The sequence below is a fragment of the Nipponia nippon genome, unplaced genomic scaffold, assembly GCF_047370975.1.
Source record: "Nipponia nippon isolate SJK-2023a ecotype South Korea unplaced genomic scaffold, ASM4737097v1 scaffold_5, whole genome shotgun sequence".
Taxonomy (NCBI): domain Eukaryota; kingdom Metazoa; phylum Chordata; class Aves; order Pelecaniformes; family Threskiornithidae; genus Nipponia; species Nipponia nippon.
This window is the reverse complement of record NW_028262369.1, coordinates 38,896,262-38,949,491: the sequence shown is the minus strand read 5'-3', so window position 1 is coordinate 38,949,491 and position 53,230 is coordinate 38,896,262. Positions and strand designations below refer to the sequence as shown.

At 35.5% G+C, this 53,230-nt stretch overlaps 1 protein-coding gene across 1 annotated transcript; it reads left to right on the top strand.

Moving 5' to 3' along the window:
* Positions 1-7,461: 7,461 nt before the first annotated feature.
* HFM1 (helicase for meiosis 1) lies at positions 7,462-49,616 on the top strand. The gene is made up of 40 exons (XM_087732611.1): positions 7,462-7,633; positions 9,669-9,717; positions 10,242-10,340; positions 10,762-10,883; positions 12,327-12,648; positions 13,431-13,708; positions 15,264-15,311; positions 17,083-17,153; positions 19,299-19,431; positions 21,704-21,855; positions 22,205-22,282; positions 22,421-22,582; positions 23,027-23,227; positions 23,312-23,400; positions 24,298-24,341; positions 24,433-24,534; positions 26,654-26,799; positions 28,290-28,384; positions 29,194-29,327; positions 30,245-30,292; positions 33,143-33,223; positions 33,845-33,936; positions 34,785-34,891; positions 34,982-35,029; positions 35,245-35,342; positions 35,429-35,560; positions 38,467-38,552; positions 39,519-39,602; positions 40,624-40,781; positions 41,495-41,598; positions 43,115-43,270; positions 43,700-43,795; positions 44,216-44,334; positions 45,190-45,272; positions 45,420-45,538; positions 47,713-47,811; positions 48,275-48,335; positions 48,602-48,707; positions 49,110-49,267; positions 49,550-49,616. Exons 3-40 carry the CDS (start codon positions 10,270-10,272, stop codon positions 49,614-49,616), a joined length of 4,350 nt encoding a protein of 1,449 aa, XP_087588737.1. The 5' UTR covers positions 7,462-7,633; positions 9,669-9,717; positions 10,242-10,269.
* Positions 49,617-53,230: the final 3,614 nt, after the last annotated feature.

The following is a 53,230-nucleotide window of genomic DNA, read 5'->3' as shown; positions in this document are numbered from 1 at the left end:
AGCTCCCAAGTTTCCCCCAGAATTACATAGCGTCGTGGTTTAATCCCAGCTGGCAACTAAGCCCCACACAGCCGCTCGCTCGCTCCCCCCGGTGGGATGGGGCAGAGAATCAGAACAGTAAAAGTGAGAAAACCCGTGGGTTGAGATAAAGACAGTTTAATAGGTAAAGCAAAAGCCATACACACAAGGCAAAACAAGGAATTCATCCACTGCTTCCCGTCAGCAGGCAGGTGTTCAGCCATCTCCAGGAAAGCAGGGCTCCATCACACGTAACAGCTACTTGGGAAGCCAAACGGCATCACTCTGAACATCCCCCCCTTCTTTCTTCTTCCCCCAGCTTTATATGCTGAGCACGACATCATATGGTGTGGAATATCCCTTTGGTCAGCTGGGGTCAGCTGTCCCAGCTGTGTCCCCTCCCAGCTTCTTGTGCACCCCCACCTGCTCGCTGGTGGGGTGGGGTGAGAAGCAGAAAAGGCCTTGACTCTGTGTAAGCACTGCTCAGCAGTAACTAAAACATCCCTGAATTATCAACACTGTTTCCAGCACAAATCCAAAACACAGCCCCATACAAGCGACTATGAAGAAAATTACCTCTATCCCAGCCAAAACCAGCACGCATAGGAAGCCAAGGCTTTCAGTTTGCCACAGGACATTTGAGTAGAAAACACATACACCACGTTCCAGCAGAAGACACACAAAACTGCCAGAGCATTATGGCATCCTGAGTTCTTCCGCAGATACAGCCTCAGTCCACTGACCATTCCATCTTTTCTTTAAATATATATGTCCTCTTCTGAATATCTTACAAAAAATCTACCAGTAAGTCTATATGGTCTGAATTAATATGTGAAAGGGCTGATTAGTGAATAGCTGGACTAAATATGCAAATTACAAAGTTTTCTTCATGGCTTTATATGAGAAGATGTTTTAAAAACTTTATCAACGTCAAGGTGTCAGCCTGCATTTCTCTGTAAAATCTCGAAACTGCTCTTTCATCTATGTTGTAAACACATCAACAAGTATGTAGAATGTCTTGACTTTGAAATGCTGTCACCTTTCTGTATCGTTGTCAGTAGTCAGCTTGTTATAAAAGTGTTTCATATCTAACTCTGTTTCTTTTGGTAGTGTGTCGACACACTGCATTTTTCAGCTGTGTTCCTTGCTGCCTCTTCCATTTTTATCAAAAATTCTGTGTGACAGAAGTTTTTCTCTTTCTTTGCAACATGTTGATATCTCAGGTTCTCCACTGTCACCAAAGCAGTTGTGCTACTTTGAGGATAAGTTGAGTCTGTGTAAACCATCTTCAGCGTTTTGTGCCAAAGTGCAGTGGGATTTTGAACTCAAATGTTTCTGTGATGGTGAGAAGTCCCCAAGCTTCAGTCATTGCCTTTATTCCTTAGCTTGGAAGTTTCCCAGAACATGTTCAATCTAATTCAATGCCTATTCCTGACGTGCTCTGCAATGTGGAGTCCACAGTTTGCTTGGAACAAACCCATCTGGTGATGGGCAATTTCTTAAATGTGAGCATACTTGGGCTTTCTATTCTTCTGCTTCTCATGTAATTTTCTGTTTTGTTTTCAGGAGAGAACATGTCAGGAATGGGTACAGTTGCCTCAAGTGCCCCAACTGAAAGCTGAACATCTGTACAAGTTACTGCATTGCAAAATATAAGACACTCGCTATTTTCAAGTTTTGAATTATACTTGTTTCACAAGGATTTTCAGTCCAAAAATACAACACTGCTGAAGTTTACAGAGGTACAAATCTGGTTAAATTGGAAAAAAATATATTATGTTCAAATGCTTTCAAGACTTGTGCAATAGAATTGCATAGATCTGTACATGAAGGTCAGTGAACCCAAGAAGTATGACGAAGTACTCAACATAATAGATACTTCAATATTAAAGACTTGTATCATTCTTGTTTGTACTATAATATCAACACCTTGTTGCATGTGTAACAGTACAGTTTCCTCACACCTTTCAAAGGCCCACATCATGTTAAGTTCCTAAATCAATACTGTCCCAGTGCTGTAAAACACAAACGTTTTCCTGGTGCCCGATACGGAGTCAGGAGGGTTGGCTTATGTCCCTTCCACCATCTGCAAGGATACGTACTACTTCTGCACTTGTGCTTCCTACTGTTTATTACTCGCCCTGCAATAATATCCTAAAGCTCTGCCCAGGACTGTACTGCACTTTGTTAGCTGTGTACCAGAGACACAGGTTTGCACTTAACCTTTTTATGATGCAGTCAGTAACTACTACTACATTATCAAGCATCAAATTATTAAACTTAAAATCATAAGGCTCAAGGCAATGTTCTTTATGATCATAAAAGTTAAAATAGATAAGTATGGGAGAAAATACGAACTTTGAGGAATGCATGCTCTTTAATGCAAGGAGAATAAACTTCATTTCTGAAGAAAGATCGCTGCATGAACTCTTTTCCCCTCTATCAGTATAGATCACATTCCTGATAACTAACATATCATAAAGAAATATCTTCTAGTTACGATATGTTTCAAAACCAGGTTGACATGAACCAGAGATCAAACAAAATCTGTATACACGGACCTACTTTGAAAAAGCTAAGGATCTGTAGGGTGTTCGGATCATATAGTCTGCAGAAATTTAATTGGCATATTGTTGCCATTTAACTTAAAATGCACAGCATAGCTACAGTACAGAAGATTACTAGAAATAACTGAGTAAGCAGGCTGTCATCCTAGGAAAGACAGTTTAAAATTACCAGAATTATCTCTAGAATACATATGTATCTTAGCCCTGACTACCTCAGGCCATTAATCATATTTGCTGGACCCTATTCACCTCACATGTGGATCACGCTGCTTCTTTAAACACAGTTTATGTGGCTGAGTTGCTTTATTCCACCTTAATCAACATAAGTTTAGGAATTAGGATGGGACCAGGGGAGGAAGAAAGGAAGTAAGATGAGCTTTTCTAGAAACCTTTGGATGAGCATTTCAAAGAGCACAGTAGCTAAAATATTTGCTTCTTTTTTTTCCTAAAGAAAATGGAGTGGACATAAACCCAAGAAAATAAATTCCCTTGAGGAAGAATCAGACATACAGATGCTAAGTAGCCATAGTGTCACACAAAGAATCAAGGTCTCCTTACCTCTCATCTGCTCCTCAAACCATTGTCTGCCAAAATAAAAAACATTTCAACGGACATCAGCTCTCTTGGTGAATAAAAATGCTACACGTAAAACAAAATGTATTCTAAAAATTCATCTTACATCAGACCCATCTTTTCAAGACTCACAAATTTGCTTCTGTCCCTTGAATGTGGACAAATACCTCAGTCATATTAAGATTTCTGCATAAGCAGCTTTTCCAAGATGAGAAACATCCCTTTTCCAGAGAATTGCATTTCCTGACTTATTCTATGGACCTTTTCTTTCCATAGTGTATTTTCTTGCCAGTGTAATGAGCAGCAGCAAGTTAGCAGGCTTTCACTTACAATCCTAACTCCAAGTCAACTGGTCTGCAAGTATTACTGAGGAATATTTGTAGAACTGAGGATCTGGAAGATGAGTGTTTTGGACATATATTTATTCAGTGATTCAGAATGATATGTGAAGACTACTATGAGTAAATATTTAAAAAATTGCCAAAACTGTACACAAAATGAAATTCGTAAACAGTGCATATTACTTCAAAACATGGGCAGAAAAAGACTTTCTTTTCTCTAGGGAACTAGTTTTATAAAATGATAAACAGGCTCACACTGCAACAAGAAAACATTATCAATTAAGTTCCCTGTTCCTGCACAAAGCTCACCACAGAACTGGGACTATTTATAGCATTAATTTTTATTAGAACTGTTTATATTTTTTACAAATGAGAGAATTATTCTAGGAAAAATCTGTAGATTTTATAATACGCTTATCTAATAAAAAGAAGAAATCTACAACTATTTCTTTTCATGGGTTTCTGAATCATTTTTCTCAATGATAGAATTATAGTTTCCAATCCAAAGCAAGAACTTATGCTGACAGGAAATCTTGTCAAAGTGAACGAACTATCAGAGGATCTGGAATCCAGTTGTTACCATTGTATATTAGTAAGTATCGTTGATTCATAATAATTTAGAGAAAAAAGCTAATAAGAGCATTTTGTTGTACCTTATACTTCTGTTGAGATCTGACTTGAACAAAATTGTGCTAGCTTAAAAAACATCCATTCCCTTACTCCTTTTAAAAAAGTACATTGTTGGAACTGACAAGATGAAAACAGCCAAGTTAGTTATTTTCCAAAACAGCAGTTGCAGATGTAACTTTCAGGTTTGTCATTTATTCAAAAGCAAACTCCATGGACACTGTGTCAATGGGACATTCTTTATGTTTTAGTTGTAAGGGAAGCAGCAATGACTTGCCTCCTAGGAGATACACTCCAAAGGAGCAAGTATCACCATGGCATTAATCTCATTTTCTTTCCTTCTGCATAGGTCTCATTTTATCAACTAAGATGATGATTTAAATATACAAAAATTAAAAAGTATCAGCTATGTGAACTGTAAAATCTATACTCAATAAAAAAATATCTCCTTTGTCTAGGTGCACAATTGTCGATGTCTCTAAATAGTATGTGACATAAAATAATGTGTTTGTACATGATGAGATTTGTTCAGGGTGGAGTTCTGAATGTGAAATGTGCTCGTTTTTTTAATTTGAAGATGCTAATACTATACATAAAGAAATTGGTCCTTGGTGGCTAGTCTATGCTTGAGGGATTCAGTGGGAGGAGTTAATCTCTTAAAAGAAAAAATGTATAGGTAAGAAACTGAAAAAGGAAACAAAGGTAAAAAAATACAGAAAAGAACACTTTCCCCACCTCACCATGAAAAAAAAAAAATAGTGTTAAACATATTTTACTTTAGCCACATAAAAACCAAAGTTCAAGAGCTAAACTTCCTGGGGAAGCATATGCTGCAGCCCTGGGGAGCAGTGCCTTGTATCAGGTCTGGGAGATCCCCTCCGGCGGACATGCAGAGCGGTATTGCCAGGTCCCAGTGGGAGCTGCGTTTAGCTCTCTTAAGACCCAAACTTGCAAACACTTATGCACATGAGTAATTTCAGCTGCCACAAATGAAGTTATTCACCTGTTTTAAGTTTTTGCAAGGTTGGTGCAACATCAGGCCCGCATTTGTAAATGCAAGCCAACAGAATAAAATGGAAGAAACTCCTCTTTTCCTCATTTAAGCAACTTAGTTCTTGCTGTATTTTTATTTCCCAATTTTGACTGGAAAATGTTACAGCTGCAAATATTTTTTTTTTAATTCTTGAACCTTACAATTTCTTTAATAAATGAATCATTGCAACCATCTCAAGCATATGTTAATAATCATACAGTTCAGGGGTCGCCTGTGATTTTAAGACCACCTAATACTTCATAGTGATTTCTGTTACGGGGTAGGGCACTTTTTAGAGACCAATGGTTTTGTCACATCTCTGAAATTGTGGATAAAGCCAAACAAAGGAAACTGAGAGAAGACACCGGCGGTTGTCAGCCCACTCATGTCGTGATACTTTTCTGCATTTAGTTTGTTTGTAGCTGATTTGTTCCATTTGCAAGTTCTGGAGAAAACTGAATCTTCTAACAGCTTTGTATTTACTGAGTATTATTCTGTTATCATATGGCTCGCTGACCAATGTCTGGTGTTCATGATTTTCTAGTCGTGTTGCTCCAGAACATGCAGGTTTATGACTTAGTATGTGATCTCCACGAGCTGGAAAGACTCAAAACATATGGCAGATCAGATGTTAGGCTTGGGGAAAATCAAAAATTAAACTGTCTCAGAGCAGTTGAGAGAATGCTTTGCTATATATTTTATGTGATTTGTGTATGCGTTGAGGGAGATGTCACCTAGGGAAGGGAATCGAAGAAAAAATAGCTTTAAAAAATGAACTGTTTGTATTATCCCTTTAAACTTTAAAGTCTGGTCAGCTAAAAGCAGATGTTGTGAACTAAGATGGAAACTTGCCTGAGGCCAGAATCGAAGAAGGCATTCTCTAATAGTAAGAAGTAAAAATGCTTTCTGGTTTCAGAATTTATTATAAGCACAGAATGAATGCTTATTGTATGCTTATAAGCACAAACATTTCCCCACTTTTATTCAAGTTACTGAATAATAGTGGTGGGTTCAGAATTTGATTTCAGACAATGGGTTCATTAGCAATCCTGATTGCATTCTAAGCTCTTTATCATAAAATCTTTTGGTTTTCTGTGCTGGCCAAGATCCTGTCATGTTGGAAGTAGGAATGACCTGCTTCTTACCCTTGGCTGTCTGCCCAGTAATTAGATGGGGAGGTGGATTAAAGCATCTAAACATGCGGTGTAAATTTTGGAATATTGTAATATGACACAGTTCTGATGCGAGTCTTTTTAAGGTAAGAATAATAAAGGAAAGACCTCATATACACAGAATTGTAAAAATGAGCATAACCTTTACTGCATGCTTTTAATTGACCTGGGTTTACACAGTCTGAGAATACACGTCCATTACGTAAACATACAATGTCTAAGAATTTGAAATGGAAAGTTAAAAATTAATCAATATTTTCAAGAAAGAAAACCAAAAAAGTTGATTAAATAAAAATTATTTATGTTAAAATCAATCAATATTTGAGAAAATCTTCTGTCTCCTTTTCATCTATTTATGTATGAGGAAATACATATTTACAGTAGCTGCCTCTCTAGTATTTGTTGAATGGCATGAAGCTTTGAACCAGCTTAAAATTTAGTCTTTCTGAGACAGTTCTGCAATTTATTTTAAATTTACTAGTTCAAAAGCTATACTCTAATAGCAAGTCCAGAATTATAAGTTGCAGTATTTCTATGGAAAAAAACCCCCAGCAACCTACTTCTGCATTTTACAAATACTTTATGTGATATTGTTTCAATTCATATAAATTGTTTGAGGCAGCTTTGTTGCTGTAGGCCAGCAGCAGCAAGAAAAAAAAAACAACCTGAATGCTTTTCAGAAATCCACTAGAAAATATTTTAAGGATCAATGTTTTCAGTGTATTTATTTCTTCCGGTAGGATCCTTTTAATAACAGAGTCATATGGCACCGGAATCGGCTGTCTCTTCTAATTTATACCAATGTAAAAGTGAGTAAGGACTTTTCAACAGAGAGAGTAATTCCCAATAAATCCATGTTTGGACAAGCTCTAAATCTGGAACGAGTGGAGTCCCTCCACATTCCTTTTTTTACCGTTTTAAGGAGAATTTAGCCCCTTACTTTCCCATTGGTTTCAGGATTTGTGAGTGTAGGTGGTTTGTCAGGCGTTACGGCCGAGCCGCGCCTCTCAGGAAAAGCCCGCCATCGCGGAGCGGGCCCCGCGCCCTCCATTTCGTGCCAGCGGGAGCCCGCAGGGCCCGCCGCGGCGACAGCAAGCCGGACCCGGCCGGCTCCCGCAGACTCTGGAGGGCGGCCCGCCCCTGGGGCAGTGCCTGAAAAGGACCGGCTGGCAAGCGCCGCCTCCCCCTCGCTCGGCCGGCCCGGCTGAGGGGCATTGATTGCCCCGGAGCTGCCCTGGCACCGCCTTGGCTCCTCCGTTGCCGCCATTTTGCGCGGTGGTGGCGGGAGGCGCTGTTGGTGAGGTGGGGGCGTCTCTGTCAGGTTCTCCTTCCTCAGGCGAGGGAAGAGGGTGGGAGAGGGAGCCTGGCTGTGAGGGGGCCCTTAGGGGCTGGCAGGAACGGGGAAGGAGCGCTGTGAGGCGGGGACGGCCTCTGCCCCTGCAGGGCACCTGGCTCACAGCTGGCAGCGAGCAGTTGCAGTTTGTTGGGGCCGCCGCTCCTGAAGGTTGCAACCCTCGCTGTGGGGCCCCTGGAGAGAGCGCTGGGGTGAAATACAGAGGTCTGAGGAAAGGACTTGGTTTTAGGAGGGGAGTGAAAAGCAAAGGGGCTTCAAAACTGAGGAAACCCCATTGTGGCCTGCAGTGTTCGTAATAAGCATGTAGTAATCTGTTTCTTAAAGCAGATACATGAGAGGTCTTTGCTTACAGGAGTTGGCAGACATCTCTTTGTAAGTGTGAATCGATGGTCTGTGCTGCTTCTGCAGACACCTACTAATCTTCATTCTTCCATCCTGAATATGCATTTTCCCAGTGCTATCAAACAGCAGAGAGGGTATGGAAAAGACTTTGTGATTCCTATCCATCTCGGAGACATGTTTTAGGCCCTTGCCTCCCCCCCCCCCCCCCTTTTTTTTTTTTCCTTCTGTTTTCTTCCTTTAAAAGTCTGAGAGACTTTTCACTATTTCTTGGCTGGGGATTTTGAGGGGGATGTCCCAGCTGACAGCCAGCAAGCAGGTGGATGAATGCAGGACTGCATAAAGGAACATTGTGCCACGGTTTTCCAGTCTCAGAATGACCACAACAACTCCTATAATTTTTATTTACATTATCAAGCGATTGCAATTAATGGAGCCAGTCAAAGAATGAACAACTTACAGAGAGCAGGGGCCTGAAGGGCCTGGCAGGTTAAGTATTGTGTATAACAAAGACTGCTCAAGGATGGGAATCATAAATCCAAATTATTTAAATGGAAGTTGCATAATCATAGATTGACGATTCCCCACCTGAGGTATGAAAACCATTTCATGCTGGTGTGCGGTTTTTGCAGCTCCTTGGAGCTGATGGAGTGGTGGTTATTCAGTTGGATGAGCACTTAATGTGGATAATTACTACTTGAATAGCAACAACTTGATAGTGCTCCTGACAGATGCTTTCTGCTGCCACTGCTGATACCCAAGCCTGAGAACTCCTGCTTTAGATTACTGACCTTAAAAGTATGCAAAAACATGGTGGCAAAATTAACCAGCTTTGTTAGGTTTGTTAGTGTGATTTCTAAATTCTAGAGTTATTAGTGTGAAGGAAAAAGTGGTAAAACCTGGCGGTGGGGGAGTGACAGAAATTGGTAGAAGTGGTTTTGCAGACTTACTCTGAAAAGGAGTGTAAAAGGGGCATTGACACATTTCTTGTTTGAAGTTCTAAAACCTATCTTCTTCACTGTGTTCGCAGACAGTTTTGATTACATGCTCTGTATTCTGCTGGTATTGTGAAATGTTTTCTGTTTAAAATTTGAAACATTTCTCTGGAATATTTGAAGTTTTACAGCTTCTGTGGAAGAAAAATATTTTTAAAATTTTTGATTCACAGCTGACAGTATACAGTAATTAAGTAAACCTGAATCTTATCTGCAAAGCACTCTAAAAGATTTTTTTCATATGTTACTAATGAGATGCTGGACTACAAAAGAAGTGTCGCCTTTGGTTTATCTCTGTAGGTAAAGAAGATAGCTTTGCTTTGTTTTTTATCATCAGATTTGGCCTTTATTGAGTTTTATAAAGTCTGTTGAAGTTGATCTGGTGTTTTACCGTTTGTTTCAATGAATCTAAGATTTTTGACTCATAAAATCCTTTCTATGGTATTCTTTTAGTGAGATCTTTGCTTTTTAAAGTTGTCCTTAAGCAAAATTAAGAGCTGTGAAGCTTCTCAACACAAACACATAAAGAAAACATGTTTAATGCCTAGAGTTGGTGCTAAATGAAAACTATTTAAATTAACTGGAGTGTTTTTAAAACGGGTGTATATGATAAGTAATTTAGAAATAATCCCTGGTCCTGATGTTTCAGAACAAACCTGTTAACGTTAAGGAATTGGGCCCATACTCCAGTTATCCAGGTAAGCAATTTCTATCTATGTTAAAAAAAAAAAATCTGATTTGCTTGTAAATTAAAATAATTGTTTGGGTTTTTTAGATAATAGAATAATTTTATTTTGTAAAAATTGACGGAAGCTGATCATAAGGCAGATTGTATTTTTCCATCAGAACAGAAACAATCTGAGAAAAAAATGTATAGTCTGTAGTTGAATAGAAGAATCTTAGTATTATTCTTAGAACTTAAATAATTTAACATAAACTTTGTGTGGATCTTTACTCTTACCCACTTTTTCCCTCCTGACATGTCATGGTAATGTAAAGGTTGTTTAAAGTGCCGTCCTACAGGATTTTTTGGTCATAAGTAATAGGAACGATATTTTATCAGGAGAGAGATTCTTTTTTTTTCAATTAAGGATGCAGACAAGAGCTCTAAAAGAAACTAGAAATTAAGTATTGGCACTTATAACTAATAAGCTTTCTATTGCTTATACAGGTTAAATTCTAGTAATTTCAGTTTCTCAGTTCCTTGTGCTGCCTTTTGCAGATTAAGAGACTTCACATTTGGTCTAAAAATGTTTAACTCTGCAGATATGGTCTTTTCATTGGATAATTTGTTTTATGAGAGACCAGATACAAGACAAAGGTAAATCTTTATTGTTAAATATATATAATTGTTTTCCAAGTTTTTCCACATTCTGCATCATTTTACAGGAGAATTTTTTTTGTAACTCCCTTTTCTGTCTACCAATAGAAATGTGGGGCTAGAAATTTCCAGGTTCATAACCCTTACTTTGAAATGGTTTTCCAAGCACACTGAATTTTGAATGATACAGGTGTATCTTAGGGCTATAAGAAATACGGGTTAGCAGAAGTTTTACCTCTTAAATTTTCTGTGGTTAAAAATCACATGAATTAAAGAATAAGAATATTTTTTTTTAGCAGGAAAAACAGTAGGTTATTTATGATTGGTGATTTGTGGAGGGTTGTTAGGAGGGATGATGTGGAGGTTGATGCGGAGGGTGCTTAAAGAATGCTTTTACCTTACATTTGTGTGTTAAAAATAGGTATCTAGAAAATGAAGAGCCTAAGATTTGGTGTATTGCACCTGCTCCAGCTATTGCTGAAATTCCAGCTGTAGAAGAATTACAGAGGGAACTGGAAAAAAACGCAGCCAACACTCATATGGGTAAAATATCATAGAATAGAATCATAGAGTCATTTAGGTTGGAAAAGATCTTTAAGATCATCGAGTCCGACCATAAACCTAACACTGCCAAGTCCCACTAAGCCATAATATTTGACATTCATTTTGAATGGCTTAAGAAATAATTAGCTTGACAAATAATTCCTCCTCTCTCTTCTAATGCTGTGAAATATGAAGTATTCTAGGTAAGCAAACACAGATAAAGAATATATTTTAGTTGAGAGTGATGGTCTTACATATGTTTGGAGTATTAGCAGTCCTCTTTGGGCATGCACAGGCTACAAGTTTACTGTGCAGAAGTGGGCAAGGTAAGAAGTTATGATCAAAATGTCAGCTATATGAAGCATCATAACACAGTGGGAAGCATCTGTAAAAGCATAATGAAACACATGGATGATCTGTCTCCCGACCAAGGAACAGAGAGTTTATATGAACCTAACTTTCTTCTTCCCTTTTGGGGCTTTTTTCAAATTGCTGTTCAGGAGGCCAAATTTGAATCTGGCCATTGATTGCTGCTAAGTGGAGCTTTCCTTCCATCTAGACATTCAGGATCACCTTCAGGAAATTTATTTTAAAGAATTCGCTTGCTTTATCTCTGTCAACTAGATGTCTGCATTTCTTAGCTGCTGTGCTGATTTATGATATTCTCTGTTTAGGAATTGTATTGTTAAGACAGAAGTGTATTTTTCTACTTTATGCAAGAGCAATTCCATTAAGAACTACTCATTCAAATAAGCTTTCTGGTGTTTGTAGAGTTAGAACTGTTGGGGTTATGTCACAAACAGGCCATTGTCATTTTAGGTTTCTAGATGGATAACGCTGAAATTAATAGGCTGTGGAATAGAGCTGTTGTGTAATCTTGTTGCATTCCATTGCTTATTTCTGCTCTTGCTTTCCTTCTACTGACAGCAACACTTGTATGGTCAGCCAGATCAGGACACCGATCCTACTGCGAACTAACCCTGCAAAATGTGATAATTAACCAAGATGACTATGAAACCAGCCTGTCACCAACATCATTACGAATTTTGACTGTTGAGATTGCAGGGTTTATCTCACAGCTGTTTGTAGTAGGAACTTCAAGCTTGGTCATTGTGTTATTTTTTTAAAAGACCATCTTTATTCTGCGACAGGGTGAAGAGTTTGTCTTACAAACAACCTTGTAGTTCTGAGGAATAGTTTTGCTCCATTACTTTGTATAAGAAGCATAGAAAGTGACCCTGGTTTTATAACTTTTTAATTGACAACAGATGCATTGCATTCATCAGCATGAGTATTAAAATATACACTAAAGTTCTTGCAATAAGACAGAAATATCAGTTCATATATGTGAATTTGGTTTATTCTGTGTGGAAGATATTTAGTAAAATTACTATGAATAGGAATATGAATATTAATAGAAATAATAATTTATTGTTTTTGTAGGAGGGAGAAAGCACCAGAAGTTTATACAGCAATGTAAGAGTAACACTGAGGAAGTAAATGATAAATCACTGGCACCTGTTCATTTTGGCGTAGCCTCTGAAAAAGAAGTGCTCCAATTAAGTGTAGGAGAAAGAGAAAAAAATAGTTTTCGGCATCAAAGTCTGAAAATGGTTTCATTTTTTCTCTCTTCTGACCAAGATAAATCTAAACCAGGAACAGGGGTTTCTCAGCAACCTTGTGCAAATTTTTCACAAAATAAAATATTGAGTAATTTTCCAGAGAACAGTGATGATGAGAGTGTCCATTCAACATTAAGAAAAAGGTAGGTGTCTAGTCAATTCTGATAATTTATCAACTGTCAGAAATATATTATCATTTTAGATACATTTGTTAAATGCGGAGTTTTGGATCCTTCAATTGAAGGTACTTTAACAGGGCTCCAGACACTAATTCTTTTCAGTATAAGGAAAAAAGGTGTTTCCTTTTGGCAATATTTTAGTACTGTAATTACATGTGTCTTGAGCTCAGCCTCTTTTATGAGAAAAGTAAGGATGAGGTTTGTTGCTTTAATTTTAAAGAAATGGTTAGATAACAAAGGTTTTTCAAAATACTATTTTGAGTTCTTTGTCCACACGGTAATGAGCAAGAAGGCTAAGATCACTTGCTTTTCAGAGCAAAGGTCAGCCAGCCAGGAATACCTTGAGCAGTTCTCAACATGATTTCAGTGCTGCCTGGGAGGAGGGGTTTTACAGATAGACTCCTCTTCTATGCCCAGCTCTTCTCATTCCTCAGAACCTTTATGTCTCTATTGTTTTTAATTATGCAGAGATGGACAGCTAATCTGCTGTTGGGATTCAGAGCCCATCTGGACAGGCAGTTTATTCTTTCAGGTTCTTTCTGGAATGAAAGTAAAGTTAAGATGTATCTTGAAAAGAGTCTTCTTCAGGTAGAGGAGTGTCAGATTAAATAAAATGAGATAAAACCTTTTTTTTTATGATTGTATCTTACTAGTTCTGCTTCTAATAGAAACATAGATGTTTTTCAAATATTAGAGAAACTGTGTAACATTACAACAAACTAACAAAAATCCTGGATCTTTTGCAGCTTATTTAAAATGTCTGGTTATATGTATAAAAATACAGACTTTAAAGATAGTTCTATGGATGTGAAAGAAATTGATACTTACTTAAATACAAGTGAAAACATGAAAGAAGTGAGAGAAGAAGGTTTATGGAGAAATAATCATCATGTTCCAATAACTAAACCAATAACTAAAGACTCAGATTTTACTCTGCATAGGGTAACTGACGGGGACATTGCATCTAAAAATGGAATTAAAATTAAATCATTTTCTAATGCTTCAGAGATTCTGGATGTGACAGGTAATTATTACTCTATTTCAAGAAAAATAGTCCACTGTCTGTCTTTGGTATATAATAATAATGGATATCCATGATCTGAGGTGGAGTGAAGAACATTTTCCCATCAGCTCAAGGTGAGATAATTGGCTAAACTTGATAGAAGATATTGCAATTCTATGGAACTTAATTGCATTGTTGTTTAATATGAGCTGGGTAAACAATTTGTGAAGAAGAGTCACGTTTTCAAAAGTGCCAAGTCATGTAAACCTTTTTGAAAATGTCACTTCAAATCAGTCTCCTAAACAATTTGAAGAAGAGCAGCCTCGTCCCTTCATGTGGTAAATAGTCTCATCTTCATTTGAAACCAGAAATTGAAAATGGAATGTTTATTTGTGATGCGGCTCAGATTTGTATCTTTGTAGAAATAGACTTTAAATGGGAAAAATCTGGAAAATGGAGGAAAGTGGTGAGGATTTTGATGAAATGATAAAATACTTGTTTCAGAAATTATTTTTGTTTTTTAGTAGTTTTTAAATATGTGTGGTTTATTTCTAGATTTTAAGCTTTATAGGACAGGGACTCATTGCATCTGTGGAATGTACCTTGTGTACCTGGCTAACTGCTACATATACAAATACAGTATAGACAAATAGTTTTAGCAGAAAGTTGTAGGGCAGAGCTTTGGCTTAAGATGGGATTTGGAGGCTGGTCAGGAATGGAAAACCGTGATTCCTGTCTGATTGCCTTCTGGGCAATGGTGACTAGATTTGTGGATGAGGGGAGAGCAGTGGATGTCATTTACTTTGACTTCAGCAAGGCTTTTCATAGAATCATAGAATGGTTGAGAAACACTGTCTTCCACAACATTCTCGTATCCAAGTTAGGACATTAGGAATGGATGGACAGCTGCATCGGTAAAAAAATGGTTGGATGGTCAGGCTCAGAGGGTAGGGGTTAATGGGTCAGACTGGGCCCACATGCCTGCCACAAGTGGAGTACTGCAGGGGTCTGTCCTGGAGGAGGGGGCTGCCAGGGATCTCATGAAATTCAGTAGGGACGAATGCAAAGTCCTGCCCCAGGGCAAGAGAAGAACCCCTGGGGTTCCCCTGGGATGGACCAACTGGGGCCAGCTCTGCGGAAGAGGGCCTGGGGTCTGATGAACAGCTTGCTGAACCTGAGTGAGCAGCGTGCCCCAGCAGTAACAAAGGCCAACAGCATCCATCCTGGCCTTTTGTTAACAGGAACAAAGCCAGGAAGTTGAGGGAAATGATTATCCCCTTCTTCTTGGCACTTTTGAGACCACATCTAGATACTGCATCAAGTTTTGAGCCTCTGGTATGGGCAAGACATCCTTAAACTGGAATGAGTTCAGCATTGAAAGGGCCACCAAAATGATCCTTTCAAATGATGAGCTTGTGATCTCCCTGTCCTATCCTGTCAGCTCCTTTTGTGTCACCTGGACCTTGTTGTAGCCTTGCAGCTCCTCACAGAACACATAGCTTGGGGTCAGGAAGATATTTTTCATGGTTGTAAACAAATCTGGCTTTATAAAAGTTTACTTCATTTATTTCTTTAGGAACTACAGGAAGAAAACTGGAAGTTTTGAGGGCTGTTACAGAAATACGTATCCTTGTGTTTGCTGTATCTGATTTACTGATTTTATTACAATGCTTTTACATTTACAAAATTATAGTGTTTAATTTGTAGCCATGGGAACTCATGCATTACACTGTAATAGTTTTGATTTGTAACGTAATGCTGGGAATCAAATGATGAATAGGTGTTTGCCTTTTGGACTTCCAAAGCTAGAATGAAAATAGGACAACTTATACATCATCCATTGCTAAGCAAATTTATTCTTATTTCAAACATTCAAATTTTATCCTCAAAACTGTTTATTTTTAAAATGTAGAATGTAAAATTTTTAGTTTGCATAATATATATTTGAGGCCAGATTTTATGTGCAAAGACACATACACACATATATCCCCATACACTTTAAATAAAGGAAAAGTGAATTAGTGTTTAGGCTTATTAGGAAAACTGAATCTATCTTCTTGTCCCATTTTCTCAGGAGAAAATAAACTTATATAAATATATTCCTTTTAGGTCTGTATTTATGTTATAGTGTGCATACAGTATATTTCCATTCTTTAAGCAGATTTTACAATAATTTTCCTTCTTCTTGCCCCTGCCTTGAACACGTAGCATAATTAACCATCCATCTATACCTGTCAAACTTTATTTTTTCTTTTTTTTTACACTGTCTTTTCAATATTTTGTTTCTAGTAACCTATCAAATGGCAGGTTAAATATCAGGAAGAGGAAATGTCTAAATTTAGGCAACTTAAATTCACGTGAATAGCTTTAAGAAATGTCATGATTTCCAAAATGAGTAAGGACTCAGTTGTTCTGATGTTGCCAATTACAGATAGTCAATGTTCTGCATCTTGGAAATAGATCACTTATTTAGAGACATAATTTTAGACAAGTCTTTTTAAAAAATCCTTATTTTCTGTAGTCCAATATTACTTGCTTATCTTTACCCATTTCTAATGTTTATATTTAACTACTCTTATTTCTTGGTTTACTCCCTTTTCTTTTCCTTTTTATTTAGTCTTTTAATGTAACATCAACTGAGGCCTCAGCAGTTTGTTGTTCTTGTTACTGTTGGTATTATGTCTGACTGTGTGTGCATCCTCCGCCTGATCGGATGGTTACAGTTAGTCTGCTTCTGTGGCTTCAGTGCAAGTCCAGACAAGGATCAACTTACTTATTTGGATTTGTAATGTAACAATACTCTCTTTCCTCTTACTCATATTTTAGATAAGAATGTTGTTGTCTGAAGAATACACCATATTAACAATTGAAAATATCTTTAAAACCACTGTCAGCACTAAGAGTGAATTTCTTTGCTACTGTTACGACTGGACATACAATATTATGCTAATTAATTTGTGTTATATTACAAATATAGTGTGGCCATTGACACTTCAGATATGCTAACGGCAGTGCTCTGCTTGCTCTTGTATCTGGTTTGCAGTGTAGAATAAAGCTTTTGTCCCTTGCAGTTTCACATTCCGTAACTGTATGCGGTTCTGTGAAGCCTATGCCAGCGAGGAGGTTCTTGATTACTGGTATAATCCTGAGACCTCTCAAATAGGTTGTGGATTTTTGGTGAAGTGGAATATATGGCACACCAAGAATCTAAATAAAGCTACTAAATCATTTAATAAGTTACTTTTTGATATTTTTTTACAAGCCTGTATCAGTGAAAGATTGTTGCATATGTTTTAAGTTTGCGTTTAAACTTCAAGAAAGAGATGCATTTTACAGTTCTAAAATAAATTTTACAATTTTCACTCAATTGTTTTCAATTCCTTAATGCTGTCAAGCGACCCAATTTAGAAGTATTTTTAAGGAGTTCCCATATTTTAACTATGCACAGTCAAAAGCTTTGGATGATGTAAGTAAGAAACGTTAGCTGCAACTGTAAGTAGTACTTTGTAGAGAAATTTAAATGATACTTTGATACTTGGCACTTAAAAGGGGTTAGAAAACTGTAATATATCTAGAACCTCTTCCTGGAATAATTGAGCAGGGGTTGTGCTTAACTGGGAGAAGAGACCGGAAGTACTTTTAAAAATGTTTTTCTCAGTTTTAAATACATTTGTTTGAAGATGTGAATTATATGTGTATTTATGCCTACAGATGAGTAATATTTTTTAATGATTTTCACAAGAAGATTAAGAAAAGCAGAACTTTAGAGAAGGTTGTCCTTTTGGAGAAGCGATGTTTGTCCCTGCCTTTTTTATCAGCTATGCTCTTTCTTTAAAACCCAAAACTTATTTTGAAAGCAACCAATTTGAGAAACATTGTATTACGGGTATTGCAGAGAAGAGATACAGGTTCCACCGGAGTCTTCAACAGAGCATTTGAAATTTTTATTCAACTCTAGGGGAAATCCCAGTGTCATTCACAAACATTTCTAAGCATGTGTTTTAAGCTACTTTTGATGCTACAGGTTTTTGTTTGAATTTTTTATCCACTAAGTAATGTTTTGTAAAGAGAAGATTTTAAGAATGGTGCTTATATAAGCAGAATATTAAATTATACAGGGAGCTGTATTTTTGCTTTTTTTCCTTACGTTTTTAGTTTTATGCATGGATTTGGGGTATTTTTCCTTATTCCAAATTTGTGTTTGTTTTCTGATGAGAGTTATACATCATATTGGCCTGTAAAATAATCTTGTGTGACTCTCTGTTCCTAGAATAATGGAAAACTGCAGCTGTAAGCAAGGTTTACTTTCATGGAAGTTGCAAGAACAGAGTTCTCAGGGCAATAGTTTTCTTAAAAAAAATTTTTTTTAATGGCTTATGTATTAGTACTCCTAAATATAAACTTGTTTGTAAGGTACCAGGAAGGACAAGATTTGCTTGTCATTCATGTATAAGATACGACAAGTTGTTAAAAATTAAGAGAAATCAGCATATTAAAAAGATAATAGTCATGTATTTTTTTTTTTAATTGGTTAAGCTTGCAAAATTCAACTTGGTAGCAACTCTCTGCTTCCAAGAAATAAGTTGAAAACATTCAACTTGGTAGAATTTCTCTGGTTGATTCACAGTGAATGTTACAAAGGATTATTTAACAAAAATTAGGGAAAATTTTGTATTCATACAGCATTCATACTTCATTGATTTTTGTGAGAAAAAAAACCTGGAATGGTAGATGAAGAGCACAGGTAATTCCTGCAGCTGTTCAGCAGTACTGTCAGTGTCAGTCATTGCTACAGTTATTTATAAGTCAAGCACTAAGTGATTCTCATTCATCCCTGTGAGCTCCTAACAGTCATAGAATAGTTTTAGAGCATTAACAGCTAGAAGAAAAGGAAAAAAGAATGAGAATAGTAGAATCCGTGAGGTGTTGTGAGGGAAGGAAGGAAATGAAGCTGCTCAGGGCATGCTGCATGGAGGGAGGGTGAGCGAGTGACACTGTGGAGGAGGAGAGAGGGTAGAGTCAACCTGGTCAGGGGAAAACGGGGGAAGCTGACATGGACATACCTGGCTTCTAAGATGGTGGAGGATGGAATGTGGGGGAAGGCAGGAAGCATAGTCATAAAAACCTACTTTCATCATTATTGAAAACTTAACATTCTTTTAAAATTATATATATTCAACAATGTTGGAATTTTGAATGCAGATTGAATTACAGAGGGAAAACAAATTGCACTTTGAATTTGAGCACAAAATACCTCTTTCTGATGAGCCTACGTTTGGTTTTGGACATTGGCTGCGATTCTGTATTAACGTCATCTAAGGCTAGATACTGGGGGTTTTTTGTTGGTTGCAGAATGGTAGACTTCATTACATAGTAACCTTAGATGAACAGTATCTCATTTACGTTTCTGTGGCAGATGTGTAGCAGATGATGTTCTTGCTTTTGCTGTAACTTAAAGTTCACATCTAATACAAAAATTTTTAGAGGACTACATATATCAATGTAATAGTAATTTCCTTGTGTCATTTTCCCCTAGAGAATGCTTTTGGAATGTATGAATAGGTACAAGGGATAGCTGTGTTATATTTACTGCTTTGCAATTCTTTCCTAGCTTCTTTACACAGATAGGAATTTTGTGATTTGTGCTCCGACTGGCTCTGGAAAAACTGTAATGTTCGAGCTAGCTATTACCAGATTACTCATGGAAGCCCCACTGCCTTGGTTAAATATTAAAGTTGTTTACAGTAAGTATTATGCAGCTTTAAACATTTTGGTGACAGCAGTAGAAAATGTCATTCTGTAAATGTGGAGATGTGGAGTGAGTGCTTTAATAATATTGAAATTAAATATGTTAAGAAATTGTGACCTACCTCATTCTTTAAGAAGTTGTTTCTTTTAGGGTTTGTTTTATTTGTGATACCATTGTAACTATTATTAGTATTTAACAGCACTGTGTAATTGTAGTGTTCAGCATTGCCTATACAAATAAAAATTTAAAAAATCTTGTGAAGAGTTTGTCCTCTAAGAAGGCAAGATGTACATGAAGAAGGAAGCAAAGGAAATTAGAAGAAATTCTTAGTGGCAGAGCCAGAAATTATGCAGTATCTTTTGTATGCCTGTCTCTTGCTCTGAGATGAGGATCAGATTTTCCAATATTCACTTACCTGGCAAGGTTTTGTGCTAACTGTTGCTTTCTGTCTACTAGTTCAGAGGCAACAAAGCTGTGGTCTTCATGAGTTTAATTAACCCATATAGGAACTAATAAAAATACTTGAAGATAGTTACAACAATTACACTTTTTTTCTTTCCTTCCTGGAGAATTGAGTTCATATCATGTAAATCAGATGAAATTGGTGATTTTTTTCCCAGTTTTAATTAATTCATACAGTGATATGATGGTTAATCTTTATATTTACAGAAGTTTCAGCCTAATTATTATTTTTTTTTAAATTCCCATGTGTTCAAATTCTTACAATAAACGTAGAGATGATTTAGAGTTTACCCTGTGTTGTGAACAGATCTTTTATAAATAGGCATGTATTATAGTTTTTCTGTCAGCTGATCGAGGTGGAACATTTCAGTGTTCTGTAATGTTTTTGATTGCCTTGGTAGAATCCATACAAATTGGCTGGTTGGAACTTTCAGTAAGGAAGCAGTTACCTGCTGGTGGAATTAGATCTGCTGACCTTTCCAGGTTTGACAGTGATGGAGAAGGAGACACGTCAGTCTTCCTCTGTTGCAACATTTGGTGTTAATCAGATTATGTACTGCTGGAGCGTGCTCTGGTACCTGGTTCGTCAGTGGCCTGATGTATGTGAATAAGCTTGCAGTAGCTGTTTAAATTAGAGTTGTTTCCCACTAGCTTTTAACACGTGCTGAGGATTGGTGACTGAAGTTCCAGGAGCAATCGCTAGCTTCTTGCATTCTTGCATAGCGAAAGATTATGACTTTTGCAGTTTTGTGAGTTACTTGCTGGTACCTTAATGAACTTTCTGGAGCTAGGGATTTTCCCTGCTTTATAGGCCACTGATACGCTTAAAAGTTTTTACACCTCTTTCTGAAGCAGAAACTGGTTCTTTAAATCTCTTCATCTTAGGGATCACTTGTCAGCTGATATGCAGAAATTGTTCATATTCCAGTGGCTCTAACTAGCCTAGGATATAATCACTGCAAGATCTATTTGCTGGTTTAGGACCATGTGTAGATCACTTCTTTCACTTAAATTACTGCATTTTCTGTATAGATTACCTATCCAATATAGACTTACATGTGTTGCTAGTGTCGGTCCTTGGAGAGAATGACTTCTGATTTCTAGAAATCAACCTCCATCTGCAAAAGTATAGTATGTATCCTCAGGGAAAAAAAAAAAAAAAGAAGAAATTGATTGTTTTAGGAGTCTGTTCATGAGGACCAGCATCAGAACTGCTACCTGCTGCGTTAGCTGCTACCTGTTGTGTTAGCTGCTCAGTATGACTGTGACTACACTTAACCGTATATTTGGTTTAGATAGATTTTGATCTCTTCTGGTATTCTGTCTCTTGCTCGTGGATGGTTTCTCATTTATAACCCCTTTTTTTTCTGAATATAGAGTTCTCAAATCATTCTGAACTGGAAAAAGGTTGATATTTGTATGATCTTTCATTAGAAAATATGTATTTCTTGTGGTTTCTTCTGTCTGTGAGAAAACATTTGATAGTTGAATGATTGTTTCCATGTGGGATTGAGGAAAAAATCAGGATTAAGAGAGGGCATAGATAACATTAATTCATTAATTAAAGGGTTCTATTTCTGATTGCTGATAGGGAAGAACTGGGGCCCAAAGCTCGACATGGAATAGGATAATAAGGATGATAATAATATCAGTTACAAATATTATGGTTCTGGGAGCAAAGCTGAAAATTAGGGAAATTAAATTCAAGAAGACATCTTAAAAATGTGTGCATTTATCATCTTTTGCAATACAGTTAAAGATTTGATTTTCCTGATATAACTCTGATTATTTTGTGTTATTTTTAGTGGCTCCGATAAAAGCTCTATGCAGTCAGCGTTTTGATGATTGGAGAGAAAAATTTGGACCTATAGGACTCAGCTGCAAGGAACTGACAGGGGATACAGTGATGGATGATTTATTTGAAATACATAATGCTCACATTATTATCACTACACCTGTAGGTTTCAATCCCAGTTCTTGCAAAACCCTAGAATAAGCAGACATTAGTACTCTACTAATTGTATGCTACTAAAACTGCTCCTTTTTTTGGTAGGAAGCAGTAGTTTTGTGATCCTTATGCTTGCCTGCACACTGCTGTGTGTACTATTAGTTCATATAAACAACAGTTAGTAAAATAATAATGTGCCAGATGAAACATACATGACATTAGCTTGAATTAATTTGCCTGATTTTATTTAAAGATTTATTAAAGTTTAGGCATGTCTGCCTGTACTCCTGGCATATGTTGGCCTTTAAAACATCTTTCACCTTCTGTTGTTGTTTTGTTGTGTTTTTTTTTCTCCTAGGAAAAATGGGATAGCATGACTAGAAGGTGGAGAGACAACTCTATAGTCCAGCTTGTGCGACTGTTTCTCATTGATGAAGTAAGAAAATTAATGTTTTATATGCACTGTTTTTTTTCTTGAAGATAAAAGGAAACTTAGAAAATATAACATTTGTTTAACGCATGTATAGATTATAACTGGAGAAATATTTTGCAAATCTTTTAAAATTCCTAATAGGTGCATGTTATAAAGGATGAAAGCCGTGGCGCAACATTAGAAGTTGTAGTCAGTCGGATGAAGACTGTTCAGTCTTCCCTTTGGCGTCTTTTAGAGAATCATGACACCGTTCCTCCCTTGAGATTCGTAGCTGTTTCTGCAACAATCCCAAACGCTGAAGATGTAAGAGTTACGTTTTGACTGTATTGTAATTAACGTAGTTGTATTTTATAAAATTTACCTGGAGTTATAAATTCAGATTGATAACAAAGTTGTCATTTTGACGCTGTCAGCTGAAGACAGCTGTGAGGTTGATGTTAATGTAACAAATGACCTACAACCATATGGAACTATCAGCCAAGTATGGACATGCTTCAGCTTTAGATTTCTGTTTGTTATTTTTGTCTCTAAGTACAAATCACAACAGACTTGAGATTTCAGTCCGAATTATATTGGTCCTGTAGAAAACAGAACTTCACCTATGATTTTAATGATAAAAGGAATGTCAAATGTGTTAATAGTTTACATGTGACAAAAGTGAAGTTAATTATTGTGTGATGCAGTTAGAGCAGAGCATGATTAAAACCAGAAATTTATAATTTCCATTCTATTTCTTCTTTTTTAAAGATTGCAGAATGGCTTTCAGATAGTAAGATGCCTGCTGTATGTCTGAAAATAGATGAGGATCAACGACCAGTGAAGCTACGCAAAATTGTTCTTGGTTTTCCTTGCAGTGACAATCAGACAGAATTCAAATTTGACTTAACTCTCAACTACAAGATAGCTAGTATTATACAAACATACTCGGAACAAAAACCAGCACTTGTGGTACAACAGCTTTTTTTCTCATCACGTTTGAAATTGTTTCTTTCTTAAAAGTGTTGATTCAAAAAAATCTTTTCTTATTTATAGTTCTGTGCCACAAGAAAAGGAGTGCAGCAGGCCGCTTCTGTTCTTGCAAAAGATGCTAAATTTCTCCTGAGTATAGAACAGAAACAAAGGTATTTTTATATTTGAGTTGTTAATAAGTGTATGTGTGTTTTAGTGAACCTGCGACATCTGTGAAGAAAGCTGTTGAGCTAATCCAGTTTCTAGCAGAGTGTCTGCAACTAAATCATCATCACAGCTGACATACTTTTCAGTAAATTGGCCCTCTTCTTGGGAAGTTTTATTTGCTTTTCAGATTTTTAGGATACTTTTCACAAACATTAAGTTGTTTCTAAAAGCTGCTTTCTAAACATACAAATGTTAATTCCTATGGACCTATAAGGCCTTGTAGTGCAAAGATTAAGCATATGAATAGTTGAAATGGATGTGGTCTTACTACTGTTTTCAGTTAAGCCATAAGAAGTCTTTGCATTATCAGATACGTTTACTAAATACAGCCCATATTAATTATTCTTTACTTAAGGGTTGCCTAGTCATGGCAGCTGCAGAAGCTACTTCCTGATTTTGGACTTCAAACATGGTCGTCTTTGCCTTATGTGAACAGCACATGTAGATTGTAGGTCATGACTTGGAAAGGCTGCAACAGCTGCCCCAGAGAGTCGAGTTTGTTTCCTTTGTGAAGATGGGAAAGGTGGTGGTTGAAAATATCCAAAGAATGTATATTTTAAAAGTTATTTTAAGACTGTGTCCTTTTGATAGTCTAACATGTAGTTGAAAACTAAGAACATCCTTAAAAAGCACAAATGCAGTAGAACTATGGGAAAGTATGTAAAAAATGTACATGTCAAGGAATACATCTTACAATCTTTAGTGGGGTAATCGTGTATCTAGTTTCATGTGAAGATTTATTTTTGCATTTTAAAAACACGCTTGTATCTTTGTATATTCTAGTTACATTAGTGAATCTGTTTTGTGATTTTGAAGTATTTGTATTTTTTTGTGTTGCATAGATTACAGAGGTCTGCAAATTCATTGAAAGATTCCAAACTGAGAGGTAAATATAACCTACTACTTCTCTGCTCTGTGGATAAATACTTGCTTGAGTAAACATAGTCAAGTGACAGATACAATTATTTCATTATCAGATCTTTTAATGTATGGTGTGGCTTATCATCATGCGGGTATGGAGATATCTGACAGAAAAATAATTGAAGGAGCTTTTACTGTAGGAGACTTACCTGTACTTTGTAAGTAAACTTAACTTTGAAAGTCAAAATGTTGTTAATGTATCCTGAGAAGGCTGCAGTTTGGAAGTGGTAATATTTTATGATTCTATAGTTTGTTTAACCTTGGGAATTACTTTGTGAAATCCTGCTAAAGATGTGTTTGTGTTTCACATGTACTTTCACCCTGTGAGTATACATGCGCACTGTTACTAAAGACCATAGAACTTTTCTTCTTTTCAGCATACGTGGAGGTCATCCCCCCTCACGTGTCTGTATAGGTCTGGCCATGTCCATTTCTTTTTGATACCACTGAGCCATCCTGTTGAGGTGGAGCTCTCTGCTAGTGTCTCATTCCTCAGAGTTCACATGATATTTTCTTTGTTTGTGCCCTTTGCAGCAGTGGCTTCTCTGAAGGTAATCTTTTACATTTATGCTTTTTAGATGGGCAGGATACTATTTTCAAACTCCCATGCAAGGTGTTTTGACTGATGGGGAGGTTCCTAAGAAATATTCCATCTGCTGTTACCTGAAATGAGAAGGTATCTGTTTGAGACGTGATGGTCTCAAAAGATTCAGACCCTATGGGGAATTGTCCGTGTGGTTCATATACAACACTGAAAGATTCAAGATTTTTTTTTTTTTCCTGTACAATGGTCATGGCTCACTATGAAAATTTAAGGTAGATACCCTTACTGTGGTCGGGCAACCTTGCTAGAGTTGCAATGTCCGTGGTATTAAAAAGTCTCTGTATCCCTGCAATCTACTGTACTTCAGCTGCCTGGTACACTGTGTGTGGCTTTGCCAGCTGCAGTGCCATTTCCGAAGTCTCAGGAGACCGTGGTTCTACAGTTCCTCTTTGCAAAAATAACCTTGAGAGCCTGTGCCACAGCTGAGCACAATGCGAACATACATATGGACTACCACTGAAAGAATGCAAAGTCGCTTATTGGTACTTAGGTCCTTTGAAATGTATAGTTTGTATGAATATTTCAGAATCATCTGAGATACTAGAATTCCATTTCTACAACTGAGGGGAAACTGAAAGAGTATGCAGCATATTCTACTTTATATGTCTGTGAGCATGATGGGGAGTGGAGTTTTAACACACCTCTCACAGATATTGCAAAAGAGAAAAATTCTCTGGTCTTGAAACAGGGTGTACGTATACTCACAGTGTCGTGTGTGTATATGTGTGTGTGTGTATATATATACACACGCATACATGGACTGAAGATCTCATTGCACTGGTAAATAACCTTTCGTTGCAACTTCTTTATGGTTAAGTTGTTTTTCTTTGACAAATTTCCCAGTTTGCATACCATCACAATATGAAAAACAATAATACTCTCACAAGATGGTATGGTTATGCCTTCAGTATAGATTGGATTCTTCTTTCCTGATGTACCTATAATTACTAATTTTAGTTCTCCTTTCATTTTGAAAAAGAATTGGAAAATTCATTAATACTTTGTTCTCCCAGTGGAATAGTTGTATCAGTTGGCCTGTATAGCTGGCTTTTCATGTTCAATTCCTGCCACCCCATATATTTGTTAGAGAAAGTGAATTAAAAAACATGAGTATGAGATAATTTGCCACAAATTGACTGGTATTTTCCATGTGAAAGTGCATATTGGTAAAGTACTGTGATAGTATTGGTGGTGATTCTGGTTTGGTACCATGGATATAAACAGTGGTAATGACTGATGACTTAAAAAAAAAAAATCTTAAAGGTATTGATCACTACAAAGCAAGATGAAGTCATGGCTTCATTCAAATATCTGTCCACAAAGAAATATGAATAATGTTTCTTCAGTGTGTGTGTGTGTTACATTGAAGATGGATTGGATTCTGTATTATCTCCAAACGTTAAGGAATGTTTAAGTAAAATATCTGGGATGTAATTTGTTGAAGAACACTCAATAATAAATGAATGCTGATGATCAGACACATGGAAATTGTTATGCAAATACATGTCTGTAATCTACGTCTAATTCTTTGTGGTGCAGAATGCCCACTGACTTCACGAGAAGGTAAGAGCTCTTAGGAATCAGAATTAGCCACTTACTTGCTGCTTATTTAATGTCTGCCAGACATTTCAATGGTGTTCCTCTTGCAATCAATATACTTTAATCTGATATAGTTACTACTAGCACCTTAGCTATGGGAGTCAATCTGCCTGCACACCTGGTGGTTATAAAATCCACAATGCACTATGCCGGAGGAATGTTCCAAGAGTACAGTGAAACTGATATTCTGCAAATGATTGGGAGAGCAGGAAGGCCTCAAGTAAGTTAATGCTGTATTATATTGATACTGTCTATAGGCGGATCAGTAGAAACTATTCTTGGCAAAGAAGCTACAATGCCAACAATTTTACTGTGGCATTTGTTTTTTTAAAGGATTGTTATTAATGGTTAAATTACTCCTGAGTAACTTCTTAATTGAGAAAGAAATCTGTTTGCTTTTGTATTGTCCACTAAAAAGTGCTGCTTCACCTTGCTGTGGAAGAAGATCTAAAGATTACATTTGGGTTACATAATGAATGGGGATTAGAGAAAAAGTAGAAGGCTGGCAAACAATTTATAAATTGCATGATTAAAAATTCTGGAAAATTGAATAGTATAGAGAGCAATGTGCTTTTCTTCTCGTAACATCAGTACAAGAAAACATTTAATTAAGTTAGAAGTGGGGTAGAGGGGGAGGGTCAGAAACACTGCCTTCAAAAAGCTATAATTCATTTTGCTTCCACAAGAGGTTGCTGATGCCAAGGATGCTGTGTTTTAGAAAGGGTTTAGATGTTGATTTGGTTGTAAAAAGGGGGAGGGGAGGGCAGAATTTAAAAATGGTTATTTTAGTTATACCCCTTGAAAGTCTCCGAATCATTTATGTTAAATCTTATGCTTTTAAGTCTTTTAATTTTTAGAAATACAGATAAAGCCTAGTACAGGAGATAGCTTACCCCACATTTGTCTCCAGAGGCTGCCTATATTAGCCACTCTGGTGTGTTGTGTACATGACAGTATTTTATCTGGACCTAAGATCTAAACTAGTATGGAAATTCCTATATTTCTAACTTTAACTGTTTTGGTTTGTTTTTTTTTTACTAGAGATTGTAATTGAGTAAGATTTTTAAAGTTGTGACTCAGAATCCTAAGCCACTTTAACTTTCTGAGTCAAGACCTGAAATGTTTACCAGGATCTGCCTTTCAGTATTACATACACTAACCTGATGTAAAAAACACGAAAGTCAGGAAACTTATCATAGAAAAAACAACAGTACAACAGTATTGTTTCCATTACAAAACAAAATAATCTAAGTGAGGTGGCTTGAGAGTAGATGATGAAGATTATAAGAAATGACTATAAAAGGCTTGACTGTTCATTCAAGACTTTCTAACGTTTGGGGATTTCTGATGAGAATCCGTGTCAGTAAATTATTTTCTGTGGTTGTGATTGGAAATCCTTTCCTTAGCTGTGGACCTTGTAAGGAGGTCAATAACGGTTCACATTTGTGTTGTTTCTTGATGTGTGTCTGTTATATGTACATATGCGCTGACCTGCCTGCCAGCAATGGCTGGAATCCTGAGTCCTCCTCGCTGCCCAAATGAGTTAGAACTTGGCTTTAAGTTAGAGAGGCCTTGGCATTCAACAGCCATTTCAACAAGGACTTTAAGAAAACAGTTTTAATCATTTCAGCAGATATGTGATGCATACTGAACTGGAATTTTTTTGCTAAGAGTTAGAGATCAGTTTTTGTTTGTGGTTTTATTCTTCAGTTTGACACTACAGCTACAGCAGTTATTATGACTCGTTGGAGTACAAGGGAGAAGTATATACAGATGTTAAATGGTGCTGATATAATAGAGAGCAGGTAACTAAGTATTTTTTTATAAGACTATATAGATGGTAGCAATGTTTCATAGTTTCTACAGAATGCGTTGTTTCAGGTGGGTTTTGGGGGTTGTTTTTGGTCTATTTAGAAGAAATCTAAGAAAAATTTAAGGAAAATGAAATCAAGCTATTCAGAAATTAACACCCTCTGTTTTATCAGCTAAAAACATCCTTAGAACATCTTAAACTTAACAGAGAAAAAAATAGTTGCAGATTCCTGCTGGAAAACTGAAGAAACTGAAATAATACATATCGGAGAGACAAAAAGCAAGAATTGAACCTAGATCGTGTCTCTGAGTTTTTAGATGATAGAAACTGGAAAATACTAGACTACAGAATTCACTTGATATGAACAGAATATTAAGAGAAATATGTAGGAAAGTTAAGACATTAAAGGGTAAACCAGGAAATTTTGCTTATGTAATTTTATTAAGGTTTAATTTTTCAAATATATTAAAAATATCAACACTGTGCTGTAACTTTTAAATGTATGTAGCTTTGTTTTCTAAATAATTGTGAAACTTCACAGTTGACAGAGTTTTTTTATTTTTGCTTGCTGGACATTAAGCCATAACAAACAAATTACGTTGTTGATTATTTACATATTCTTTACTGTTTTCTATTGATTTCACTGATTAAAGTGAACAGCTGACAAAAAAAAAAAAAAGAAAATTGTGTGGTTTGGGGGAGGGGTTTCTTTTGTTTTCCAAAAAATAGTTTTAGCACTTTTTGTACTAATAATTGGTAAATGTACTTACCTTTTTTTTTTTCTTTTCCCTTTTTTGCTAGCTTGCACAGGCATCTTGTTGAGCACTTAAATGCAGAAATAGTGCTACATACTGTCACTGATGTCACTGTAGCTTTGGAATGGATACGATCAACGTTCTTGTACATTAGAGCCTTAAAAAATCCAAGTCATTACGGTTTGTTGTTTTCTTAATTGATCTAAATTATGACACTAGGATGTGTTAGATCCATATTATTTGTTTCTTTTGTTTTCTTATGGACTATTATTTCATAAGGAGTTGAAAACAAGATGTGTAATATGGCCTGTAACATTTTTAGGAATAACTGTTTCAGTTGCTTTAATATAATAGGAGTTTCAGCATGGTATAATATTTAAAAACTATGAAGAAGACATTTACACCTTCATAATGATCTATTTCTTTTATTCTTAATACACTGGACTATGTATTAATGCAGTATCAAGCCATAATGTACTTTCCTGCACTGAATATGTAATCTGCTGCTAAGAAAAAAAAATTGTCTAATATTTCATAGCTTTTCTAAAAGAAAGTTTCAATAATCTTAATGCTGGTATCTTCAGTTTGTCTTGTCCAGAACAGCTTCTCAGTCCCCAGCCCTGGCCATATCTTTGTTCCTGTCCACTGGCTCTACACCTGATTATGAAGTCATTGGGCACTTGCTGGAGACATTTTTTTTTTAAGGATTTATAAACGGGACTGCAACATAGTACATCTGATACTTGAACGGGTGTTACAATTTATGTGGCTTCCTGTATTCTAAAACAGGAAAACTACATGTGAAGTTGCTCACTGACATTTCTGCAACTTTTAGGACTCTGGTATTTTGCATAGGGGAATATCTGCAGCTTTTTACCGTTGCATATCTGTTCTAACAGCCATTTATTGATACTTAAATACTTACACTACGTAGGCTTTTGCCTTGTTCCTAGTATAGTAAATATATTTACAAATTCTTCACTTTGGGGTATTTGTCTGGCTCCCAAAAATCAGCAAATCAGTTTGGATGGGTAATGATATTGAGGAGGAGGTATATCATTCTATTAGATTAAAAAGCCATTTGTCTTTTCATGAAGGTTTTTCATCTGGATTGGATAAAATTGGAATTGAAGCAAAATTACAAGGTAAGTGGCTTTTAAGCTTTTTTCAATAAAATGTTACATTTTAGGGTAGGTTCATCCATGTTTATTATATATCTCCATTTCAATAGATCCATTCACAGAACAAATGTAATTTACTATGTTGTGCTATTGATTTTATTTAATTATTAATACTTTTGAAACACTATCGGTACATTTTGACTGGTGGAAAAGGTTTTCTTGTATAGAGGAAAAAAATTAAATGCCTTTATCTACCTCATCTCCATATACATCCTCAGAAATAAAACTACACACAGAGCACTTTAATTTTGATTGCTTGTCATTCTTCCTAATTTTCCTTTGATTGATCTCATTTGCTTTCATTAATTTCTGTTACGATACTTTCAAAAAAGCCCTTTTCAGAAATTGTCATCTTCTCTTCATCATAAATCTAGCCTTGAAAACAAAGGATGTAAAATGTAAACATCCTCACCTTGTTCAGAAACAGTTTAAAATTGCATGATTATAGCATGTTAGGCATCAGCAATAAAGAGCAGGTGGAGAGAGAGAACACATTACTTTTTTATGATTGATATTTTTACATTGGTCATTCAAAAAGGCATAAATAATGCAAAAAAAAAGGAATTTTAGGGAACTCCAGAGTGTGGCAGATGTTGTCCAGTGATGGACTCAGAGAACTGGAGGATAGGAGCAAATCTTAAATTCTGTATTTTTGTACAGGTAAGTCACAATACTCATATTGTATAAGTTTGCTATTCGGACATCTGGACTGGTGTAATCTGAGGATTCCACTCTCCGACCATGACATTTTGCATTGGAGATACACATTCTAGTGGACGGTTTGCTTGTTACCTGAAATTTGGCCCTTATGGATTGAATTACTCATTTTGCTTAGGGGCGTCAAGGGAAGACTTGCAGTTTTTCAAAGATTTCTGTGCATTAAGCATTCCATACAATATCAGTCATATCTCAGATGTATGGATTCAGTAGATCCTCTTAAGAATTATTTTACTATTTTAATTCCAAATTTAGTTTTAAAATTTGCATATGAATAGCAAATGCATAATACAATAGCAAAGAACTAAGAGAATATAAATACATAATTAAGAAATTGCACTTGCTTTTCGGGTGAGCAGTAATGTGAGAATGAGGCATCCAACTTTACAGATACCAAAAAAAAAAAATCAGCAGCACCATGTTTTTCCTGTAATACTGTAAAAATTACTGGAAGACTACTTTTAAGGGGCTTTTTTTGCTAAGGCTTGAATAAACCCCAGTTATTGATTTTTTTTTTTTTAAATACTGCTTTTTAGTTATTTACAATTCCATGAGAAAACATACAGCTGACTAAATAGTTTGGGCATCAGTACCTCTCATCTTTAAATATGAAAATAGTCTACAACTCTTTTTTTATTTATTTGAATGTAAGTTTTCTAGGAGATCCAAAATAAGTCTATGAATAAAAGACTACTTGCTAAGATTGTAAATGGAATTCTGCAAATCTACAAATGGAAGTTTTCTCTCTTCAGTGAAAGTCCTCATGTCCATCATAATTCTGTATATTTGTAAACTAGACTATTTGGAGCTTAAATATCTGGAGGAGGGCCTGGTATATGAAAACAGACTGATACATGCCCTGAAATTTGTAGAGCCAATCCTTGAACTCCGCTTACACATTTATTAAATTTTACACAGTTCTGTAGAAAAATTTATGATTGATGTTGGGCTTCGTGGAACTATGCTGAGGCTGTTTATTGTGTAAGCATTTCGAGGACCCATCTCCAGGAATACACTTAGTGTATACACTACTGCTTGAAGTCTCCAAATGAGAGACATTGACTGTGACTTGCAGATAGGAAAAAAAGGAGTATTTATCAGAAAGAAAAGTTACCTAGTTCATATGCTCTTTCAGTTGTTTTCTGCCTTTTCCTGTCTTTTAGATCAGGACACTTCTATTTTTGGAATGTAGGTTGAAAGGAGTGGAGGGAATGAAGCATGTTATTATCTAAGTAAGCCTTTACGGGAGAAGGCATGGTTTGAAATCACCTCTACAGACAGTGCTAGGGTAGATGCTTCACTTACTTACAAATGCTTTTTAGGTGTGGATTATATATCCTGGAAGTGCTCTGATCTTAAAAACAACCTCTTTTTAAAGTTCTTGGAGAAACTAGCTCCTTTTTCCTACACACGTGAAACATTTTGTAGTAATGTATGTAGTTAGTTATTGCACATGAAATGTATGAAAATGTGAATGATTTCTGGTTGCTATGGGAACTATCACTTTGAGTGCTTTCCCAACTTACTTTTAAATTCTGAACATTGTATTAATGTAATTTTTGCCTTTTAATTACCTTAGTTTTGAAAGAGAGAAAAGCAGAACACTTTGGTCATCCTCATGCAGATATCTGACCAAATAGGTTTAGTGAAGTAAATGCAAATGCACCTGATACAGTATGAAAATTTCTGATGAAGGATTCATAAATACCTGTGGATATTTGAAATTTCAACCATTTAAGTGTTAACACTCTAGCAGAAATCTTTTGTATAACTACTGTGGGCTGTCTGGTCTGTCACTCAGGATTGAATATGGCAGGCTACATTCCGTGCATCTAGTTTCGTTTACTTTGCTACTTTTGCTTTACTGAAAAAGAGTTGGGTTGTCCTGTATTGAATATCTTTGAGTGAGATTTCCCCAGGCAGAAGATACCCACCAACTTTAGTAGAAGCAGGATGGTATTCTAAAACCTTTACTTGAGTTCGGTGGAATTACTTTGGTATACATTCATTGCAATTTGATGATGATGTTTCTGATTTGTACATAGCTAAGTTTTTCTGTATGTACTAAAAATACATATATTTTCAAATTGTTGACAGAACTGTGTTTGAAGAACTTAAATGATTTATCATCTTTTGATTTGATCAGGATGGATGAAACAAATAATTTCAAACCAACAGGTAACACTTTTTTAAAATAAACTCATTTTCAGAAGTGATGTTGAGATAATAGTGAACTACAAAGGGTCACAACTCTTCTTGTGACCCGTTAGTAGGAGTACGCAAATGTAGTAGAGAGTAGAATCTGAGAAATTGTTTGACTAGAATACATGAGCAAGTTTCTTTAACAAATCATGGAAGTTCATTCTCTTAATGTTGATCCATGAATAGATCTTCTCTTGTTGCTGGAAATTTTGTTGCAGATTAGGAGAAAATAATAGAACATTATCACAGGCTAACTGAATGTGACACAGTGCAATGAAGGACAGGTTTTATTAATACCTGGTCTTCTCTACAATACTCTCATAGAGGTGGTTGGCTCTCAGCAACCACAGTTCCGTCTGGTATATTAGTGTGAATTCATCTCCATTGGAGAAAACTGTAACTGGCACGTATTTCTTTCTGCCACTCAGTGATGGGGTCAGTAATATCCATCAGACGGCTGGGGGCAATAACATACTGAGTCAGTGGTGGTAAATCTCATAGAGCCCTGTAATAAAATTAATTCAATTTTGTGACTTAAAAAAATACATTAAAAAATACTTGGCATATTTATTTTTAAGGCATATTCTTCTTTTACAGAGACTGGAAGATTAATGGCGTGGTATTATATTGCATTTGATACAGTGAAACAATTTTTCACAATTAAGGGAACAGAGACTTTAAATGAATTGGTAATTTAACTTTTTAAAGAAAATTTACATACGTTCAATTGATTTTAAACAGAATCAAAGATAAGAAGTGGAAGTGTTTATTTCTTTTAAAAAGCTCAGGTTTTGTTTATATAAAGTTTTAGGGAATACCTCTAAATAAATTCCATATAGAGTATTTTTGAGGCTTTGTACTCTGAGATCTTTTGATTTCCAACTGTTTTCTCCCCTCGCTAACCTTGCTTATGAAGATATAAAGTTGCTGAAGCTGTTCTGTTATGTATTAAACACTGTATTGTTTTGTGGTTTAGTAGTTATTTTTTATTGCAAAACCTAGCTGCATGCAGAGCAGATTTTACTTTTAAAGGAATGTTATTGTCTTTCTGTTATAAGTCATTTTCCTCTGTCAGATAACAGGTTGTCATTGCTACTGTTAAGTCACAAAAGACCTTTTGTTTTCAAGCAAATACTACAGTAGAACAGATTGGCCATGAAAAAACAGAATGCCTGTTCTCCTATGGCTACCTTTGTTACTAAAGTATGAAGAAAGTGAAGTCAAATGCATAACAGATAGCAAAAACTATTTGTATTTGCCTTGTATGTCATAAAGTGTTAGCAGTGTGGTTGATTTTAGATAATTTCAAGTGGAACAGTAATCTAAAAACTGAAAGAAAAGTCTTCCCCTTTTGTTATATAATAGCCTTTATACGAAGAACGTTGGTCAGTATTGGAAAGAACCGATTGACCATCTTTTGATGGTCATAGTGTTGAGACACTAATTTTTTTTAAAGTGTTTTTTTAAAAAAAACTTGGAAGAAGTGGTAGAAAAAATAGCAAAGAAAAAAATTAATAAAAAAGTTAAATTGTTACAGATTACAATGATCTCCAACTGCACAGAATTTCTGGATGTCAAGTTAAGAACAAATGAAAAGAAAATACTGAACGCTTTGAATAAAGACAAGGACAAAATAACTATCAGGTATAAAAAATAAATACATTGAAAAAGGAAAGTATCTTTTTAGCAATAAATAAAATGAGTAGCAGAAAATATGTATGTTTTCATGCATAGGTTTCCAATGGAGGGGAAGATAAAAACAAGAGAAATGAAAATAAACTGGTAAATATTATGTTGTGTTGTTACTTTTTATTGAAAAGCTGTCATTTTATGGCTGTTGAAGTCCCTGCTAAAATTTGTATCGTTTTATAGGGGACCAGATCTTGCATTTCATTGTTTCTATTCTGAATTTTCTTTTGCTTTCCAGTGGAAACTTTTTATGTTGTTATACTTTGCTTACAGTATGGCTTATGTACCAAAAAAATTTTTTTTTCCAGTCTTATTCAGGCTCAGCTAGGATGCATTCCTATTCAAGATTTTGCTTTGACACAAGATACTGGCAGAATATTTAGAAATGGCTTAAGAGTTACTAGATGTATGGTAAAATTTAATCCTTTTTTGGTACATATAATAATAAGCTACATTTTATTTGAGTAATACAAGTCAATCTTATTTTTACAGGGTTATCTGACTTTCTGGCATCATGTAAGAACAACTTTTCTGCTTTATTAAACTCTTTGATTCTAGCAAAGTGTTTCAGGTGCAAACTTTGGGAAAATTCACTTCATGTGTCTAAACAGTTGGAAAAAATTGGTAGGTACTCGTCGGGAATGATAAAGGTTTAATCTGATACAGAATCATAACTCATAATTAGCCTACTAATTTCTGGGGTGTCTGGTGACATAATTAAATGAGTCTCCTCATTTGCCACAATTCGTGGCAATCCTCATTTGCCACAATTGAGTACCGCAGTTGTCAGAACAGTCTGTCATGATAGAAGTAATCCGTTTAGTAATTCTCTTCAGGCTTTCAAAGTATTTCAGAGTTGTTCTTTTTTCTTAATATTCATCTCTGTATCTTGGGCATATTCCATATTTGTGTGATTGCATACCTCTGACTAAGCTATGCCTTCCTGTCCAGACAGCTGTCACTGTAGGTCCTGTTACTCATATGTGTGAAAGCCTTTTAATTTGCATTGACATGGATAGGAATCATGAAATAGAAATAAATTTACCATGCATGAGGTTCTTATACACATGAGGATCACAAGTTTCTAATAATCTTGCTATCACTGTATCCTGTTACTGGATGAACTTCTGGCTGGAAGTACAGACTTGTCATAATTATTTGGAAAGCGGTTCAGAAACTTTGGGAGTCCTCTGTATTACAAAAATGTAGTTATACTTGTTTGAGGTAATAGTATAGCTTCCTGCTTTGATGTCTGGTCTTATCATAACTTCATGCTTTCAGAATTCACTGCAGTGTTCTCTGTATTTCTTCTTTAAAGACTCATCTACTTTGTACAGAACAGTGTAGTACAGAGATCTGCAAATGAGAGAATAGCTAAGCCAGAAGATCCATATGGTACAGTACGTTACAGCCCTGCCAGCTCAGGTGCAGAAGCTGTATTGCTTCATTCATGTGGGTTCAAAGCAAGGGACAGGGCTTGTTAGCTTGTGCGCAGCACACTACAGTGTGGTGGGAACCCATTTCCACTACATCTGGATCTGTGCCGATGTGCACATGGTCATCTGAGGAGTCTGCCTCATGTTCAGCATTTCTAGGGGGTTAGGATGGGTGGAATAAACATGGCACTTGCAGTGTAGACAAATCCTTTCCTGTACACTATATTCAACAGAATAAAGTCAATTTTAGTTTTTTAATAATAGAAGTGCTATATATACACATCTCTGTCCTGTTTTCCTTTTTTTGTTTGTTTTTTTTTCCCATGAATTGCTGACTTTCAAAGTTCCATTTGTTCTGCTTACAGTCTTCTTTTGAACCGTCTGCTGACAGTGCACCCTCTTTTCCCGAATCAAATATTGAATTGATGCCTATATTATGATGTCTCATTCTTGACCTCTGTCATGCTATGGCTGCTAAGCCTATTCTATGTCTTTGTGAAGTTAAGCGAATTGTTTGAGCTCAGAGAAATTTACTGATACCATGTAACATATTCAGAAATCCCTAATTTTTAAACTCTTATCTCAGTATGTTTTGGTTTTGTTTTGGTTTTTTTTTTTTTAAATCTTAAACAAGCCTTAGTAATCAGTATGTCCTTTATAAGAGTGACTATTCTTTAACTGACATTTGGCCTTACTGAGATTGAGCATTCAGTTGAATTCTTACTGCATTTCTACAACTATCTCAATTTGTTACTCTTGTCCAATAGTGATGCTCCCTCCCGTTGCTGTATGATATGCTTAATTTCTGTATGCTTATTCTGACAAACAGGATAATGATCAGTTGCCGTACAGGATTTTATCACCTTTATGACTTGTTCAGTTTGATTTCCACCTCCATTTTTTTCTTGCGCAGAAATAGATAAGGAGAAAAAGTCTTATTTATATGTTGTATTTTCTTCACTGGTGGAAATCCTTTTGCCATTTTAGGAATTATGACAAAAGAACTAGTCTTCAGCTTCACTTATAAAGAAACAAGGCAACAGCTGTAACTGAAGTAGCTGCAGAAGTAATAAGTGAGAGTCCTCAGTCTGTTTGCAGAGCTTCTGCAAAGGAGAGGGGAGGTGGTAGAAGATGCTTTCCCTAAGTCAGACCCAGAAGGTGTTCAAATGTACATAAAAGGATGAAAGGTCTTCTGTTTCTCTAAATCATTAAATTCTTCAGTTGAAATGAGTCTTTTCTTATAAGATTGCTGTAATGTCTTCCAAGAAGCAACCTAAGAGTCGCTTGGGAGGTTTCCCACTTAATTTTCAGATCTCTCTTACTGTTTCTACAGAATTACATATGAAGAATCCACATACTCATTCTAAGTACTTGGTACTATCTTTTACCTAAAGTTATTGCAGTTATTGTAGTAGGCTGTAGTTCCAGGTAAGGGAAATGCCTTTTCATATGCTGTGATGACTCTGAATCTCACTGTAAGTTTGAAAGAACTGGGAATCACGAAAATGAATAAGATCGTATGTAGAATTCTCTGCCAGTCTGCTTTTGTGGCAGATAAAGCCATGGGAAAAGTTTTTGCTAAATCTGCAAAGACTCCTAGAAGATTGTAATAAATATTTTTTAGGTAATTTCATTATTAGCTTGCTCAAAAACATTGAGATCCTTATGACTTTAACATAGTTAAATAATTCCTTGCATAGGGTAAAAATTTCTGAGACAAAGAACGCTGTGTGACATGATTTTTTCCATCATATATTTGCAGAACACGTTTCTTGACTCTTGTAGAAAGTGATCTAAAATCTGTTTTACTCTAGAAAATGTAACTAAAAATTGTCAGTATTGAAATATTGAATGTTTTCATGTTTGATTTGTATTTAATTTCTTTTTCTCTTTACTAATGGATAAGTGAAATTAAATAATACTAAAATATTTAATCAACTGAAAAGAAATTCAGTGATTTGCTGGGCAAAAAGCTGGGACAAACATACTATAAAATTATTTCTGCTTCCATTTTACCTGCTATAATGCAGTTGTTGAGAATAATTTGAGATTAGTGATTGTCATTTAACAGCATAAAACTTAAATTTTTCACAGGTGTATCACTGTCAAACGCTATGGTAAATGCTGGGCTGACATCATTTAAAAAAATAGAAGACACAAATGCAAGGGAACTTGAATTGGTAATTTATTATTTTGTACGCAGCTAAATATGATAAGGAAAATACTGAGTATGAATACTGTTACCAGTAAAAGCGGTATGGTTAATATATATCTGCTGTATGATTGTCAGCAAGATTGAGTGCTTTAAGTGGTTTATTCATTTATACTAGTGAATTAAAAAAAAATATGTGACTATTGTATGATGTTTTGTTCTAGCAAATTTAATGTGGATGATTTGACTGATTTGGCTGGTTTTGGAAAGCCTAAATATGTAGAATTTAATCATTAACATGGTTTGAAACAAAGGACAATATGCATTTCCCTTTTAGGAGTGTTAGAAAAAATATAAAAGGGAATATGTATTTACAGTTTCTCTTAATGTATGGTAATGATGAGAATCCTGAATTTCCATTATTGCTAGTTTTAGTTAAAGATAGTCATAGAATAAAATTCTTCCGAATCACCTATAAAGCACTTCTTATTTTAGGGAAGTTAGATTTTACCCCAGGACAAGTTCTTTGGCTCTTGGCTTCTTTTCTGAGGAAGCTGTTTTTCCAGTGTTCTGGGAGATATTATGGATTTCTAAAGGAAATCAGTCTTCCTTTGGTTTTTCTGTTTTGGCTTTAGGAATTTGATTTCTCTTTTCTGCCCCCTTTTGCAGTTTTCCTGTCATTTGTTTTGTTTTGACTAAAGCTAGGGCAACATAGAAGAGTCATCTCATATAAAACCCGAGTAGTCAGGTTTTGAGGTCATTGACTAGTTCATTGGCTGTTACCTGAACAGAAGTGGTAGCAACATGAAAAAGTATTGGAATTTTCTTTTGGTTATGTTACTATTCTGGGCATGACTGACAGTAGAGAACCAGGAGTGATAAGGGCTTTTGTTGATAGCATAATTACTCTGGTGACTTTGATTCCTTGGATTTACATTTCTGTTGGCATCTCTGATCAGCTGAATGTATCAGAAATGAAATTAAACCTTTGCAGATTTTAAACAGACATCCTCCTTTTGGAAACCAGATAAAAGAATCTGTTTTGCACCTTCCAAAATACGAACTTAACATTGAACAGGTAAATGCTTTTGTTTATTTTATGTCTTTATGCTAATATTATTAAATGAAAGAGCAAATACTGACCGAAAGAAATTTTGAGCCTTTGCTGATAGAAGATTACACAATATTGTGGCCTCCTTCCACCTTAGCATGTATAATCAAACTCTTAAATATCGGAGGAGAGCCTTGGAATAGACATTGCCTATAACACATTGGCATCTCTCATAGCATTTTGTTACAGATGCAAACCAGTGTATTCCATATTCTAGCATTATATGTGAGTCTGAGAGGTCTTTTCTATCTTGAATATAAATAAACCCTAGAGAAAAAAAAATCCATATAAAACTTATTGAAGAAGCATTAACTCATGTTTATTTTCTACATCACATTTAGGAATATAGACAAACAGTAAATTATTACATTAGCCTAGCTGGTACCCTTTCAAAGGAAGGGTGCGGTTCCATGTGCAATCAAGAGCTTTGAGGTTCTGATACGCATTTTGGCTTTAGACAGGTCACATAGCCACTCTACCGTTCTGAAATGCAAAATTTGAGAAATAGCCTTAAAGCGTCTCGTGAAGTTGGTACAAATGAAGACACCTTTGAAGTTAAAAACTCAATAAATGTGTGAAATACAATTGGTTCTATTTTAGCTTTTCATTTCACATAATACCCGATGAGTAAAGTTATTCTCAGAAGAAAGATTTAGCAATTATAAATATCTTGCAGAGGAATGTTGGGATGACAAAATATACCTAGTTTTCTTCTTGCATCTTTCTGTCTGCATTGAACAGAGGAGGATTTTTCAGGGGCTTAATCTAGACTGTCTTTTATTCTCAACCAAATTTGGATATTCAGCTATGGGCAAGTTAGTACTGTATAATAGTGTCTCAGAACAACAAATAAAAATTGTACCACAAACTGAAATTGCTTGAATTGAGCTTTTGTGCTTGTATCAACAGTTAAAAATTTATGGAATGGCATATATTTTACTTTGCATATTTTAGCAGTTATGTCTTCTTCTATATCATTTTTTCCTAGCTTCCAAAATACAGTGATACATTGGCTGAAATCTTAGTAACCATCAAACTAACAAACTATGAGCAGCTACAGACAAAGAGAACAGCGACAGACTTCCACTATGTTACATTGGTCATAGGAGATGCTGACAACCAAGTCATTTTTAATCAGAAAATTATGTATGTATGATCAGGTTTTTTTGCCTTGCATCTTTTAAGGGTGTTGGCTTTTAATCCTTTCTGTGACTTGCAGTTTTTGCAATACTTTCTACTGATGCCAAACGGTACAAAATTATTCTTTATCCTGCACCGTTTTCTAGTCACTGTTGTAATTTAAAATGCTGCAGAAGATTCAAAAACCCCCAAAACATGCCAGTGTGCTTGTCAGTACAGAGTATGTGTAAATATCTGTGTAACACTGATGTCATATTATGGAAGTCATAATAATTCCCACATAAATATAAACAAAGAAAAATACCTATTAAAAAGATACATTCTCAAGTTGTTACGTACTGTTATTAGCTATATTTCTTTAATTATATCGCATGTCAAAATTGCTTTTCACTCAGCGATGGAATTACATTCTCCAGTTGCCTAAAATATGCTCGGAGCAAACGGGAAAAGAGAAACAAAATCTTTTCCAACTGCATGACCTTCATGTGAGTTCTGGCCAAAGTCTGGCACTTTTGGCAGAACTGAAACTGATCTGCGGGATCCTGGCTCTCTTATGACCATAAATCATATATTATTGGAAGGTTATTCTTAGGCCATTTATCAAGCAAAATCCAAGAACTAAGACCAAATAAAGGCTCTTTCACTTGTTTCCAGATGCCATGGTATACAGTGTTGTTTTCATTGTCCGTCTCTAACAAAACTTTACTGATACATTACAGGGATTCTGTGCTGCTGAAAACTGGAAATTGGACGAAGAAAATCGAAGTGAAAAGAGCTCTTAAATCAGAGGACATTAGTATAAATTTAATTAGTTCTGATTATGGTAGGTTGATTGGTATGCTTTTAATTTAAAAACAACTGCATAAGAATTTTGAATAAATTATTGAAACTCTTTATATCAAGCCAAAAATATAATAAAGTGAACTGATCTGGAAACAAAATTCTACTACATGTTTTTTACTGGGTTGAGTATTACCTAACAGTCCTAATTACGTATCTGTTTGTTTCATTAACTAGCATATTAGTGAACTGGGAAACATCAAAACTGTTACTAGGTGATAGTATTTTGCTCTGTTGATACAGATTAGGATTCTCTTTTGCCCTTTGCCTTCAAGTTGAATTAACTTTCAGTAGGGATAACCTGTCAGCTTGACAGGTTATTTATGCTGGGAAGAGCTGTCTTTGTGAATGGTTAGGTTTTGCATTGTGATAAAAAAATACTAGATATGGATTCATCTCCACTTCAGTAGCAAGAAATTTCTACAGTGGAAAACTTCGTGCCATGATGTGTAGATTTAAACACTGGTCCCCTCAGTGTCAATTTCCGTAGAATTGTAACGATAGCAGCAGGTGAGAAGACAGTGATGACCTTGAAACACAGGATTTTGAAATACACTTTAAAAATAGACTGGCTGCATTAAATTCTGTCATCATGCCCCACCTGTAAAGAAGATTGCTGTGTGCTAGGGTAACTGAAGTATATTTGGTGCTTCCATTATAATCATTGAATATTGAGACTATTGCAATAATCAAGCCTGAAATTATCTGTATTCCTATGGCTAAACCTGTGGCTCAGGAAAAAGGAGGCTTTTCTAACCAAACAGAGATGAGGAAGAAAATGTCCCTTTATTACTACTTGGCTATCTACAAGTTGTACCGAGTTCAGTAAAACTCAACACAGTAGTTAATTTCTCTGAAATTGGTAACAGTGAAGTTGGACTAAAAGCAAGTCTTCCTAGTCTCTGCTTATTTTCAAGTCTGCTTCTGTTTCAGACATGAAGGAAACCTCTCATTTTTAAAACCCTGTCTGCTTTTCCAGCAATATTTGCCTAATAAAAGACAAAAATACTCTTTTTACAAATGGTGTCTCTCATGGTCTCATATGAGTCTTGGTTTAATTACAACTAGAACTATTATTAGGATTCAACTTCAAAAGTACTATCAACATACTCATTTTACACCTTTGCCAGTACAGTGCTGCTGATACTCCTGTAACACAGACTGAAGTACAATTTTAAAGTTAAAATTATATCGGCAGTGCAAAGCCATAGATAAATGTAGTTTTAAAACCATACAGAAAAATTCTGTTAAAGGGACTAATTTTGTTACTCATCTAGTAACCATGTCTGTAATTCTGAAAATGTTTGGTTTTTTTTAATCTCAATCATAAAGAATCCATTCATATAATAGTGTGCTTTTAATAGTACATTATCTTAACAAATTTCCATGATCTTTTAATAAACCTTTATACTTTCTTAAACTCTTTAGAAAACTGAAGGTAATCAGTAGTTTAGAAACAGTTTATAGCAATTTTAAATATTTTTGTCTTTTTTTCAAAGTTGGCCTTGATATACAGCAAACGTATACAGCCTTTTACTTAACATCGAAAACAGTGGGAAGTAAAGGAGTTACAAATCAAAAACTGAAAGCTGAGTCTTCACTTGATATGTATTGTGGCTCACCACAAAGTCTGCCAGCAGCAAAAGCAGATACAGGTAAATGGTCAGATCACATCATCTGCTAATACCAAAGTCAACAGAACATTGAATTTTGCTTTCAGTAGAGAGCTAGATCTTTCTTTATCCATACAGTTCCTTTATCAAGTATAATAAAAATACAATGCTACTGCTTCCACTTGTCAAGTACTACAGTGCAATTCTTTGAATTTTAAAATAAGAAAAATCATGGGTGCTTGGTATCTAATATTACTGCTTGGATTTGGGAATGTAGTTAGTGCCTCTCCTTTTCAGTAGCATTGATTAATTTCTTTCCAATTATATTGTTGGAGCAGCCCAAGGTTTTGTTGAAGGCAACAAAATTCTAGTGACCCAGATTACTTCTAGCCCCTCTTTTACTGCATGAAGTACTCTCTCAACAGTACGTATCAAATAAAAAATGAGCATTTCTGTATTACATTTATCTAGGAGGCAGATCTAAGCAAGAGATTACCTACAAGAAATATGGAAACAGAGAATGCAGCCATCGCTGTAAAAATAAAGATGTGTGTGGACATGACTGCTGTGAGTTTCATTAAATCTACTATTTCTGTTACTTTTAGACAAATACCATTTAGAATAGCTTCCTTTATACCAATAGCTACATTAACAGAAAAAACGTAAGCAAGAGAGTCAGGCATGAGTTGTTCCTATGATGCGGTCATAAAAGCAGTACTAAAAAGCTTTGTCAATAACACTTTTATAGGCATTACAATGATTAATAATATTTTTCAGAACATCTAGCATATGATTTAAGAGCAATGTCAAGCTTGTTACAGTCATATAAATACTGGTGTGTTAAATCTTTGAATTAGTGTGTTAAATCTTTTAGGATCTTTCAATAAAAGATACTAAGCTTGGTGGCAAAGTTTCCATTGATCTGGTAAGAATTAGGATTTACCCCTTCTAAACTAATCTGAAGATTATTTTAATTCATTTTCTCAGGTAAAACTGGAGTACCTCCAAAGTCAGAGATGAATGGAGATTCAAAGTTTTCTTTGTACCTAGCTGATTTAAGGAGCAGGAACTCAATTTCTTCTGTACCCCCAGTAAAACGGTTAAAGGTTCATTTGAATACAGTCATCCATTGAATAGATGTATTTTAATCTGTTACATATTCATATATATTTGTTTGCAGAGAGAATTTTAGAACTAAATATGAACATCCAAGTTTCTCTTTTCTGTGTGGAATGCAAAAAAGCAAAGAAGTACAAAGGTACCAAAGGTCCAGGAACCTTTGCGAGGTTCTGCTGTTGTTTGGAACGCTTCCGATGATCCACTTCTGTGCATGTACTCTTTGTTTTTACTTTTATGGCATTTGATAGATCGTGGTGGGTGAGGCACAGAGGCATCATTGGAAGGTACTGTACTGTGGCTTGGTTTTGGCAAAATATGACCTGAATGAAAACAAAGAGTGGTATTTATCAGCGTAATGCTACTAAGAGATCTTTTTGCATTGACAGGTAGATCCACTTGTTTATAAGAAAACCAACCATGTTAGTTTTTAACCTCTGAAAGATTTCATGGCTTACACTTTATCCCTTTGAATGTGGTACTAAACTAGTTCTTTCTGCAGCAAGAACGGCATTTGAGATATTGGAGTGTTTTGCTTCCTCCTCGCAGTTTTGTTTGCTTGCTTGTTTGCAATAGAGAATGATTTAGCCTATAGCTCATACAGATGAGAGTTAGTGATAACCAGTCTGACTTTGCCAGGGTACTTGGGTAACGCCACTAGAAGCATATAATTCAAACCTTTTTAACTGATTACATTAGATAAGCAGACATCAGAAAGATTTTATATGATCTTTAAAAATCATGCTAACTTGATAGAGTATTAATGATGTCATTAAGGTTGTTTAAAAAAAAACAGTTTTCAATATGTTTATATCTTACCAGTTACAATAATCTGCTTTCTTTAGATGCAGATGTTAAATCAAGCTCAAAATGTGGATCTTAAACAATTTGTTTTTACACCTAAATCTTTGTTGCCAGCATTGCCAAGGTACTGATTAAGTAACAAAAAAAGACATCTGTCTTATTTTAGATAGCATGTTAAGTTGTAACAACTAAAAACTGTTTTCTAAATAAAATTATTTTGCAACTTTCTGCAACTCTTTTACTGACACGTCAGTGATTATTTTTTTAATAGGTCTAGCAATAAACAGCCGTCTTCATCACCTTCACCACGTTCAGTGAACCAGGTAGATAATGCTAATAGCTTAGGAGGATCTCAGAAACAACTGCAGTCGTGGAATTATGGAAAGACTAGTAAGTTATTGCTAATGTTTGAAATTATGATTTTCACTGTTTTGATTTGAATATACTTGTAAACTCAAACTTGCTGAAATCACTACAGCAACCAGTATAGCATTATAAAACACTGAATGTATAGGGAAATATGGTGGCCTTAATTGGCTTGCTTTCTGGTATTGGTAAGAATTTCTAATGTAGATCTAAGCATCTAAATGTACCTTTAAATAAAACAGTAATGACTAAATCAAATATATGAGGGTCAAAATCTATAAACACTTCCTGAAAGGTATGACTGTAATGTATTTCCACTGAAGCCGCTTGTAATACAAGAGGTATTTTACCCCTGTATCTATACATTTTCTTCTTTTCCCTTTCTGCTGGAAAAAGTTAGTGAAATACGAGCTTTTGTTTGGTAGTTGACAAAAATATGACCATTCAATAGCTGAGCTCATAACTAATAAAACATCTCTATCTGGAAAAAAACCAAAACCTTTCTGTTTTTCTTCCACTGGACAGGCCACAAATGTTTTTACATTTAGTATTAAATGATCAGTCTTCGTTATCAGTATACAACTATGATTTTCTCCTTGCTGCATGCCTTTTGCCATTGTATTTGGTGACAGTAAATTAGATTGCTGTGAATCAGGTTTTGATTAATTTGGTTAATAAGTAGCAGCTCCGATGTTTAGATCATACTCAGACATGTAAGAAACACTGTGCTGAAATGAATTGAAACGTTTTTTTTAGTTCATACTGCCTTAAGTGTTGGCAGCTGTACTGTATAATTTCATTTTTACTTAATACTTTGACGATGGGATTGTAATCCTATTCCTTTGAATTAATGCTTTGTATTTTCCTGCCATACCAGTTTACCTGCTGTAGTTGTTACCTAGTCTTAAGATGGAAGACCGTTGCATAGCCATATCATCAGTTGCTTGGGGGGGGGGCAGGCAATTAGTGTATGATTGTGTTAAAAGAGTAATGTCATGGGAAGAGAGATGGATATTCTAGTATAGCTATAGTCTATGCTGAAGAATATCTTGAGGCAAATCATACAGGATCAAGGGGACATAGTAGATATTGCTGACTGAAAACCATCTCCATTGAATAGCAGTAGAAAAGGGAACCTTGGCCATATTGATTGGTCTGGCTGCATTTAAAAAAATCCACCAGAAATAGTTCTAATGAATTAAGGCATCAGTTCATATAATTTTTATAGGGTTAACTGCATCTGTAATATATCTTTCCATTCCATAAAAAAAGTAGGTAATTAAGAATATACCGTGAAATTGTAGTAACCTAAACTTATGATTTATCTGAAGTCTGTGTGTCTGTGCAATAATGCACCGTGCTGACTGTGCACATCCAAAGTTACAATAGCAGTGCCTTCCTGATGTTGCCAGTGTCTGTGGAACAGGATTTTTTTATTTGAGCCTGTCCTGCTCCCCCTCTGTTGAAAGGGACACCTGGATCAGGGTTTCTTGGGCATATTATGGCCGTGACAACAGAATGAAGATTCCAGCACTGACTGATGCTGGAGGGTAGTGTGGCAAAAGAGATGAAAAAAATTAGCAGAGAGAATTGGACTGGTGATGAAAAGAGGGAATACAACAAACAAAAGGGAAAGAGAGTAAGAGAGGAAACAGGAAAGTCATCTTTGCACCAGAAAAAAAGTATTTTAAAACATTAACTATCACATTTTAATTGAGAATTTTAACAACAATACTTGAAAACATGTTTGTCATGGCTAGTTCTTAGGCATTAGATGTATGGGAGGAAGACAGCATTCAGACTGTTTTGGAAAACTGTAGAGAGAAGAAAGGACTGAATTAAAAGTATTAAATTTGTAATCAAACAATGCTTCTGACAAAGGGAAAGAATTAAATTGCCGTGATTTTCATAAGGCCCGTTTTTCTAGAATCTGCACTGAGGATAACTTTTCTGAAAATAATGCTGAGGAAAAAGTGCATATGTGGCAATCCTCCTTTCAATAGATGGAACAACTGGTTGTACAATATAGAACAGTTTTTGTTGTACTTGCCCATTACAAATGTATTACAGCTCTCTCTTGGAAACATTCAGTGTTTGTGAGTGAGAAGTGCCGAGAGCCAATGGCATAAAACAAAAAGTTAAAGAATCTTTAATGCATAACTTGACTGATACAGGTAAAAGGAGATCTTGCTTTTCAGATGCTTTGGATGTGGACTTTGAACTGAGAGATGATGTTTGGGATGATATTGATGACGAGAAACTAGTATTTGCTAGCAACTTTGCCAGTAGAGAATTAGGTAAAGTTATTTTACCAAAATTTTTTGTTTCCTATGTACAAATTATTTTACAGGCTTATACTTGAGAATAATTTATTATGGTATACAGTGAATAGAATTACCTGAAATTTTTTGGTTAATTGACTTGACTGCCAGGTTTATTACTCTACCTATGAATGTCAACTATGTTGAGACAAATCTACTACAGAAGGGAGAGTTGAGAAAAGTCATAATTAAAAATTTTTTGGATGGCCTGCAACTGCATATTTGTTAATTTATCTGACTGCTTATGTCTGCTTATCTTTACATTAGCCCAAAACCCACAGAAGAAATATTTCAAGTGTTAAGACATTTGAATAATTTTCAAACTGTTATTTATCATATTATGTAATACATTTACAAGGGATTTTGGCTGTTTTGTGACTCAGTTTTTAAAACTTTCATTCTTATATGGAACATGGAAATATCTGCCTTCAAATTCCAGATGAGTGTGAACCACTTTGCCAGTATACAAGAAGCAAAGCCACAAATGACATTTCGAAAGAGTAAGCATTATATAATTTATTACAATTTTATTCAGTTGAAAATATTGTCTGTATTTCACATGTATCTGTATAATTAAATGTATAGAAGGTTGTTCACTCATAAAAGTGAGTGAAATTTCAACTTTCAAAAGGTACGAATTGTTGAATGATTTGAATTTTTTTTTTTATTAAGTGTGGAGGGAATTAAATAGGAAAACCTGAACTGCAAAGTCAATCATTCTGCACTTCTGTGAAAATAGTTAAATTATTCAACTTGATATTTTCAGTTCATGCACATTACAAGATGAGACCAATATTCAGAACTCAGTTGTTTCTGTGGTTAATAGCACATCAAAAGGGAATTTGTCTGTACAGAGTGGAAATATAAATATGGTGAGTAAAAATATTTCAATAACAGAATTTCCTATCATTAAAGTATTTAATGGGTAAATACATTTACCTTATCTGTCTTATGAATCAGTTTGGACATACTGAATTTCTGAACTTTTCTGTGTTGTCCAAACACTCATGGATTCTGTGTTCAGTGTGATACTCATGATACAAAGAACTAGGACTTAAATTTACTTTATATAGCGTGACTTCAAAACTATTTACTCAATTTGATTGTGATTCTGCAAGTCATCCAAGTATATAATTCTATGTATCATGTGCTTGGTCTTTGTCAAATACCATAACATCAATATAAATATCTGTACTACATACTACAACAATCTGGCAGTTTCTCTTTTGGTTAGTTGTTTTAACCACGTACGCTTTTTAACATTTACATTGCAGTTCAGTTTTCAAGAAAAAAAGCATTCGAATCCTTCACAAGAGCTGAAAAACATACAGTGTTCTTCAGTCTCAGAAATAATATCAGACTCTTCTAAACTCACTAGGAAAGAGGATTTTTTTATTTTCACAAAAAAACAGGAAAAAGAAGTGGATCCCAGGTAATAAAAAGTTGTGTATGTTTTTCTGTTGCCTTAGTGTTCCAGTGCTTAGTTCTTCATGGAACACAGACCTTTAGTCGATGTGTTAATTTGTAACATTCATTTTAAAAAGATGAATTTTCACAATAGTAGCAATTAATTTTTCTTAGAAAGGAAAAGACTTTAAAATTATTTTGCTTGTCGTGGTATCTCTTGACTATACTTTGTATAGTATTCCTGATTTCATAGGTTTGGATGTACTATACCTAATTTAATTTTTTTTATTTGCTTAATCTTCATTAGATATCTTCTTGATGATGAAATCAATGATGTCAAGCCCTTTCTTGGAATATTTGATGGCATTTTGTAAAACATATAAACAAAATACATTGTGAGTGCTGGGGGAAAAAAGTTACAGTCGTTTTTAGAGTGAAGCCTTCAAATACAGTTAAGAGAATTTTATTTCTGTTGTATACCTATTTACCAATAGCTGGATTGCTGCATAGGGTAGATAATAACAAAATTGATGTCTAATTTATGGAATTTTAGATATATTATCTTATTTTGAAAATATTTGTTTGTTGACCTTGCTGTTTTCAGGATTACAAATAAAAATCTTGGAATGTGTTAGAGGAGAATAGTTCTCAAACTGAAGGTGCTTTTATAGATAAAGTAAAAATCACATAAGGGAAAGTAAGCTGTTTATTACATGCCCTGCTCACAAGAGTCTTTCCTCAGAAATTTCTAAGTGCTTTTTGGTTTTGTCTTTCAGTTTCTCTAATGCTGAATTTTTCATAGCACTGATTCTGTAAAATAATTACAAGTAAAAGTAATAGAATGGTAAGTTATTCTATACTATATTCCTTTTGACAGTGCTATCAACTCATTAATAAAAAAGTGCAACGTCCTCCAAGCAAATGTGTTTCCAGACTCTCAACAAACCAGTTGTAAAATGGCTATAAACAATATTCTAAAGTTTGGCTGTTCACTTTGACACCTGAGGTCATAAAATGGACATTTATGCATCCCGGTACAGATTTAGGCAACCAAGGATTGGACTTGGCTGTCTTCTTGTAGCTCTAGTGTAGAACAGTAGATCTTGTGAGTTCAATAGTTAGAAAAATACATGATATTGCCTAAAATCCAAGAGAATGTTAATTTTCACTGCTGATTATTCAAAATGTGTGGAATTAAAATGTTAAAATCACACATGGAACATTAGCTGTCTGTTCTTGCAACATTGTTTGTGGTGCAAACAAATGTAACCATGTTTTGCTGCACTATGTGGACCTGTTTTTCTCAGCTAATAACATTGTACTTGACTCCAGTGTTTCCTTACACTCTTGACCTGCTTTCTGACATAACTCTTTTTCCATATGAAAAAATGGCCTAGCACAAGCAGCCTCAACACTCACCGATATGTTTTTGACTGTGCAAATTCCAGCAGGCCCAAGCTTATAACTCACTTTTCTGTACCTCAAGTATTTAATCGCATCTGGAAGTTAGCAGCATGTCAGATCTCTTTTTGTCTCAATTTTTTTTTAAGCTTCCAAACTGAGGTAACTCAGAATTACTATACTACTGCTATGTTTAGTCCAGCAGTCCTAGTCATGTACATCCTAGTCACCTCCCAGTTCTGTGTCAGGGTGAGATTTAAGAATGCAGAGTGCCAAATGTCATTTTAGGTGCCCCAGAGAATCTTCCCTCAACTCCATCTACCATGCCAGAAGAGCACGGGTCTCCCCCATGGAGAGGTTCCAGCTCCTCTAGGGCATCTAAAATCGTACTTGATACCCTAGATGTTTAAGCACCTGACCCTCTCCCTGCTGCTTGAGATACACATTTTTTTTCTCCCAATTTATAGTTCATATTTACATAGCATTCTTTAATTGCTCTTGTGTCCTGCCTTTCCCTGTGGTTTTAGCTTGCAACAACTAATTGAGCTGTTCCTCAGTTTCTTCAAGTTTGACAAAAGCTTTTACACAGCAACACAAAGCTGAGCTTCAAACAAGGAAAATAGGAGAGAAAGGGAACAATTAATATAATCTTGTGATTATATCTTTTATATAATCTTGTGATTATACAAATTGCAACTTTTGAAAACCTCATCTGCTGGTGAAGCTCATTCTAAAGGCTCTGAACTGTGAGGTAGCAACTGTAGTAGAAGCTGAATGTGCTTAGGTCTTCATAAAAATGAAAAAGGTAAGCTTGTATTTATTTCTCTGTACTAAGGAATTATCTTTTTGAGATGTTTTTTGGACCCATTTCTACACTGAAGGTGTATTTCTATTCTTCTGTGAAATATTTTGGTAGTTTATGTAATGTCTAGAAAGTAATTGACATTATTGTCATTTTTGTTTCATTTTTTTGTATACTGTAAATATAACCACTTGGTTTTAGTTAGTTTATAGGAGTAAGTTTATATTTAGACTATTACTTCAAAGAAAATAATCCTTGCAGGCAGGTATTTTATTTTCCTCTTAGTTTTCCCCAGTGCAGGAGTTCAGTACTTGTTATTGGGTTTCTTCAAGGTTCAGGCTGATTAATTTTCTGATACTGTATCCAAATTTTTCCTTTTGATTTTTAAAAGGCTTTAATTCCCAGTTTGATCCATAGTCAGAATGCACGATAACAATGCATTTCAGTACTTTCAATACTATTCAGAGTACGTTGCAGATGGTTTGTAAGATTGTTCCCTGTCTGTTTTTCACAAGAAATCAGCATCCTATATCAACTTCGGAAAATTACAAAATTGTGCTATTGCTGCTGACAACATTTCACAGATTTCGGAATATAAATCTTTCAATACTGCAATGTCTTCACAGTAATACTGAACCTCTGGTGCAAAAACATTTTTGTAGAGATAAGTGCTTTATTTGGCATTGTTGTTTTGCTTCATTATTCATATTAGCTCTCTGACTCTTTAAAGTCTAAATCACTTTCAGAAAACCAGTTTGGAAGTACTTACATGCTGAAGTGTTCTCTATCTCAGAAGGAATGACTTTTCATATGGTAGCATTTGTTATTGTTACATTTTTCAAATCGTCATAATTGAAAGATCAAAAGTGATAACGATGGTACGTCTCTATGGCAATAATTAATTGCAGATACACAATGACTATACTTCAAAACAAATACAGGCAGAAAGAGCATATTGACTGCAGAAGTAGAAAAACCTAGTCAAATCTGAATTATTTTTTAAAAATTAAACTTCCAAACTGACGTAACTTAGAATTACCATACTACTGCTATGTTTAGCCCGGCGGTCCTAGTCATGTACATCCTGGTCACATCCCAGTTCCATGTCATGGTAAGATGTAAGAATGCAGAGTTTACCTCCTGCCCGTCACCATCTCCTGATTTCCATGAAAATCAGATGGCTCTCAGGCAGGAACAGTGGTATTTCTGTGCAGCTGCTTTATATGAATGACCAGGGCACAAAAATCCCAGGTCATGCCCCAAAAGGTAAGTGTAGACATAGCTATGAAGAGCTGTCTAATTTTGGTCATTTAACTGAATCACCTTAAGTGCTAAACCTAGTTTACCTGGGCTCCCTGTGTAGTCACTAGGAAGAGGCAGACACTGTCAGAAGATGACTCGGATTGTAAGTGGGCTGAATTGCTCTCCGGTGGAACTCACCAAATTACCTGTGATGAAAGTGACCGCATACAGTTAGCATGGAGAAGCTGGTGCGCTGCAAATTCACAGCCAGGCTCACTGAATATTGCCTTTCTTGTGCACATGAGACATCTGGGTTCTTTTATCTACAAAAGGACCCAACTTAGAAAAGCTGAATAGTCTTATTTCTGTACAGCAAAAGATGGCTGTGCTCCGCTAATGTTGCTGCACGCAGCTTCCTTTCAGGTGCTGCCCAGATGATAAAACAGACTAATTAAATTCTACACAGTAACCTCAGACAATTTCACTAAGCTACTACCAATAGATAAAATACAGACTAAAATACATAAAAACATTGTTAAAGTC

What these genes read in the sequence shown, in the direction of transcription:
- HFM1 (XM_087732611.1), top strand. Translation starts at nt 10,270, where the DNA reads ATGTTTAACTCTGCAGATATGGTCTTTTCATTGGATAATTTGTTTTAT. An exon ending in AGAGAAATGAAAATAAACTG is followed by an intron (nt 35,030 to 35,244) that starts GTAAATATTATG and finishes TTTTTTTTCCAG; the next exon opens with TCTTATTCAGGCTCAGCTAG. An exon ending in CTTTGCCAGTAGAGAATTAG is followed by an intron (nt 47,812 to 48,274) that starts GTAAAGTTATTT and finishes TTCAAATTCCAG; the next exon opens with ATGAGTGTGAACCACTTTGC.